Below are 71,812 nucleotides of genomic sequence, written 5' to 3'. Positions count from 1 at the left end.
TAGAGTATTCCAAATCTCCCGAGCAGTATGGAGGTGCTGGATCCTGTCAAACTCATTCTGACTCAGGCTAGTGAATAAAATATTTCTAGCCTTATTATTAGCCTCATACTGTTCGATTTGAACCTAAGTCGTGCGAGCAGCAGGGATCTCGTAGTTGGAATCAACTACTTCCCATATTGCACTTTCTTGGCTTAGAAGATAAGCCTCCATGCACACCTTCTAGTATGAAAAATCACAGCCATCAAACAACGGAATCTTTCCACTTCTCTCCATATCGCCTACGGATCACAAAGCCGATTAAGGTCAGCAAGTGATCAGATCGGCTCTAATATCAATTATAGGAACAAGAGTGGCGACTAGAGGGGGTGAATAGGTGTCTCAACAGATTTCTTGCAAAATTGATGGTTTTCTCCTATTTGATTACCTAATGCACCTCTAAAAGAGAATTACAACAGAACGCAACACAAATACGCAGCGGAAAAACTGCACCTAACTAGAAAGTCCAGAGACTCCAGAGTTTCCGAGAAAAATCAAAACCAAACTTGAAGATTCAACAAAAGGTTGAATCTTGAGAAAAGATCACTCAAGGATCAAAAGATGAACACTGGATGAAGAAGATCTCCAAGATGATGGTCTAAAGGCAAGAGAATTCAAGACCATATGACATATATATGTGTATGTGAATTTTATGCCTTTAGCATCAAGAAGAACAACCTCCCAAGGTGTTAAAATTTCAGCTCAAAAAGAAAAACAAAAATCATCACCGAAAAGAAAAAACTTGCACAAAAGGCAAAAGACCAAGAGAGGGAAACTAGAAAGAGGAGAATTTAAGCATATGTAACAAATTAAACTCCATTGCTAAAAAGATCAGTCCTATTTTAGACGGATTACAAAGATTTCCTCTTAAAACTCTCACATATTACATAGGCTAAGTATTTATCATCCTCTCCTCTAACCCTAGCACAATACTCTCATATGGGTGGCACAAGAGACTCAAATAGTTGGTTCAACCTCTCATATAGCCCTACCCCTCTATTTATAGGCCAATGAAACTTGACCCCTAAGTTTCATAATTTTTTTCCAAAATATTCCTCTCTTGTAGTACACTCCTACCTACACTAAGCGCATTTGATCCATTTTTTCTCCATTCATCAGACAGCATCGGCGCCTTCACGACTTAGCTTTGCATCGACGCAAACTTTATGATGATGCCACGTACTCCTCCAGTCCTCCCACGATTTTAAGGTCAAACCGTGGAAACCCTAGCACGCTTCTCAAAGCATGACTAGCCTCCACTTGTTTCCACCTGAAGCAGACGCTTTGATAATAACGCGTGTCCTCCATCTTACGATCTTGACTGCCGTCAAGTCTCTCCTGCTCTCGATCCCTCAGTCCGCCTTGTCACTTCCATCGACATCCCATTCGCTTGACTTTATAACACATCGTCTTAATCCTTCATTTCAAGCATTTCTTGACCTCCATGTGTACAGCTAGGATCACCCTTGACTCCGTCTGGTCCTCCTTGATCGTCCAGCACCAAGCACCTGCTTAGCCCCGATCACCCGTCGTCGGCCGTCAAGTTGCATCTGTCATCTGCACACCATGAAACAAGCAAGCACATTTCTCCACACTCCAAAACATCTCTAGGTTAGCACAAAATAAAAAAACTTCAACTCTAAGCACATCTTGTAGAAAATGTGAACATCGAATGTTCCGGTGTATTCTGCTCTGAACACCGGACCATCCGATGAGTGTAGCACTATTTGTTCCAAGAAAATTTTGCTCTTTGTAAGAAAAGGTCCGGTAGAAGCTTCCGGTGATCTCATGTCCATCACCAGATAATTCAGCGTGTGCAAATCCACTGAACCACCCTTCTATAACTTCTCTGCAACAAAAGGTCTGGCGCATTTTTCGAAGTTCACAAACTCAGTATTGGACCATTCGGCGTACATATTCAAACTTGGCGCCAAAAATCACCTTTCTACAGAAAATACTCCGGCGCTCTCTAAGTTCATCGTCGGACCATCCGGTGTTTGCTTTCATTTCTGCTTCAGCACTGAAAATGCTCCAGTGCTTTCTTCACCGTAACACCGGACTATCCGGTGTGGTCAAAAACCCACACACCAAATGTTCCGATGAGGAATTTTTCTATACTCTAAAACAGTCTGCTCCAATTCAAATTTTGGTTAGCCATAAACAAGAACACGCACAAATAAGCTCATGCCAACCAAATTATCTCAAATCTATCGTTGTCAATGAATCATCATACACAAACCAAGGCACATTTCAACTTGGTATCTCATTTTCGGACGCACCGTTTTGCATGCCCCAAATAAAGAAAGATGCCGTAGCGACGAGTAGCATCACATGATCCCATGTGTATCTGCCATCACAACATCAAGGTGTCGGGTGCAGTTAGGTGGATTCAGTAATCTTTTCTACAACTTGATGATATCCTTTTACACAATTTTTTTAAAGGACGACACTATAGATGCCGATGTTATTATAGCAGAAGAGAGTTGACCCTATTTATAATGGAAACCGGGTCCAAAAACCTTAACAATTGCACGGTTGATTTAGGTGCAACCGGTGAAAGATCCAACGACTTGAGCGCCTCAACGACAAAAGCCAACCACCACAACACATCGGTAAAATAACACACACAGAGTCCGCAAACGGGTCTGCCAATGAGTCATTGCTGCGAAGATCATTACACGCTGCAGTCAAGCAGCTCTGACTTCCCGGAGCAGACTTCAGCCACTGTGAAGATGACCTCATGCCCCCATCCACGACAACCTCATGTCATTGTTGCCAAGCTCGAAAAATGCCCTGACGCAGCAGCTTTGACTCCACCAAAGATCGCCTGTGGGCAAAAAGGCACAACACTAACAGAGCAGAGACCCCGCCGAACAACATGCTCCAAAAGAGGACCGTTGAGGCCACAACAGTCACGGAAGTAGCCTCCCGTCACCACCAAGCCATCAATCACCAGAATGCAGCATGAGATCCTCCATAGTAACGCCTCCAGGGAGGTCACAACACACCAGGCGTCTTCATCGCCCATTCCAACACGAACAGGGTTTTCAGCAGAGGAATCCCTCGGCAAAAAAAGGGGGAGGGGGAGCACCTTCGACAAACACCTATAAGGAGAAAGCAGCACCTGAGGACATCACCGTTGTCGTCCCAAGCCAAAAGACGGGCAAGGCTTTCGCCCAGGACACCCAATCCCCACCCGAAGACCTAGCCACCGTGAGCACGTGTCACACCAAAGCCCCCACATGCCACGACACTCCCCGCGGGTCAGATTGGAGGGAAGAAGAGAATCCAGCAAGGGGAGAAGCTACCATGGAACTAAGGGACCGAGGGCAAATGAGGACGCAGCAGGACAAAGCCAAGCCGACAGCACCACGTTAAGCACAGCGTGCAGCCGGACAAGCGCACACCCTCTCGCCACGAGACACCCCGCAGGCCGGAATAGAGAAAGAAGAAATCCAACAAGGGGAGGAGCCACCGAGGCATCGAGCTGGGAGCACACTCTGGTCGCACACTTGCCAAGCGCACGAACCACCACCAGCAACAGGTCGATGATAGGGGGGTGGCGACAGTGAGACGGCAGCAGGCCACATGGCATTGAAAGCCAACAGCAAAGGACATCAGCACCGTCGATGAGCACATGGTGGAATGTCATGGAGGCCACCACAGCAGCAAGCACCAAACACAACAGACCAGAGGCGAGGACACGCCGAGGGGCACGACAGGGGCAACACGCACGGCGTAGGGGACGGCCGCCCAATAGACGTTGCGATGGATGACAGCGAGCACCGTGGCGACCTCGGACGCCACCACACATGCCATTGCCACCACAACAACGTCTAGCAGGCGAAGACACGACAGAGCACCACCTGCATGGATTGCCGAGAGACACGCTGCAGCACCCCCCTTGGTCCCAGCCTGCTGCATGACGCGGAAGCCGGTGCTGATGAACTTGCAGATGCATGCGGCGGTTGGCGAGCGCAGACGTTGCGAGGCCGCGGACACAGGCAAGAAGCACTCGGACCAGGACGACCTCCTCAGATGCTGGGTCAGAGACCACGAAGCGGCATCCCTTGTCCCGCGTCTAAGATGGCGCCCATGGCCTCAACGGTTGTGGGTGCGCCAAAGGCGACAAGGTCGAGGCCACAGACAGGCACCCAAGGGGTTGCCGTCGACCTAGCCCACCTCCTGATTGAGGAGAACCGCGTGGCGCCGGATCTGCACGGAGCCCTAAAAAAAACCAGATCCAGCAAAGGGGGCACCGGTCCCACACGAGATAATGCTCAACGAGTGAAAGAGGGGAGAGGAGGGAGGAGGAAGGGGAGGGAAAAGGGGGAGACTACGGTGGCAACCGCTTGGTGCGACCGCAGCCATCGCCGGCTAATCGTGGCAGCAGCGGTCGTGGAGGGGAAAGTTCCGGTGACGGTGATGCAGTCACCACCCGTGTCGCCTCTCGGAGAGACAACGCGGGGGCCGGTAATCACCCAGTGAAGTTGACAGAGCTCCTTTTTTACAGGATTTTTGTCAGTAGATATTACGTAGGATTATAGCATCAAGAAAATTAACTGGTACATCAGACAGATTGGCAAAGGATCAAATGATAATATGTCCTGCAAGTTGCAAGCACTAATATGTCACAATATTCTGCCCAAGTTAAGAGGTCATTCTTATATGAAACTGTAGAGCGTACTGATAACACTGCTACGGCCAGAAATTTATTACACTTATTCTTCTGTCAGTTCTCAATCGGTGATCAAGCTAGAGCAAAGAATAATCTGGTGCACAACTCATCGTGCTTATAGTAACTCATAAATTTTCAAATAATATTTCAATGAATAGCATTGTACTGTATTTTTTACCCTGATGCATGTGCAGTCTATATATATAATTTTTTTTCTATTTGTTCAAGTAAATTAGGACGACCTGTAATGATTTATGGTAATATGGTGTAGTAGCCTCTCCCCTTTTGTTAATATTTTGTTTAAGAGTACGTACTACCGAAACCACATCAATTGGAGTAGTTTAGACAAAAGTTTGAGGGAATCTTCCATGCACAGGTACACACCTTACCACACCATTAAATAAATGAAAACAAAGGCCACCCTCCATCTCTGCTCAGTGCTCACTCCCAACCTGCCCGAACAAAAACAAGTGAAGAGCCTCCCTAACCAACTAGCAAAGCCCCAACCAACCAGAGTTGGAAGAAAGAGAAGCTGCAAAATTCCCATACACACACTCTCATCCCTCTCTTCCATTCCAGCCCTTTCCACGATTTCGCTCATCTTTTATTCCTTCATGTAGCAGAAAAGAAACAAAAAGGAGGTAAAGATGGCTTAAAATTCCCAAAACCACCTGGAAAAGAGCTTCTTTGGCCCTTAAGTTGCTGGCATTTGGTAGTACTGCTTTCTCTAATCCCAAGAGGAAGAGGAGGGGTAGGGAGCTAGAAAGAACATATGCAGCTTTGCCTGGCGCCTAGCTCAGGCCGTAGCTGAATGCCTATGGGTCAAGAAGTTTGAATCTTTACTCCCTTTCTTGTCTTCGCCTTTCGCTTCTCTCTCCTCTCTTCTTTGCTGCGTCTTGCTGGTCTCTGGACTCTGGAGTGTCTCCTCCACTGGTTCAATCAATGGTGGGCACTGGTGCTGGTTTGGGCTTGGGCATGGAAGCTACCAGCTGTGGTGCTTTGCTCAGAGAGCTCCAGGTATTAATCTTGCTTTAGCAATTGATTTTGCCATATTTTTCCTGTTATGTTTTGTTAAAATGTCGTTGTTATCTTCTCCTTGTTCTAGATTCTCGTGCTTTTTCGTGGTTTGTTCTTTTTCTGTACAATTTCGTCTCGTTTACTGGATGAAGTTTCAGTAGGACTCGTTCTACAAATTTTAGCGCCATTTTGGGTTTATTCAATAGTTAGTTGCCTAGTTTCTCTATGCTTTGGTTTCTTATATGATTTTCAGACCTGCGTGTTCTGGTCTTTGTGGGGTCACAATTGTTGCAGAAACATTAAGACTTCCCCCCCCTTGACTTATGCATGAGGATTTCTCGTGTATGTATAATCTCCTTTTGCTGGGTGGTGAACTGCTCGGAAGGTGAATTGCTTGATGCAGTGCAGTGGCTTTATTGTGGATGGTTATCTCCTTTTCATCTTTCTGGTTCTTCAGCTGCTCAAAAAGCATTTCTGGTTGGGCTTAGTGGTTAGTGCAGCAGGCAGTTAAGATGGGACAGTTTCAGTTCTTTTTGAAGTTAATAGTAACTCTTTTCACCTAATCGGGCTTTATTGAACAACTTTACAAATTAATATGCTATTTTCTCAAGGAGTACATGAACCAGGCCATATTAACCAAAATGTACTCTAAAAATGCCTGTGTTGTTATATCTGTATTTCAGTCTACCATATTGATCATAAGGTTATATTAGCTCACAACTCAGGCAATGTTTTTTCTTGCAATCAGCAACTCTGGGCAGAGGTAGGAGAAAGTGAGGGTGAGAAGAACAAGGTCTTGTTAGAGATTGAAAGGGAATGCTTGGAAGTGTACCGCAGGAAGGTAGACGATGCCAATCGGACTAGGGTCCAGCTGCACCAGTCTGTGGCTGCTAAAGAAGCTGAAGTTGCATCTCTGATTGCTACTCTAGGGGAGCACAAGCTGTATTTGAAGGTATACAACTATACATAGTGATGATGAATTGATGATGCACTAATTAGGTTGATTGCTTGTAGGCTTTCTTCTGAGTTCTGACCAGTTCCTTTCAAGTGATGGAATGTGGATGCTGTTGATAAATGCATAATTCAAGTCATGGCTTCATTATATAGGAGTAGGTGATGCATGGTTTGTTTCTTGTTGGAGTAGATATGGATTTCCAGATAGATCAAACATCAAAGGAGGCTTCATTTTTATGAATACTGAAGTCTCTTAACAAGCTATGGAAGTACTCAGGCTTCAGTCAATGCCTTTTCAACTGTCGTAAATTTTTAGTACAAACACCTGCCTTAGTATTACCAATGTTACGCAGTGGTTTGGATTCCATTATGTTTTACACAGTTTTGTTTACAGTGAGAGAGTTGCTTAGCGTCTTATTGATAGACGAACTACAGTTCTTGTTAATGCGAACTGTGACCGCGAGATATTTGATTAATTTCTCGACACTTCTTCAGAAAGACAAGGGCGTTGTACCACTCAAGGAACAACTTGCTGCTGTCGTTCCAGTACTAGAGAACTTGAAATGCAAGAAAGAGGAAAGGATCAAGCAGTTCTCTGATATTCTATCACAGATTGCGAAGATCCGCTTTGAGTTGAGTGAATATAATGATCAGGGTGATAATGCGAGCAGTCTTGCTGCCGATGAACATGATTTGTCAACGAGGAAGATCAACAATTACCAAGCACAGCTTCGTGCTCTTCAGAAAGAAAAGGTATACTTCCTGAATCTACAAGCTAATCTGAACTCTGTGTCTGCTTTTCCGAAGAAAAGGTATCCCTTCAGAAAGAATGCTTGATCATTTAAGAATTGGTCATAGTTCACTCAGGAAAAAAATATCTTTAAAAGGTTTTGGGCTATACTTTCTGGAGACTGATGAGATGCTTAACTTGCTGTGCCAGCCACCACCGTGCAGCGTATAGTTATTCTTAAGAATGGAAGTGCGTCTAGTTCTCTGCAGCTAGGAACCCTTTTACCTCTTTTAGGAGTGCAGGCAACTGTCATATATTTGTTAGTGCTTTATATGCACTTCTGATTGTTGTTTGCAATTTTTCAGTCTGAGCGCCTTCACAAAGTTCTGGAGTATATAGATGAAGTGCATTCTTTATGTGGCGTGCTTGGAATTGATTTTGGAAAGACTGTAAATGAAGTTCATCCCAGTTTACATCAGAATGGTGTTGAGAAGTCCAGAAACATCAGCAATAGCACACTGGAAGGCCTTGCTAGTACTATATCCAAGCTAAATGCGGAACGGAAGTCTAGAATTTATAAGGTCTTTTAGAGATTCCTTTCTTCTTGGTTTTAAGTTATTGTTAATTGTGCATAACACATTTTCAAACGATCGATTACCTATAGATGAGAGAAACAATGGAATCATTATGTCAACTCTGGAAGCTAATGGACTCTCCTGAAGAAGAGAAGAGGCAATTTAGCAAAGTGATGAGTATTCTCATATTACCAGAGGAGGGGATCACATCACCCGGCGTTCTCTCTCAGGAAATAATTGAGAAGGTTTTACCAGTTCATCTTTGTTCTACCCTTTATACATTGTTCACAGCTTACTGTAATCATTTTCACTTCAGTTTTTGATTTATCATGCAGATGGAAGCTGAAGTTAGGAGGCTGACGAAACTTAAAACCAGCAGACTAAAGGATATTGTCATGAAAAGGAGGACAGAATTGGAAGATATATGCCGAAACGCACACATAGAACCTGATGTCAGCACAACCCCTGAGCAAACTAATGCTCTGGTTGATTCTGGTAATACCTTGTGTCTCGCTCTGCTACTATCTCCACTTGCTCTTATGTCTCTTACAAATCATGATTTTCCTGTGCATGTTCCATCCAGGCCTCATTGACCCGTCTGAGCTCCTGGCAAATATTGAGTCGCAGATATTGAAAGCAAAAGAAGAATCCCTTAGCCGAAAAGATATTATGGACAGGATAAATAAGTGGATTGCTGCTTGTGATGAAGAGGCTTGGCTCGAAGAATATAACCAGGTATTGCAAGTATCTCTAGAATGGAATTAAAATGCTTCACATACCGTTTATGTCCGTACAAAGTACCTAATTCAGTGTAGCTGGAAAGATGGAACTACTTTGCAAAGCACCAAGCACTTGCATTTTTTTTCAGAGAATCCTGTAAATATCTAAATCATGAAACATGACACAAAAGGTCTTTTGCAGGACCCAAAGAGGTATAGCGCTGGAAGGGGTGCTCACATAAACCTTAGAAGGGCAGAAAAGGCACGGATTTTGGTCACAAAAATCCCAAGTAGGTTTTAATTTGAGTGCTGGAGAATTAAATATAGATTTCAGCTACTCCAATGCATGACCCAGATTTTTCACAGGTATGTTGGACAACCTGATAAACCGGACATTTGCTTGGGAAAACGCAAGAAATAAACCCTTTCTCTATGATGGGGTAAGTGTACAATTGGATGACAAATTGTGCACGCACTATTCCTTTTAGTTTTTGATATGTTGTATATGCTTTTGATAGGGGCGCTTAATATCTGTTCTAGAAGAGTACAGACTTAGCAGAGAACAGAAAGCAGAGGAAAAACGACGATACCGGGTAGAATTGCTTACCCAACCACCCTTGTTGATTGAAAATAGTTCTTGAATGAATGGCCTTTTAATATTACTTTTGAATGTTTGCAGGACCAGAAGAAGCTAGAGAGCATCCTACTTGCAGAGAAAGAAGCAATTTTTGGCTCTAAATCAAGCCCAAAGATGATGAACAGCTTAAATAGGAAGATAAACGGGTACCGGTCAAATGGAAACAGTAATGGACTCAAGACTGCAACTCCTCGGCGATCATCTCTTGGCAGTGCTACTCCTGAACTTTTGACTCCCAGATCATATTCTGGCCATAATAGATACTTTGGCAATTTGAGGCGGCTATCGGCTACCCAATTGAACTTCGGTGATGATTCGCTATCGACATTTACATCCATCAGTGGCTCTGAACCAGAATCCCCCTCTCTGGGGTGAACACAATACTGTTGGTATTACTTCAATCTTAATTCTAACAATGTTCGGCAATTTTTATTGCTAATTTGAATAACTTGTTCATGTTATTATTTTCTGGCAGGACGATGTAATGGTCTGATTGGCCACGTAACCAGTATTGTAAATGGAGCACTATACTACGAAGTTCTTGCACTAGTATGTACATTCCTGATGTCATATATTTAGCTGGTATTTGGCTAGTAAGCACTGGATTGGTTGACTTGGTTTGGGTTTGTAATTGAAGAGTTTTGAGTTGGTTGGCTTTGTAGATTGACGGTTAGGTGAAAATGTAGGGGGTGATTTTTTTTCTTTTGTTTTGTTTTTCTAGAACTGGTGATTTGGATTTGGGGGCAATCAGCTGTGACATATCATAACTTATGCGATTGGCTTGTGTACTGCAACCTTGTACAACTACTATGAAAATCTATGTACAGATTCTACTACTCCTGTTGTGCCCCGATGTGCATCTTGAGCTCTTATTTTGTGAAGCACAACGAAGACACACAAATTCCATATTTTGATATGCATGCTTGCTTCTTTTGTGCATCCCTGCACTAGTCTTCTGCGAGCTGTGCTTCTTTGTGCGAATTTTTAATTCTTGCTTGGTGTGTGTGATCCTAGGCATTGGGCAATGAATTCTTTGGGTCAGATGGTTCTAAATAATATGAGGATGGATGAGATGCGAACTTCGAGATGATTACATTGCATCAGCTTCTCTGGCGACGGCAGCCTGACACCATGTTTACCGATCACTTTCTATATGATTTTTTTAATCGGCCGTAAGGCTCAATCGTGCTGAGCCTAAAAAATTGCTAGCAATCGCAGTGAATTTGTCTTCTTTTTCAAGAATGGAAAGGAGGACCATGAAAGAGACTACCTGGAGGAGAAAGATAAAGGCTTTTGCTCCGGTGAATTTAATCCCCAAGCGGCTTCTATTATCGTGTCTCCGCGAGATTTGCGTCCAATGACTTCATAATCGCCAAACCGTTCACAGGAAAGTCAGATAGTTGCGTAATCCATGTCCTCGAATCAGAACTCAGATCGCATATAAGTATGCCCATTATATCAAGAAACCAGTAAGATGTAATTGTCCGAAACATTGACAATTTGTAGGGTGATTTGGGTCCATCTTTCCAAAACTCTATCACTTCTGTATCATTTGTTTAGAGGACTTCTGGACTTCTGTATCATACTGTAATCTGTAAACTGCATTGTTCGAAATCCAGTAACTTTCTACCAACCATACATTTAGCAAAGGGATAGGCTGAATGAATCAGGAGACAATCCCTTCAGTAGTACTGTCTTTGTATTGGTAGAAACATGCAGCATTGCTATTTCATTTCAGCAGCTAACCATCTCATGCCAAACATTGCATCCTTCTCCTGATGTAATGAACATAATATCGAATTTTGCAGCCTTCCATAATTAGCAAATCATGTAATTTATAGGTTGCAGCTCAACCATGGACCTGATCTTGATAAGGACTCACAAATCCAATGCCAACGAGAAATCAAGGAGAGAGGCTTATAACACTAGAACATGCAGATCAGCATCCATATGGAAAACAAATTTCTTTAGATCCTAGCTGATGGACTGGCAAGTTTACAAGCAAGTCTGCCCTAACAGAAAACAATTACAAATCACCAAGTATAATTTTCTCCGAGACAAGCTTGCAATCTGTTAAATTAGAACTCAAATTCTAACTACACCTATTTACTTAATGTCACAGAGACAACGATAAATCATTGTATCGTTTTTCTTTTTGAAACCAAATATCTCCCTTTCAAATGCTATTGTGAGTGACTACATCAATACATCTGCATGACTGCAACAAATCAGCATCCAATGCAGAGCATTTGTCTCGATTTTCTCAATCCTCCCAAAATAACATGGTATACTGGGACAAGAACCAACTTCCTCACTAGGTCCAGTCTGCATAGCATCACTGACCCCTTCAATGACAAGACCTTGAATTAACGCTGCAGTGCTGCTACTATCCTGCCTGGCAAAATCATATTCAAGCGAGAAGCAGGTATTCCCTGCTGATCAATGAATTACTTGTCAGTCAATCATCAGTGTGCCAGATGGTAACACTTAAATTTGTGTAAGTAGCAACAGATCAGTATCACTGCAATATGTGGTCCTTAAAATTACTTCGTCTGATGCTGTAAGTCTGATGGTGTACAGCATAAGACATTGTAAATTTGTAATTACTTCAGATGAATAACATGAAGGGCAAGGGACCACATTGGCAACATATTAAATGCCAAGGAAAATGTCCTGAGTGTAATTACTGCATTTATTATTTATAAGAAACTAAGGTGCCTGCATTCTGATGCCAAATGTACTATGGACAAGGAAGTTGCAAATAATTCGAGTACAGAAAACAAGTATCATACCGTCCTTCTAGGCAGATTTCCGAAGTAGCCAGGCCAGCACGTAGCAAATTGTAGCATCAACAGTTGACAATGCAACAATAAACACAGCTACAAGTATAAGAGTGAGCGCAGCTGTCTTCAACTGCCAATGTTGATGACTTGGTTAAACAATGGTGTAAGCAAAGATATTAGATATCTTGGTGAAGTAGCATCTTTAAAAAATCCTGACAAACTAAGGCAGTAAAATCATCACAATAAAGCGACTAACACACTGTGCTTGAAAAAACAACAACTAGCAATTAAAAAAAAATTATGCTCCGATACTCCTGCTGTGCCTATTACACATGACCAATGTATTAGACAGGACTGAAGTCACTAAACCAAATGGTAGTTCTAGAACCTAGAACGGTGAAGAGCTATGAAATGTGCATCTTATGGAATAAATATCTCTTCACAACTGAGAGGGGATTTTTTTCCCTTGCCCATCCGGGATGCACATGATATATCAAGATTCATAGGGAAAACTGGCACATGTAAATCTAGTGAAAACTTGAATCGGGATAAGGATAGAAATTAGCCCTATATTGAGAATGGAATCAGGACAAAGAAAAAATTATCCTTTTGTTGAATATACACACATATTCAAACTTGGTTGAAGGTAAGTCATTGATCATATTTATCCACGTTCCATCCATCATCTATATGGCTGTTCCTTCGCTTCTTTTATAAATTTTTCAAGACTATGTGCACTCCAATATCAATGCCAACCTCCTGCATCACTCAGCCATCATACCACAGGAGTTCAATACACGTCTCTACACCACATACACAGCAATTCAAAAATATCCTTATAACTTCAAATTGCCTCTGTTGATAGTAACATAATATGGGCACCACATTACATTATGTTTAGCAATGTATCTACACAATATTTTTAAGGACATTTACACAACAACGTCAAATACAAGAGACATACCAATTCGGAAAAAAAAAAAAACATGAGGCATACCGTGTTCTGAAATCCAGGCCACTCCAGGTGCTTCAACTGCCTCGGCTGCTCAGCCAAGAAAGCTACCAATCCCCTCAAACCCCTAATAAAAGAAACCAAAAATATTCAACATCACCCTCGAATGATGCAACAAGGTGGGAAATCTGCACTTACGCAGCGACATCTTTGACCACTGCCAGCCACAGCGGCTCAACATCATCAAACTGGTACTCAGTGGCCTCGAGTTCCTGACGTCCATTAGCCAACGCAGCCACGCACTTTCGGAGGCTGGCAGGAGCAAACCGGCGAACACTAGTTGGCTGCTTGGCAACCTGTAATCGCAAAACATGTGAACTAATAGCATCAGGAAGCAACAGGAAGAACAGGCCAGGATTCCGGTACATTGGTGCTACAACATCTTGAGCAGTGGTTCGTCCAAAAAAAAAACACCTTGAGGAGTGGAGGTTTCGTTCCACCGTAGGCGGGAACCCGGATGCATCTTGGAGACAGAAACCAACCTGGGAACGAAGGAAATTTAGGGGGAGAGTGGTGATTAGGCACACAAGTCTGCAAGAGAAACGATGAATTCGAGGCAGGTGAAGATACTAAGGTGGCGAGAGGTTGCTACCTGCGGGCAGAGCTAGCGCGCTTGCTGCCGGAGCAGCCATTTCCCGGGGATTCTGATGCCGACCTGCGCAGACGAGACGCTCCGGTGGAGACGGGGGTTCGGATGCGGAGAGGATTGGGGTCTTGGGGGCTGCGGCACGAGATCAGATGACCCGTCGTCGCGCCTCCGTCTTGTCGCCTCTCGGTCGCTGGCCGCCGTTTCGCCTTCCGGGGTCGGTCTACAACGAGGCCAGACGCGGTGCAGGGTCCGGCCCGGCGGGAGGTGGCCGTCGCTCTCCTGCGGCGCGGGCAGGCAGACGACGGTGGCCTGGTGCCTGGTGGTCCTCCTTCCTTCCTACCCTCATAACTGGTCGGGCCGAGATGAAGAGCGGATAAGATTTTCCGGCCGGTTTGGGTGCTTTTGTTTTCCTAATGGAAGCAAGGTTGAGAGTTGGATTTCACTTGCAAATTGAATCGCGATCCACCCGGCCCACTTAGAACTTTATTAACTCGGCGATCTTTTTAATTTTTTAGATTAAATTTTTGCAAATATATGCATCCATTTTGAAAGTTTTCAAATCTATGCACATGTCGCCCTTCCAACGGGCGACAAGAGCTATCAACATCCTTTTAACGGTCATCTAGTCCACGATAACATCCACATCAAATGCCACCAACCATATGCCCGTTGGAAGGTGACAAGCGTGGACGATAGGTATTCCTATTTAAGGGTGTGTTGGCCCTCCCACTGAGCATAGTGCTTCATTGGGAGGATCGGGAGGACGAGAAAGCTCTTATGGATGACATCTTGGACAATGAGAATGATATTCCTGTCCCTAGAAACTGGAACAATTTAGATTTTGTAAACCTAGTGGTTAGTGAAGGCTATCATGTGTGATGGGATTACAGTGAGAACGAGGTGTGCCTTCGGAGTATGTATTCGAGCTTTCCAGTATTGTCATCTTATCCTTTGCATAAATGTGACATTCCTTACTGGCAAGTATAAGGGTTAGATACTAATTGCAATTTGAGTTGATGGAAACAACAATGTACTTCCAATAGCCTACGCCTTTGTCAAGAGTGAGAACGTAGACAACTGGTATTTGTTCCTGCATCGCGTCAGGATCTTTTTTGTGGGGGATCGACCGGATGTTTGCCTTATTCATGACAGTCATGCAGTGATTCTTAAGGCAATCCTAGACATGCAGAATGATTCAGCTAAACGGAGAATGAGAATCATATAGCAAGATTTGCAAAGCAAGTTGTGCATGAGCATTTGGGTGCTAACTTCTTCAGTTAGTTCAAGAACAAGAACCTGATTAACTTTTCAACAGGTTGTGTAGTCACAATTAGTGGCGGAAGTTTGACGTCTTGTGAAAAACTCTTGATAAGCTTACCACAAAAAAAAATAAAAGAGCATGCATGGAGGCTAATGAGGGGACATGAGGACATCCCACATTTCTCTTGGTAGTAGTTCATTGGATCCTCTACAGATGACTAGGAGGATCAGATCATCTGTAAAGTTGTTCTCCGAGTGGATCGAAAATGAGTCGAAGGAGAAGTGAGCTTTACTTTATGATGTCAAGGGAGCAAGGTACATGATTATGACCACAAATTTAGCTGAGGTATACAACTAGGTCATGGAAGGTGTTAGGGGACTACCACTAGTTGGAATTATGGAATTCATTCTATAAGGGACTTGCAAATATTTCATAGACCAATATGCAGTAGCAGCGGCGGTAATGAATTATAGTCAGTCGTTTTATGGGTCTAAGTTGACCTAATACATGACTAATAAGACAAAGAAGGTACATATGTATGGACATAGGTCGGAGGAGGGGGCAACCATGAACGAGTTATTCATAAGTGTGTACTCACTACTAAAAGCTGCAGTTGCACCTGCCAGAAGCCATGCTCCTATGTCCTTGTTGCTTGTGTTCAGCATGCGTTGAGGACTCAGAGGTATGTCTTCCACTATTTCATGAAGGAATCTCTCTTCCAGATATGGAACCACAAATTGTATGGGTTTAGAATTACGGGTTCATTCACAACGAACCCTGGACCAAACAAATTGTATGTCCCGAATCCTGACAACATGAAGCAGAAGACGCGACACCACAAGACCACAAGGATTTTTAATGACACGGACGAAACCGAAGCCGATCATCGTGTGAAATTTTGCAGCAAGTATAATGAAACTGGGCATACTTTCAAGAAGTGCACCAAAGGTCCATCAGGTGGAAACAATGGCTCAAGTTTCGATGGAGACATCCACAACCTTGTTGTTCCACTCCTTCATCCACACATTATGGAATTTTGTGACCGATTGCTCTCATGTTATAACAAATAATTTTAATGAACCTTGCTATGTTTAATTCATTTTGTCAGACTTATTATTTTTGTTTTAATGATTTACAATGTAACGAACCATGTTGGTATTGTAATATTATGTTATTTTAAGTTCATGTTATGATGTATACTTGTTATTTACTAACGTTACATCTTACCAGGGTGCCGTAGATTACTGGAGGACCTACCCTTTTGGAGTGCTACACTGTCATGAACGTCCATTGTGCTTATGTGGTGAACGAGCACATATGTCGACATCCTTCGAGGTGAAGATCTTTAATAGGAGGTTCTTCATGTGTCCCAAACTTGACCTCGATTTCATGGTATGATCCTCTTTTCCATTCTCCCACACCTGCTAAATCGATATTGCGAACTACACTCATAGCGCAACCTTTACTTATTAAATAATCTTGCCGCTTCAAGGAATATATTGATGTGGTTAGGCCACCATTCAATGGGGGATGGTTTAGAGAGGCCGAAACGAGAAGGGAGTATGAGATCAGGATGGAGTAAGCACGACAGAGGATGGTGTCACATCATGCACAACAACAAGAATGTCAGTGGCAAGAACATGAACTCAAGCATTAGGTTGAGGACCTTCAAAGGCGAGAGGAGGAACATCACCTCCGAGAAGATATTTTAAGAAGACAGGACATCGAACTTTAGAGGTGTGAGCAACTACTCCAGATGCGTCAAGCTTCGGTCCACGTAGTAGAACCCATGTTTTATTCCTGTCATTGTAAAATTTACAAATATGTACTGCAAACTTTGTATTCGTCATAGATGTTTAACTTTACGAATCAAATTGTAGCTTCTACTTTCCCCGTCCAAATAATCCACAACAATTCTAATTTAAAACCAGTTCTTATTTCATTTAAAAAAACCAGGAACCTTCCAACAGGCGACGTGAGCCTTAGATTTGCAAATTTTCAAAACAGGCACATATATTTTCAATATTTTATTTTGTTTTTCCTCGAAAATGAATATTCATTTTATTTAATTTCAGAAATTCAAATGGTTCCGGAAACCTAGCAATTGGGCTCTGGAAATATCAGAAACTCAAATGGTTCCAAAAACCTAGCAATTGGGCTCTGAACATTGGTTCTTGGCTGCTAGGCGTTAGGCCACTGGGTGCATTGGGCTTGGGCCATTGGGCTTTGCCACATTAGGCTTGGGCTATCGGGGAATATGATATATAGTTAATTTTGCAAAAAAAAATTAGGTGTATACTAAAAAAAAATTAGGTGTATACTTATACACCCATAACCCCACATGGACTCGCCCTGCAACCTCATAAGGGAGATATTCTATCCACCAGATGTCGATGCTATCCTTCGCATCAGTACTTCACGGAATGATTCTGATTTCTTGGCATGGTACCCAGAGAAGAATGGTATCTTCACTATACGCCGGATTCTTTCTTTCTCTGGTGGGATGAGCTCTAAGCCGAACGGAAGCAGGAATCTCTGGCGACATGTTTGGCAATGCCAAGTACCTCAGAAGGTCCGCACTTATGCGTGGAAGCTTGCCTCTGATTCTTTGCCTACAAAGCCCAACAAATTCAAACATACACTGGAGACCAAACCTATATGTTATGTATGGGACCAGGTGCCTGAGGACGGCTTCCATGCAGTTATCAGTTGCCCAAATGCCCTAACCTTGTGGTCAGCATTCGGAGATACTTAGCAGCTACCTGCAAAATCAAAGATATGCAACTCTGGCCCTGATCGGTTACTTGTCCTTCTTGATACTTTATCAGATACAGAGCGAGCCCAAGTGCTCATGATTCTTTGGCGCATTTGGCATGTGAGAAATGACATCATCCATGGCAAGAATCCAGCCCCGGTGCAAGCCTCTGTCAGGTTCATTGTGAGTTATCTGAATTCAATGTTCATGGTCCGACAGCAATCAGACCTACAAATCCTGAAAGGCAAGCAAGTTATTAGTTCGAATTGGCAGTTGTCTGGTGCAAAAAAGCCAAATCCAACACAAATCTCTGCCCCTACGTCAAACTGGATTGCGCCTTCTCCGGGATGGGTAAAGCTCAACGTGGATGGCTCCTTTGGGCCTGAAACAGGTGATGCGGGAATTGGCATGATAGATAGAGACCCGAGCGGCAGTGTTATCTTTGCTTCCTGAAGGTTCTCTTTCACTGCTCAGATGCACTAGAGGCCCAAGTGGGTGTGTTTTATTAAGGGTAAGTTGGATGGGATAGGAATATCTCTGTTTTAAAATAGAATTATCTAATTTTTTTTAGTTAGATAGATAGGATGATCTAGTTTTATGTTTGGTTAGTAAGATTAAAATGGATATGATTAGCTAATTTTCTATTTGGTTGGATGAATTGAGTTGATTATTATTTTTTTTAAACTTTTCCCTTGATTATACAACATTTGGATGAATTTATATATATTTGAATTTAAATTGAATTAAAAAATATCACATAAAATGATAAAAATACGTATAAATGGAGCATTACAAAAGAACTCACTTTTTTTACCAAATAACTAAGGGTTAGAAATATTTTTATAAATTAGTACATTATATGAGAAGAATATAAGTAATTTTTTCTTGCTTTTAGGAATTTATTTGAGGCATTAAAAATTACTAGAAGTTATAAAAGTAGATTTTTTTTTTGGAGAATTTTAGTTAAATTCACTCAGTTTTTTTTGGATCACACTAATTAAAATGAGTTGCTAGCGAGCTCTAACTTGCTTACAAAAATACTTAGAATTTTTAAACCACTTTTATCCTCTCAGATAAATCAAGAGTTAAATGAAAAATATAAAAACACAACAACTGATTCGGCTGCTAAGTGGCACGGGGAGCGCGGAGGCAGAACACGCACAAAAGAAAATCGGGTTTCGTCCGGGTATTTTTTCTGGATGAGCTCATCCAGAAAATATTCCCTTCAATTGGATGACCTTGTTCGCTTTAGTACGCTGAACCCAACATCGCGCAAGGGTCAAAAGTCTGGACAGGATGATTCCATCCACCCTATACGCTTAACCAAACCCATCCTAACTGTTCTACGAGAGTTCTCCGAAAAAGAAAAAAAACTGCTCTACGGGAGGGTTTAACACCGACCTTGCAGTGATCTCACGTTCCAGTTGTAGTGGAAACAGACAGCCTGCCAGGATCTGTAGATCGCTCCAGATATTCCGAGTGAAGTTCACTTCTGTGAAGGTCATGTTCGCTAAATTCTATGTCACATCTCAAGTTTATAAGTTAAGATAAAATAATTTAAATTTTTTAGACTAAAATATAAATAAAATAACTCATCAAAAATTTCTTAATATACTTATAGCTCTAATTCTATAAATTGCTAAAGTAGAAATACACAGTTCTAAAAAGTTTTTGGACTGAGGAGCTCTAGCAAACGGATGAGAGAGATTCGCATTGAAATAAATGGGATGAGGGAGATTCGCATCGAAAAATGTACTCGTTTTCAGAATAGGATAGCTCACGAGCTAGCCCATCACGCTCGACGCACTGTTCACTTGGCTGTGTGCTTCGGACATTATCCAAACTTTACCTCGCAGCTGATCTGTGAGGGTTGTAATATCTCGTGAGTAATAAATATATCTCCCTATTCCCTCAGAAAAAAAAATTCTCTGGTACAACAATCTCATTGCAGTATCACACTCCCCTCGTAAATTTTGTACAGAACACCACGCAAGGGCAAGAGATGTAGTTAATGATGTCCAGTAAATTGACTGTAGTGCCTTGCAAACCAACAAACAATGGATCCAGAACATAAAAACGAGTCACGTTTCTATTTACAAGAGTACAATTCGTGTAATGACAAATTAACAATCGCTTCTAACCTTAATCCGGCGGGAGCACAAGAACAGCAAGAAGGCAACGCCACTGCACCCGATCAGAACAGCTCGATCAAGTTCCCGCCTTCCCGGACGTCCAAACGCGCGGCGATGAATGGGTTCCATTGACTGCGCCGCCGCTTGATTTCTCCTCGTCGAACGCCACCCACTCCATCGTCACCACAGTGGTCGTCGACGCCGACCCCGCATCCTTCGCGTCAACCGACGCCGTTCCTTCTCCCTCCGCCTCGTCATCGGCGTCGTCTTGCGCGTCGCCCATGAGGATCCGCTCGAGGTGCCGGACGTCCTCGTCCGCCACGCGCACGAACGCCGCCGGGAGTTTGCGGGCGTTGACCACGCCGAGCCCGCGGCACAGCTCGAAGTACGACGCGAGCTGCGCGCTCTGCTCCGCCGACCGCCAGAGCACTTTTACCCCCGCCGCCGTGGCCGCTTTGCCCACCCGCGGCTTCGCCGGCCCGGGAACGCCGCTGACGAGGAACCGTGCGATGCCGGTGCATATTTCGCCGTACACCTGGAAGATCTCGATGAGGGCGCAGTCCATGGCCTCCAGGACGAGCGGCACCTCCATGCCGTCGCCGTACGGGCGGATCTGCAGGAGCAGCTCAAGCAGGAATTGCTGCTTGGCTATCCGGTCGAGCCGGGTCGTTTGGTAGTCGGAGCAATCGGCGCCGTCGCCGTCGATGTCTTCCTGTGCGGAGAAGTGGGAGCGGTAGTTGAGGAAGCGGAAATAGGCGCGCACGAAGGCGGAGAAGGCCACGGACTTGGCTGACGACGAAGAGCGGTCCTGGAAGTCGGCGAGCTCGAAGGGAACGCGCCCGGCGCGCGCCTCGGGCGGAGCGAGGCCCGAGCGTAGGGACAGGCCATGCGCGATCATGAGGGTCTTGAGCGCCACGACCCAGCACCGCGTCCGCCGCGCGCGGCGCGCCAGCACCCACATGACGGATCGCAGGAACGATGGCGATGTGCGCGCCCACGCGAACACCCGCGCGGCGCTCCGGTAGTCCATCCACCGGTCCTCGTGGCTCGTCGCGCGGATCACTGCCACCTCCAGCTCCCGGTGGTGCCAAGCCCCGACCCTGCGCGGCCGCACGCGAGCCAGGAGCATGCTCCTCCTGTCCTTGAGGGCCGCGACGGCGCGGCGCCACCACTGACGCACGGATGTCATCTCTCTCCACGCCTTGTCAGGCTCGCCGGCGTCTTGGCGCCTCACCTGCTTCGTTACTGGCCTCGCGGCCGAGGTGCGGCTGGGTCAATGCGATCGAGGATGGTCGGCAGCTCTTGAGGTCATCGGTCGGCATGGGAAACGAGAAGAAAGGAGTACCAACAATGAAAAAATAAAGGTAATTGTGAACGGCCACCAGGTCAAGCTTTCTAAATTTTGCCGGATCTCGACTTGTCCATTGAAACAGCTAGCATTGGTGTTTTTAGCGATCATTTGATGACAGGAGGCAAGGAGATGCGATATCTCTACTATATATCTTCTTCCATCTAATAAAATATCTAAAATTTAAATAATTTATCCATCCTTATTTTTCTGCCTTTCCGTGTCGTTAACAGCTACAAATATATGACATATTTTACTAATAAAAAGTAAATAAAAAATAAGAGAAAAATTAGCAAATAATCTTCTCATTTTTTTTATCTTATCTGAAATCAAAGTATGATATCGTTCTCGACGTATTCGTTCGATAGTATTCTCATGTTGAATCAACATCTCATACATTCAGTTTATACTTAATGTTACTATATCTAGTATTTATATTTTTATTATAACACACATACACTTAACTAGTATCATATAACGTTTCTCAAGAATTATCCCTGCTCACTTGTCAGATAGTAACAACAACCTGTAGCTACGTGGAGCTCAAAACACATCTTATTTCTCTCACATTTCCTATACTTCAGGTGACTACATTTTATGATTTTTATTGTCGACGAAGTTCAGAAAGGTTAGCAGCAGAGATTTAGCTTCTCGGGGTTCATTGGTCCCGTACTTAGAGGGCAGGGGCTATCTCCGACAATTCGTAGAAAGCAAATTTTATAGAACTCTGTCTAAAAAGATCTTTGTGAAACTCTATCCACACCATTCATCCTGTGATCCAATAGCTAAAAAAAAGAGAGAAGGAGTGAACACGTGTTATCACAGGGGAGAGAATTTTTCATAAGACAGGGTCATATAAAATTTACTTTTTAATTCGTATGTCCTGTGCTAAAATTATAAATAAGACCATAAAGATAATTATTAAAATCGTATTGTTTTTTAGTATGGTACAATGAACTGTTGTATTTTTTCTTTATAACGCTAAGGATTGCATCTTGCTTAAAATGACCATCTCTTTGAACAGTAAACTTGTGCTCCCTTTGTGGTGACTAAAAAAAAGAGCGAAACGACATAGATGCGGCACCTGCGACTCTCCAAGTTCCCTATGCAACAAAAAAAAGAGGCTTGCTTCAACTACTAAGCGGCATAAACTAGAGCCTGGTTCATCAGTCGATGCACAAACATTGCAAACAAAAAAATAGGATCCGACTATGTTTCACTCAACTGAAATCAAAAAAATTTCAGTCAACGTTGTGGACCGCACGATTGAAATCCAACTGACCATCTCTAGCGGCGTCCCTGTTGCTGGGTCTGCCTTCGCCTCCCCCGCCACGCTAATCGAGACGGATGTGATGCCCCCGCCCTGGCCTGACCTAATGGGAGTCCATCGCTCGCCCGCGGCCGGTGGCGTCCCCGCCGCTTCACCTTGTTGCCCCCACGCCTGCCTCCTCCGTCTGGCCTGCCTCCCTCTCCAGAACCCATTTCTAAGCCCACCGACCATTAGAGCTCCACCAGCAACCCTCAACCTTGAAATTCTAACCATGGCCAGGCCGACGCCGCACGCTGACACGGTCAATTGAAACCGATTGAGATTTTAGTCTATTCGATGTGTAGTAAATACGAAAAAGATATGTGGTCCCGCTCACAAGGAGACATAAGATGAGATGGTAGTTGAGCGGAAGAGAGAGGGAAGGGCGTGGTGCTTGCTGCGCTTGGGCCAAGTTTGGCTCCAGAAATGAAATCAAATGGGGCAACTGATCTGATTTCGAACTCAATCCACTTGTACGGTTTTGAGGAACGAAAAGAATTGGTTCAATGTAACTTCGTTCCAGAGAAGTATATGACTCATATAATGGTGTCATCAAGTAAAAACCATAGGATCAATGGCATCAGAAGTTCATAGTAAATTCAGAAGAACAGGTATAATCCTCGGTCACGTCGAATTCTCACATTTGCACTCTGTTGAAATCTATCTAACTACACACCAAAGCTAATTAGCAGTTCTACTAAATAAACAAAATGTCAGATTAGGGGTCTCTAATTTTGGTAGCCTATGTAGCCGCAGCCGCTCATTTTGCACATGCTCATGGTGGATGGGCCTGAGCTGTTAGAGGGAGGCCGTGGGTGGCAAGCCAGCCCTGTGGTGATGACGCTGGTAGAGGCCAGCCATAACTACTATAAAACCCTCTTTCACTGTCAATTTTGAAGCTAATAGTGGATAACGGATAGTAATACCCCTCGATTATTACTATCAGTCTAGGAAATCGGTAGTGAAGGAGGTTACTATTGCCGGCCTAAAGTTTGAGCCGACAGTGATGCTCGGTATCACTGTCGGCTGGTGATTTCTACCGGTAGTAATAACCGTAAAATCACTTCCGGCTGAATCCTTGAGCCGGCAGTGTCTTACCTCTCATCTCTCTCCTACGTCTCTCTCGCCTCTACCCTCTCCTCTCTCTGTCTCTCCCTCTCTCTCAATACATGCATACAATGAGACATATTTAATGTAAATCAATAATAAAAACACCTTTATAAATACATAGGAATTCATGTCTTTCATTAATACATAGTAATTAATGTCCTTTATTAATATATAAATAAAACTACTTAATCTGGCTTAACGATATATATGCTGTCAAGTCTCTTGGCAGACTTTCTCCTTATCGCATACTCTGTACTAAAAGGTATGGTGTCATTTGAAGGTCTCTTGCGTGTCAACGACATAATTGGTTCATAAAACTCGTCGTTTGGGTTGATAACATGTTCGATGAAGAACCCGGTGATTTGTTCTTGAATAGCATGTATTTTTACATGGAGTATCGAATTTGTGCGTTGTTTGAAATGATACGTTTGAATAATCAAAAGAATTAGTTCTTGAACATGTATAGAAATTGAAAAGAAGGCATCAATATTAAATTTTGTACCTAAATATCATTAACATGATAGCGCCTCTGACTACGCTGATTGCGTGCATGAAAGTAAGAACATAGAATCCACATAGATTAGTGCCGGGTGGCTGTCTCATACACTTTAAGAGGAAATGATTCGTCAGTGGAATGAATTGAACCTTTTTATTTAGTAAAAAATACAAGACATAAATATTCCCTGTGTGTTGGACAATTGGTTTTTACATTATATTGCTTCCTTTATGGACGGTAGACAACACTCTTTTTGCAGTATCTTGTGTACGCCTTGTACATGAATATGAATATCAATTAAACTTAGATGTAATCGATGAGAAGATTAAATGAACGAGTTTACCTGTTTAGTATGTTGATGAACTCTTGGTAAGTCTTCTTATCTCTTTTTTGTGAGTCCAAGATAATGATCTTGCTTAAGTCTAGGTGTATGACAAGGGAGATCCAATGAAATTGAAGGAATATGTCACCATAGCAAATTAGTACTAGAATCGAGTTGCCCATAAAATGAGAAAACCCTGGCACGCAAACATGTACTCTATCACAACCTGATTTTCACTTTTCAAAATTTTCTAAAATTTTCTGAGATTAGATTATAGATTAAATAATTAGAATAGGAAAAATCCTATTTTCTAAATTCAAATTCAAATTTGAATTAGATTATAAGTGTTTGAAATATATGCTGAAAATAGGCATCTATGGTTTTATTTTGAGTTGCTGAATTTCTCTGGATTTTTTTGGATTTTATTTGGGCTCATTTGGAGTTTACTTGAATTTATTTGAGCTAAATTTAAATTCCAAAAATATCAATATGTTTTCATAAGTTCAAAATATTTTTTTTTGGCTTTTATATGTTTCATAATGCCTGCTGGAATTTTCTTAGGATTTATAGGTCTCGTATGCTATTTTACATTGGATTTTTATTTGCTTTTACCTTTTCTGAAATTCCCAAAACACCTAGAACGCAGCTGGGCCTAATCCCTATCCAAACCGGCCCAAAACCCCAGCCCACTCCATCTCGCCCCATCTCTCACTCTTCTCTATCTCACCCGCTCCCTAGCCAGCCCATTAGTTGGCCTCCACCCTTCCTCTCCACCTGGGCGGCGACCGGTGCTAACCATCGCACCCCTTCTCACCCCCATGGGCCGCGCCTCGGCCTAGTTGCCATTGTGCCCCTGCTGTCGCCTATCGGGATCGTCTCCAACCCGGGACCGATTCACCGCCACCGTGTCCGAGTCAAACTCGACGCGCCAGTGTCCAAATCCAAGCCGAGCTTGAGTTGACATCGCCCCAGCGTGATCCCCAAGATGAACCACCCCTATATATAGAGGCCAACACGCCCTGTATTCCGCACCATAATGCAAACCCTAGCTGTCTCCGCTATCGCCGCCCTTAGGAGAGGTCGACGCCGCACCAAATCCACCACGTTTTGCCATTGCTGACCCACCGTCGAGCATCGTTGTCGCCTCCTAAATGTGTTGGTACCCTCACCCTCGCTTCCCGACTTCCAGAGCACCCTCTCCGCCGATGCCAGTGAGCTACCACTATTGGGCCGTCGCTAGGTCAACTCACTGCCTCTCCAACCATAGTGAAGATCGCGGTCCGCTCCTGATGCCCTTCCACCGCTGTCACTACCGGCGAGTCGAGGCTCAAGTCCGTCGAGATCCCAGCCATACTCTGCCATCCCCGAGCCCCTCGGCCATATCGGTTCTCACCGCCGGGCAACTAACCTCCTCCCCTAACTCTTGCCCATTGGATCTAAAGGTAACGATCCTGATTAAAATGTTCCCTTACCCCTTCATTCACCAATCAGAGGCCGCCACTTGTCCATCATAATCCATGTCAGCATCCAACTGACACGTCGGCATCCCACGTGGTTGCCATGTGTCTACCACATCAGCCAAGCCAGCTGAGTCAGCAATACCCAGTTAGCCTTCTTTTATTTAAACCCTTTCTCTATTTATTGCATTGGCATGACATCAACATGATGCAATAGTATCTTTTTAGTAGGTTTATAGGTCTCGTTTGCTATTTTACATTGGATTATTATTTGCTTTTAACTTTTCTAAAATTCCCAAAATACCCATAACCCAGTTGGGCCTAATCCCTTTCCAAACTGACCCAAAACCCCATCCCGCTCCCTCTTGGCCCATCTCTCCCTCTCCTCTCTCCCACCCGCACCTTGGCCATCCCATCATCCAGCCTCCACCCTCCCTCTGCACCTGGGCCATAAGCTGTCCGGAGCCAGCCATCGCACCCCCTCTCACTCACCTGGGCCGCACCGCAGCCTAGTTGCCGCCATGCGCCTGCTGCTACCGTGCACTATCGACAAGCAGGCCTCGCCTATCGGATACGTCTCTGACTCAGGACCAGTTCACCGTTGACGTGTCCAAGTCAAACTCGACACGCCCCCATCCAAATCCAGGCCAAGCCTGAGTTGCCGTCACCCCAGCGTGATCCCCAAGATGAACCACCCCTATATATAGAGGCTGACACACCCTGTTTTCCGTACTCCAACGCAAACCTTCACCGCCATCGCCACCCTCGCCCGAGCTTGATGCCGCACCGAATCCACCATGTTTTTCCATCGCCGACCCACCCTCTAACATTGCCATCGCCTCCTAAATGCGTTGGTGCCCTCACCCTTGCTTCCCGACCACCAGAGCACCCTCTCCACCGAAGCCAGTGAGCCACCACCATTGTACATTGTGCTAGGTCGACTTGCTACCTCTCTAGCCATAGTGAACCCCCAGGTGAGATTGCGGTCCGCTCCTGATGCCCTTCCACCGCTCACCGTCACCAACGATGAGTCGGAGCTCAAGTTTGTCGAGATCCTGACCAAGCACCACCGTGCCTGAGCCCCTCAGTAGTCTCAATTCTTGCCGACGACTGACTAACCTCCTGCCCCAACTCTCGGCTATTGGATCTAAAGGTAATGGTCCTGACTAAAATGTCCCCTTACCCCTTCGTTCTCCAATCAAAGGCCACCACCTATCCATCATAATCCCTGTCAGCATCCAGCCGACACGTCGGCATCCCACGTGGCTACCATGTGTCTACCACATCAGCCAAGCCAACCCAGTTAGCAATACCCAGAAAACCATCTTTTATTTAACCTTTTTCTCTATTTATTGTGTTAGCATGACATCAACATGATGCAATAATATCTTTTTCAGTAGGTTTATAATTCCAATAATTCTCATATCTTATTCGTTTTAGCTCTAATTTGAGTGATTATTATGCTCAAATTTCTCTAAAAAAAAAACATGATCTATCCAACCATACTAGTTTTAGGTATCAATTCTCACATCTCTATAGTAGTTATATCCTATTAACATTTAGATCCCTAATGATTAAAGATATTATTTTGATTAGTAAATTTATGGTTGTCACAATGGTATATAGGTCTTGATCAAATCTACACGTCATTGTACCACAAACATGAGTTTATGGTGTTAGAATAATATATCAATCTGTAGGTCACACATGTTAATACTTCAGTCAATATTTTCCATCCTTTCATGTGAAGCCTTAATTCCTATCACTTTATCTATCCTTAACAGAAGTCCAGTCAATTACGTTCTTCTTGCCTAGCTCAACCAAGATCCCAGTCCATCATTCTGTTTCTCTTATTTTTGCAATTTAGAGTTTATTTGGTATTTTTCAATGTTGTTTTTGTTTTTTGGTAGAATTCACGATTAGTCGATAACGCTTTGGATATGTTCGAGGGACTTCAAGACCAAGATTTCGATAACACTGAGCAGCATTGGGTAAAAGGTAAGTATACTTCTTGACCATATTGCTCTTATGTTTTAAACAGTTTTGTTTTATAACTTGCATGCAGTGTCTATTAATCTGATGGGTAGCCGATAGTGATGTTCCAGTATCATTGCCGATCGGTGGCTTCAGTCAGCAGTGATGATAGAGCCAAGCATCACTGCTGGCTAAACCATCGATCGACAGCGATGATCCTTATCACTGCTGGTTCATAAGTCATGATAATAGATATTACCCGTACGACTTATGAACCGGCAGTGATGTCACATCATTACGGGCCCATTAGTAATCGGTATTGATGAACCGATATATAAGTCTATTTCTGTAGTAGTGTACGGATGGCATAGGACTGCCAATTGACAAGGGTTGGGGCGGGGGCGAGAGGTGATGATCTCGGAAAAGCCTAGTTACGTGGCGGCAGATCTATCGACGGGTGCGCCACTAGAGATAGGAGGAGGCAGGCGGGGCAGGGGAGGAGACGAGCCATAGGTGTCAGTTCGACAGGAAGGAAATCTCGCGAGGAAGAAGTGTGATGGGAAGAAAAAAACAATGGACAGACGTGGGATCTTCATCGAGAGGTTGGAATCCATGGACTCTGTTTTATGCAGTTTTTCAGCGCCTTATTAATAGCATCTCCCTGTTGCTCCTCTTATTACCATCTAACAGACTAGCAGTACAATATGTAATACTATTTCTCAGGAGACTTCTTCACCGTTCCATGCATGAATGAATGCCCGGCCGTATTGATCAAGAAGCGCATTACTCGTCAATGCAGATACACCAGCTTTCATTGAAGGAGAGCAAACCAAACACTTCACAGCAATGCCAAACGCATTTAGAACTTGTGACAAGTATACTGGCCATACTTACCAGTGTCTTCAACGCAACGCAACCAAAAGCCAAGGACAGACGACACAGAGTAGAGTAGAGACGAGCCGTAGAAAGCAGGCAGCAGGCTCCACCTGCCCAGAAACCAATGCCTGCCTGCTAACCCCACAAGCTGGCTCTGAATTCATTGCGATATGCAGAGTAGTACACAGCAGCCAGTAGCTCACCAGCAGCAACTACCGCTTGATCGACCGATCCATCGATCGGTGACTCGACGCTAAGCCCAAACCCGCACGGGAGCTGTCAGCTGACGCGTCCCCTGTACTCGCCACCTGAGAAAAGCTACATGCTTGTTAGTTTGTGGAAACTGGAAGCACTGGAAAGGTGGTGGTGGTAGTGGGAAAGCTAGTCTGTCTGAACTCTGAAGAGAGCTCATGAACGAGCGGCCACCAGCAGTCAGCGATTCAGCAATGCATGCATGCATGCATGCATGGATACGGCAGTAAGCATCGATCATCAGAAGCTTTTCCATCCGCTTGTTCTTTCATCAATCCATGACAATGAACTAAATGGTAAAGAAAGAATTTGAGTATGAAGATACAATATGGGTACTTAATTAAATGTGGTTTGCTACTAGCTATTTTGAACGATTTATTTTATTTCTTTTCGGGAAGTGCATTCACCACAAGTTGTGTGCTTTGGATGTCCAGCAAATAAAGATGAGCAGACGAATAAATATAGTTCTAGCTAGTGATAATGGAATCCTACTTTAGAGGCATATGATGATACCAAGGGGAAATGGCATTGTTCCACTTTACATAAATAAGTTTATATATCAGTCCATCACTACCGATTACTAATGGGCCGACAGTGATATGGTATCATTATCGATTCATAAGCCACACTAGAAGAATGTGTCATCGTGACTTATGAACCGGCAGTGATAAAGGTCATCACTGCCGGTCGATGGTTTAAGCCGACCCTGATGCCTAGCTCCATCATCACTGCTGGCTGAAGCCACCGACCGGTAGTGATACTGAAACATTACTGTCGGTTGGTAGTATGAGCCGGCAGTGATGTGTACAATATAAAATAGTGACCCTTCCTCCCCTAGCCCGAGATCAACACCATCTTTTTGGCCCCGACGACCTTCCTCACCCTCATTGACGCTCCATCGCTTCTGAACCCTCTCCGTCAAATTCCATTTCTCGGTAAGTTTCACAGTGCTACACCCAATCTTTTATGTGCGCTAGTTCAGTCGTAGCCGGTCATCGGCACAGTGCTCCACGTAAGTCAGCTGACCGCCACTGCGAGCTCGCCCACCTCGCCGACGAACTCCGTGCCATGAGCTGCCTCTGTCCAAGCTGAACGCATGGTGAGCTTTACCGCGGTCCAGGGAACCTCGCCACCCCTTCCCATCCACTCTCTCCCTCTGCAGCGTGCCACCGCAGTTTTCCTAGCTCCACCGCCGCCATGGTCACCGCTGGCCGTGCTTGCTACCATACATGCCACCACCGACCCCTCAAACGAGTTCGCCACAATGTGTTGAGCATTTTGGTACCCCTCCCCGGCCAAGCTCCACCACCGTTTGCTGCCGGCGACCGATTAAAGTCGGTCAACAACGATCGGAAAATCTAGAAAATTTCGAAAGGAATATGAGTTGTATTGATCAATCAACAGAAATAATCTATAATTTATAGAATAATATCCAGAGCTCAGAAAAATATGAAAAAAGTTTGTTACTTTTGTTTTGTCATGATCTACGTGATAAAAATACATGCATGCATAAAATATTCACTAAAATACACCTATTTCATTAAATATATTATAACTTGTTAATCCATAATTAAATCTTGAAATATCTAAAATTGGTCAATCAAACTTTGTTAATCTTCTTTTGCCATGCTCTTTACAGGAAAATATATTTCAAGTATGAAATGCTTGTTTAGCACTAATTCTTTGTTAATCTTGATTAAGCCTTTTAAACTTGATTAATTTTTACATAAATTAATAAAAATCATAAAATGTGGAACTAATTTTTTAGGTCTTCTCTGTGTATACCTTACATAATAAACATACCTTTTGCCATGTTGAGTACTTCCCTCATGTGAGTTTGTTTGAACTACCTCATTTAATTTTGGATTTAAAAATAGCAAGCATGTAATTTAGTTAATTAAGTGGGAAAATGAACTCCAATTCATGTGATTCTTCCTCTACTGCATTCATAACCTCATGCACTACATCTCTACCAAATTTCATTTTGTTTGGATCACATCTCATAAAATTTCATTCATTGTTATTTCGATACACTTTATCACTATTTAGAGAACGACGTTGCAGAGTGTCATGAGGTCGATCCTGAGGGTGAATGTGCTATTTAATTTTGATAAGTTATAGATATGTATGTCATGTATGTAAGGGTTGAATAATAATGAAACTTTCTAGGGATGACACAACAAAATACTCATTGGATGCAGACGCGAAAGCATACAAAAGGTGCCTCTTCCAACCTGGGCCAATTGCCAGTAGGAGATGATGAGATAATTTATTTGTTGGTGATTGCAAGATCTTCTAGATGTTATGAATTTGAATTTACAATAATGATATAATTATAGATAGATAGAAGATGGATGTACGATGTGAGCCGTGTGAGCGTAGTGTACAAGAACGACGTGAAGTATTTCCTGGTAGCAACCGCAGTGCACAAGCCAAATATACAGTCTCAATACATGTGATGTCCATGCATTGATTGCGAGAACAAGAGGCAGTTTTCCACCACCTAGCAGATACATTCTCACTTGATACCAAGGGGCTTTATGCCTAGCTATACCCGTTGGACCAAGTACGGTGAAGCTGAGATTGTATAGGAAGGGTAATACATTAGCAGAGAAGACGAAGACTTGTGCACCGACATGCCGACTGATGATTATATTGATATGCTGCCTGCCGAAGATACATTAGTCGATGATGATCTAGAAGAAATGTTGTCCGACGCTAACACCGATGATCTGTTGTAGATGTTGCACGATGGGGGAGGGAAACTTCACCAATGAAAGAGAGTTTCAAAAGTTCCAACGTATGATAGAGGATTCTAAAACACGGTTGTTCCCGGGATGCGAGAAGGAGCACACAAAGTTGTGCACCGTGCTTTCACTGCTACGATTAAAGGCAAACAACGGGTGGTTTGATACAAGCTTCACAGAGTTGTTATTGTTCTTGAAGAAATTGCTTATAAAGGGAAATGTGCTGCCATAAAATACATACCAAGCTAAACAGGTTATGTGCCTATTGGGGTTGGAAGTGTAGAAAATGCATGCATGTTCAAACGATTGCATGTTGTATCGCGGAGAGCATGCAAACTTGGGAGCATGTCTCGTTTGTGGTGCAGCATGGTACAAGCATGACGGTGATGATATCGATCGTGAAGGAAATAAGAAAAGGTCTCCCGTCAAGGTGATGTGGTATTTTACTATAGTTCCCCATTTGGAGCGTTTATTCTTGAACAAAAGGCATGTCAAACTAATGCGATGGCATGCCGAGGAGCGCAAGGATGATGGAATGCTGAGACACCCCTTTGATTCTACGCAGTGGAGAAACATCAATATGATATACAAGGAGCTCTTTGCAGAAGATGTGAGTAATACAAGATTTGGGTTGAGTACGGATGGGATGAAACCATTCAACAACATGAGTAGTAGTCATAGCACTTGCCCTGTGACTCTATGTACTACAACCTTCCTCCTTGATTGAAGTACATTATGATACCGGTGCTGATACCAGGGCTGAGGTAACTTGGCAACGATATCAATATCTACCTGAAACCATTAATGGAATATCTTGTAATACTGTGGAATGATGGTATGCAGGTATGAAATGCATACAAAAGAGAGAACTTCACCCTATGCGCGATGTTGTTTGTAACAATCCAGGATTGGCTAGCCCTTGGCAACCTATCGGGCTAGACTGTCAAAGGCTATTGTGCATATGTGCATTGCTTGGATGAAACAAAGAACTTGTGATTGAAGGATAGCCGAAAATGGTGTACTTAGGTCATCGTAAATTTCTTCGCAAGGATTACGATGGGAAAGTTGAGACTCGATCACCTCCTAAGCATCGCACTAGGAGACATGTATATGAGATGGTAAAGGGACTTAGGGTTATTCTTGGAAAGGGACGCGGGATTACATCGATTCCGAAATATAATCTTAGAGCTCCTATGTTCAAAAAGAAATCTGTCTTCTATGACTTAGCTTGTTTGTCGGATTTAGTGGTTCGACACGTAATCGATGTCATGCACATTGAGAAGAACGTGTGTGATAGCTTGATTGGTACATTACTAGACATACCTGTCAAAACAAAAGATACACTCCAAGCACGGAAGGACCTAAAAAGTTTGAAACTCGAACATGATCTACATCCCACAGATATGCAAGAAAGTGACAAATATCTTGGTCCCGCTAGCTACAGTTTGAGCAAGGCAGAGAAAATGGCAATATGCAAGTGCTTGCATGGAATCAAAGTTCCATCTGATTACTCCAACATAAAGAGACTAGTAAACATGAAAGATTTGAAATTAACTAGCATGAAGTCTCATGATTATCATGTGATGATGACACAGATGCTTCCAATTGCATTTAGAGGTATTATGCCGCCGAAGGTCCAAAACCCAATCATAAAGCTATGCTCATTCTTCAACGCGATATCACAGAAGGCCATCGATCGGACCTAGCTACATAAGTTGCAGGAAGACGTGGTTGAGACTCTATCGCAGTTTGATGTATGTTTCCCTTCATCATTTTTTGATATATGGTACATCTTATTGTTCACATTGTGAAAGAGATACATATTCTTGGCCTCGTGTTTCTGCATCAGATGTACCCTTTCAAGAGGTTTATGGGAGTTCTGAAGAAATATGTTCATAACCGAAATCAGTCGGAATGTTGCATGGTCAAAGGTTGAGGAACCAAGGAGGTCATTGATTTCTGCATCGACTACATAAATCTCAAATCTATTAGCGTGTCTGTATCTTGCCATGAGGGGAGGCTACAGGGGAAAGGACGATAGATGCAAACTAATTCTTCACTAATGACCATGTTTCATTCACGCAAACATATTTTGCAGTTTTGCAACAATCAATTGTAGTGGATCCATATATCAAAGAATACCATAAGATGCTACGCACCAAAAACCCAGGAAAGTCCGATGTTTGGATTGCGCAAGAGCACTAAGATCATTTTGGTGCCTGGTTATGTAGACATGTGATGGATAAGCAGATAGAGTGTGCTCAGTTGAATGTATTGGCTCACATACTGTCAACTACAATCCTCATATTTCAAGGATATTACATAAATGGCTATACATTTTATATGAAAGCTCAGGATAGTAAGAGCGCTTACCAAAATAGCGGTGTCTGTATAGATGCCTACGATTGTAATGGAAATAGGGAGACCTACTACATAAGAGGATATCTGAGAGCTCGACTATGGAGTGTTAAAGATTCCTCTTTTCTGGTGCCAATGGGTTAGAATTCCAGGGGGGCATAAAGATTGACAAGTACGATATGACTATAGTGGACCAAAAACTCGTTGGATATAGCGAAGAACCATTTGTACTTGAAAATGGTGTTATGTAAGTCTTCTATGTAAAGGACTTGGACCCGGCTAGCAAGGAGGAGCATTACGTGGTACTTTGAGGAAAGAGAAGGATTGTCAGAGTGGAGAATGTCGTTGATGAGGAAGACTACAATCACAATCAATTTGATGCACTACTTTCTTTCGGATAGGACGTCGACCTAGGTCTCATGGAAGACACCGACGAACCTCCCTATATACGTTGTGATCATAATGAAGGGCGAATCGTTAAGACAAAGTAGCTAAATTGTATTAATTGTTATGTATTACTATGTATTAATAAATATGTCTTTACTATTGATTTACATTATTTATAGTTGTGAGCATATTTCTTTTCAATTTTTAACGATTTAAACTATTTATCAATTAAGATATACAGAAAGTTTCAATTATATTTTTTAATTAATTAGCAAGCTCCAACAATATTAATTTTCCATTTTTATTGAATTACAAAGGTTAACCATGAAATTTAGGTATATAGCAAACTTAATTTAGGTATATAGCAAGTTCAAATTAAAATAAATATGTATTAGGATTGGAGGTCAAAAGAATGTTAATAATTGTAGATAGTACGATCACAATCGAATACACTTGAGCAGCGTGTCGGTTAGTTTGTTCGTCCGAGCTGGGGCGAGACGTCGCAGGTTCGATGCTTGTGCTCACAATTGAATACACTCTGAGAGCACTATTGCACATGTTTTATTCATGTTGTTTACTTCTTAAATACACATGATGTCAGGATCTATTTTTTTTATGCTTTGCCATTATTTTGTTCCAAGGTCATGTGTAATGAAATCTTATTTTGATATGATCGATGATGAACTGTTAGTTTGAGATGCTTGATGATGAACTGTTAATTTGAGATACTCGATGATGAAGCATTAGTTTGAGATGATCGATGATGAACTATTAATTTGAGATGCTTGATGATGAACTGTTAGTTTGAAACCGGGCTCTGAGCTAGTAATGCAACAAAGGTTACACTATTTGCTACCTTTGTCCGGCCTATATGTTGTCAAAAAATTTACTGTCTGGCGCCTTGGAGATGACGTACATGCTATGAGCTAGTAACTAAGTTCACAAAGTAGTGCTTATATGTCTCCTTTATTGTTCTGCTCCCTCTCCCTCACGTCTACCCTCTTCCCTGTTGTGTTGTGCTGTGCTCTCTACCCACTCGGCTGCTTCTTCGACCACTCCCTCTGTTCTGATCTCCTCTATTATTCTGCTCCCTCTCAATCACGTCTGCCCTCTTCCCTACTATGCTATGTTGTACTCTCTACCTACTCGGCTGCTTCTCTCTCTCCCTCTGTTCTGATATGTGCTGCTCCCCTATGCCACCTCTCTGCTCCCCCTCTCTCCTGCGTCACCTTCGTCAGACTCTACCAGTATCTGTGTATTTTTTTCATAAAACTCTAACAGTCTTTGAGAAAGTGTTATACTGCGATCTTAGTTGAGAATTAATTCCATTGACAACACGTTCTTGGACAACATATAGGCCGGTTAGGTGACAGAGCACACCCTAATTGTTAAATTGTGTGCCTTTGTTCAGTTAATGATAATTTGAGCATATCTAGTTGGGGTGCAAGGAATAGTTTAGCCCTGGAGCCAACTAGATTTTTAGTTATGAGGTTGTATTTTTTTCTACTCATGTTATGTGTTATATTAAAGTTTGCACTATTTTTAAACTTATTTTTCTTTTTGCGAATGATGAAATTGGAGATCATACAAATGGTTTCAAAGCTCGATTGGGATGGTTATTACCCATGCACCTTGCATGTCTTTTCACTATTCTAGTCGAGCTTGCAGTCATATATAATTATCTCCATAACCTGATGCTAATACTGTTTTCATAAATGTTTTACTTTTTGCAAGAAATTTGAATAGTTTTTTATTATTTAATTATGTACTATGAGTGTTGAATTATTTTTTATGTACTATGAGTTATAATTATGTAATCACAATATTGTACTTTTTTGGCAAAGGGGTTGTATTATTTAATTATGTGCCTTTGTTTGGTTAATGATAATTTGAATAGTTTTGTATTATTCAATTATGTATTATGAGTCATGTACATACACAAATGAATCACTAAAATGTATTTTTTTTGTTAAATATGGTCATACTATATCTCTCTGCATTATATCTATCAATTCCCTCCCAATCAGTTACAATATTTTATATCTATCAATTCCCTCCCAATCAGTTACAATATTTTGACAGCCTCTTTCCCTCCCTCGTCGGCTTTCTCTCTATCTCCTTCCTTCCTCAGCTCTCTATCTGTATAATACTCAACCGCTTGTCGCCATCATATGCATAACTTTCAGGAAGGGATGGCATCACCAACCGCTCATTACGATCGTATGGAAAACACTCAAGAAGGTGGCTCCTCTGATTCGGCCTAGGTATAGGAAGGAGATGTGCTGCCATCAAACATTGAAGAAGGTAGCCCGAGTACCTACCTCAACTTGAACCAAACAAATACCAATGTAGGCGATGAGGTATTTGATAAGTAGATAAATACATATGTTGTATATATGACCATATAAGTTCTCAATACTTTTTTCACTTATTTGTAGATGCCTGAGCAATCCCAGGAGCGGCATTGTGTCCGAGGTCCCTCAAAGATGCCTATGGGACGATTTGTGATCACGAAGGTCTCACCAGCAGGGGAGCCAACTGCACTAGAGAGAGTTCTGGGGTTATACAAGTTAGTCTGTTGGATTGCTGTTAAGGATCACATGACCATCAGCTACAGATTGTGGACTAGAGAATGAGGTGATCCGCACGTGGTTCCTGATTCGATCAAGAATGTCATCTTATGGCCTAAAACTATTATAGAATTTTCAATTTTCCTAAAGAGACAAATATGGAAGTAGTTAAGCGTAAGACGGTAATGATCATGGGTCTGTTATTTAAGAATTTGAAGGGCACACTGAATAAAACGTATGTGCCGAAAGGTACAACACCAGATTTTCACAAATGGTCATAACTAGAAGATCGTTGGTACGCCTTTACGGAGTACAAGTTGTCGGAAGAAGCATAGAGGTTGAGTGAGGTGAATAAAGCAAACTCAAAGAAGAACCTGTACACCCACAAAGTTGGCAGTCGTGGGTATGTGAGAAAAGAATGGCAGTGACAACAACAGCTAGATGAACTATGAGAGAGAGGTGTCACGCCTGAGACGGAGGGATGAAGTGAATGATCGATACGCTTCATTCTTAGGAGGGGTGCTTTTTACTCGTCTAGTGGAAGCTTATGCTTTACGACCTCTAAAGAGATCCCAAGCAGAGCAAGATGCAGAATTAAAAGCATAACAAGCTAGGATGATGGAAATGTGTGAACAAGCGCTACAAAGGAGAGGGAATATATAGACGAAAAGATAGCACAAGTAGTATAGCAAGCCCTCATGCGCGAACAGGGCATCATTGTGAGCGAAAAGGAATGGCTGACAACGCCTCTTATTATTGTTGCGCTCTAGCCCTATTGGTTGTCCGAGTAGCTATGCGTCCATGGGAGTTCCAGGAGCTGACCCCATCACTTATCCCACGGACCTCATCACAGCATGGTCATCGTGTGAACTACACATTGGTGCTAGGAACATTACCATCGAGGTGGCTTCCGGCGTGGGCTTATCCCCGTGGCTCACATGAAGATTTGCATGGATGTCTGATACCGGAGGGCTACGCCATGGCTCACATGAACATTATCCGGCGTGGCCAGTTGATTAGTATTGTCATATTGAGGTGGACTACCCCGTAGAGGAGGGCGAACACTATAGGAGAGAACGAGCACATATTCATCGCATGGGAGAAGGCCTATATAGTGTTTCCACCAGGGACAACTCCCAAGAACCTATACTCTCCACAACACCCTGGGCCACAGTCGCCTCGTAGACCTCCCTCTCATCAGCCATCTCCTAGAAGAAGTCCACCGCTCAAGAAGCTAGCACCATCAAGAAGCCAACCATACGGACCCACAATCAGATTCCACAGCATTCAAGCAGACAACATCATCTAAGAAGTCGATGCCATCTAATGTGGCGGAACCCAAGGATGTCTATTCACTCATTGTTGAAAAAAAGCAAATGTGGACACCAGTGTCATGGCTCATTTTCATCCTCCGCCACCTCCACCGAAGCCTGTTGTGCCTGAAGATACCATGAATTTTTTCATGAATATAGCCAAAGCTAAACCTGATTCTAGTACTAATTTGCTATGGTGACATATCTTTGCAGTTTTCATTGGATCCTTCTTGTCATCCACTCAAGCTTGAGTAAGATCATTGTCTTGGACTCACAAAATAGAGATAAGGACTTACCAAGACCTCATTGAGATACTAAATAGGTAAACTCGATCATTTAATCTTCACATCGATTGCATCTAAGTTTAATTGGTATTCATATTTATGTACAGGGTATACACAAGATAATACAAAAAGAGTGTTATGTACCGTCCATATAGGAAGCAGTATGATGTAAAAACTGACTTTCTGGTACGCAGGAAATATTCATGACTTACATTTCCAACTGAATAAAAAGGTTCAATTTATTTCACTGACGAATTCTTTCCTCTTGAAGTGTATGAGGCAGCCACCCGGTAATAATCTCTGTGGGTTTTATATTCTTACTTTCATTTACAGATTCAGCCCTAACGAAGAGACTGTCATGTTCAATGATCTTGAGGTATGAAATTACATATTGATGTCTTCTTTTCAATTTCTATAGGTGTTCAAGGACTAATTCTTTCGATTCTTCAAACGCAGCGCTCCAAACAACGAACAAGTGCATTACAACTTGTAGAAATACATGCCATTCAAGAATAGGTTGTCGGGTTCTTCGTGGAACATGTTATCAGCCCAGCCGGCGAGTTTCATGAATCGATCGTTCCATCAACGCGTGAGAGATCTTCAAATGATTCTGTACCTTCTAGTAGAGAGTATGCGACAAGGAGAAAGTCTATCAGGGGGTTAGACGATTTATATATCACCAAATGACACCATTTTAATAAAGGATAATAATTACTATGTATTAATAAAGGATATAAATTACTATATATTAACGAATGTCTATTTATTATTGATTTACACACTACTACAAAAAGGCTTAACAGTGCCAGTTGAAAATCGGTTTCACTGCCGATTTTTCAACCACTCGGATGTCACTCTTACCGTCGCTCCTGTCACCGCTGCCGCTGGCACTGTCGGGCACACCTGCAAATGCGACGGCTTGAAGGCCGCCATCACAAAAAAGACCATGACAACCAATTTGAGTCCCAATTCGATGACAGAAAAATCTTTTCGGACCATCATCCTCGACATCCATTCCATTGCATCACCGAGCCTAACACACATCATCAAATGAGTACAGATTACAGAACTCAATCAAGAACAAGAATCACCACACACTTTCTCTGCGACGGCCACTCTGCCGCCGCTCGATCGCCGCTCGACTGCTGCTCGTGCTCGGCCGCCGCTCATGCTTGAAAACCGCTCGGCCGCCACTCGCCCTGGATTCGACGAGAGAGAGAGAGAGAGAGAGAGAGAGAGAGAGAGAGAGAGAGAGAGAGAGAGAGAGAGAGAGAGAGAGAGAGATAAGAGAGACAAGAGAGAGAGGGCAGTCGCGAGGGGAGGAGGCCAGTGGGGAGGGACGAGGGGCGAGGGGAAGAGGTTGGCGATGGGAGGGAGAAGGAGATGGGGAGGGGAGGAGGCCAACGGTGGGCGGGAGAAGGAGATGGGGAGGGGAGGAGCGAGAGAGAGAGAATAGGGAGAGAGGCCGACACGACGCGAAGAGACAAGGATGGAGAGAGCCACGGACGGCAGACGCGATGAGCCAAAAACCGATTGAAATAATTTTTCAGGTCTAGATATGGCATCATTGCCGGTTAGTATTAAAAATCGGCACTGATAGTACTTATTACTACCGGTTTTTATCTGAATGGACACATGGATGTTTGATTTCGGTACGACCCGGCACTGATACCCTATCAGTGTCAGTTTTGGTTGAACCGACACTTATGAGCCAACATTTATAACTAGTTATGTAGTAGTGACATTAAATATGTGTCTCATTGTATGCATGTCAGTGCACTTGGTCTAGAAGCAACCGCCCGTAAGCGTGCCTAGGAGGAGGAGAATGAGAGGCTGGCCTGTCAGCTATACGCTACGAAGGAGCAAGAAGCAGTGTTCTGTAAGCGTGCCCAGGAGGAGGAGGATGAGAGGGTGTCCCGTTAGTGTGCTATGGATGAACACGAGAGGATGGCTCGTCAGTGTGCTGTGAAGGAGGCAGAAGGCTCAAACCGTAGTGCCGTTCAAGCGTCGGACTTTGATGTCTTTAACACGTCGACGAGCCTAAAGCTTAGACGATGTTACAGTCGATCAGGCGTTGCCGAGTCCTCTTCTCCACCACCATTGGTCCCCCAACGTCCTCGGATGTACACACGCCATCAGCTGTCTATGTGGAGATGTGCTCCTCGCGGGAGAGGTAGAGGGATATTAGACTGGCTCAACTCGACCGACTTTTTAGGGGGTGACCTGTGAGAACTATTATGTATATATGTGTGTTTATTGATACCTATGACTTGTGATATGTGTTCACTCAAATATGACATGAATTACTATGTATTAAAGAAAGTGCATGTATTATTGATTTACATTAAATAAATGTCTCATTGTATGCATGTATTGAGAGGGAGAGAGACAGAGAGATCGAGGAGATAGAGAGAGGACAGAGAGGGAGCATATGGAGGGAGGAGAGGCAAAACATTGTCGGCTAAATGCTTCAGCCGACAGCGAATGCCTTAGGAATCAATACCGGTTGGTGGTTTCAGCTGATAGGGATAACTCCTTCACTACCGTTCCCCTGACTATCACTGCCTGTTACCCACTGCTAGCTCCTAAATCGGCAGTAAAGGTGTTTTTAGAGCTGGTAGTTTATGTGCGGTTTTGTAGTGGTGTTCACTTCAACTTTGACTTGGAGATCATGTGAATGTCTATATTTCAGATGATGGATATTTTCTTAAAAAACAATAACATTTTCTAACATTTGGATCAAGATCATGCGGTCACTAAACATCCAGTCTGCCTTGTTTTTTTTTTTAATGTGAACTACCCACACCACCCACCCATAAACCCCAACCGCCAAACCTAGATGGTTCTCAATCTGGAGCCGTTAGTAATAACCACGTCACAAACAATTCGGAACTTGAGCAACGTCTCTAGTAACGCCCACATCATAAATGGTTCTTAGTTGTAACTGTCTGTGATAGTTGTTATCCTAGATGGCGGTTCGACCGTCTAGGGTAATCCCTAGTTATCTCCCTGACAAACAATCTTAGACAAGTCAAGATCCATCTGGGGCGAGGGTCTTTGAGGCAGTGAACTATCCAACATAAGAAAAAAGGTATTAATCAAGCAGGTCACTCTGATTAATGAACTCCACAACACACACACATATATATACCTGCATGCAATACATTATTAATGTATAAACTGCTGACACATTCAACAAAACTTACTTAAGCACTACACAGGAGGCGCGCAGATTCTTCTTGGTGCAGCCCCAGCGCATCTCACATGCAGCACATTTGCGGATACGCTTTCATGTGGGAATTTGTTCCAGCTCCTCCCTACTAGCTAGCTGAACAGCTTTACTTAATCATGCTTCCTAATGTCCTGACGGTGAGGTTAGGGGAGGAAGGTTACGGCTCAGGGTGGGTTTACTAGGTGCCGGGCTTAGAGAAATGTTTAGGAAGGTGACCGAACCAGCGGTGGATGACGGTACGGTGGTGACACTGTTGGAGCCACGGTTGGCTTAAGGACGGTAGGTGGTGCCAACACCAGGAGAACGTGAAAATGAATTATTAGCATGATAATAAGTACGAAGATGCATGGTTACAATAATGAGAGAGCCACCAAAGAGATATAGGAAGTGAGCGGGACGGGATGGAACGGAACGAACAAGCGAAAGATGTGATCGTTTTGAGTGAAAGAGAGGTGGGCGTTAGTACGTAAAAAAAAAAAGCTCAACGGCTCAGAGCTGTCGCGCGAGAAAAAAAGATGAGATTGCAGGCAGTTGAAAATTAGCATCGCCCTTAATTAGCTTCCAGCTGCCGCCGCACTTGCATCACAAGCCACACGCGACACAACTCAGGTACCTCGTTTCGGCTCGTACGAATCACCTGGCCTCCCCACGCTCACGCACACACATGCACGCATGCAGCCAGGAAACGTGCAGGCAATAGCAGAGGTGCTGTGAGAGCTTTCTGCATATCTTTCAGTGCTACGAGACGGTACAGACCAGACAGGGAGGGGTATCTGTAGCTCTAACCAAGACAGACAAGGGAGGTCGAGGAGCTAGCTGGACCGAGAAAGAAAGCGATCGAGGCACTGAATACAATGCGATCACTAGTCTCCTACAGAAGCGTTTCATCATTTCAGTTGGAGACGTCGATGCAGAGAGAGAAACAAGAGAGAGAGACTGAGAGAGACTGCGTGACTCTGTATGCGTACGTGCATGATTGTGCGTGTTGTTTTGGACTACTAGTGCCATTGCTGAGCAGCAACAGTGTGCCTGGGAGTTTTGAAATTTTATCTCTAGTGCGTGTTGTGTTCCCCCCTCATGTTTCAGTGCTCAGCCGTTCATTGTCCCCTCAGATTCTTCCACTCGGTTCCCCACTTCCAACACCATTCCTGCCCGGTTCCATTTGGCACTCTCCACACCTCGATCGAACCACTGATCGATTCGGTCATGGCGACTACTTGTTTTATGGTCTATGAAAAGATTCTTAATCCAAAGAAAAAAATGGCATTGCTTAGGTAGGGCGATGGCTCAATGTTTGCAGTTGCATTGAGCACTTGGGACATATACCATGGCATGATCCTTATACTTAGTGGCTATCTGACCTTTGCAAAGGGCATCATCAACTTGCTTTCCATGAGTAATGTTTTTCCAAGAAGATCCAATGGGAAGCAAACACTGAAATATTCCATGCACGTCACAAATTAGCTACTAGCAGCTAGCCCTCGTCTCTGCTTAGATCTCGTGCTCAGAAGACTAGGCAGCACTAGACGGATCGAACTAGCGATCTTGGACACCAGCAGCACTAGACGCATCTGATAACATCACACCTCATCATGCATGCGCCAACCGGCCGTATCGTGGGTAAAAGTTAACAAGAAGCGATTGAAAGGTAGATCAAGCTAGCCAGAAGACGTCCATCGTCTTGGCGTGTTGGCGCCGCCGCATGCCGTCGGCGTCGAGGGACTCAAGGACATCGGCGTCGCCGCCCTCGGTCACGAAGGATGACACGTAGCTGCAGGCCACCTCGGAGCTCATGGCGGCCGGCGGCCTCGCGCGGAACTTGTGGCGGCAGCTGAGGCAGGTGATCTGGAGCAGCGTCGCGTTGACCTGTCGCACGGCGTGCTCGCGGAGGGCGTGGGCGCGGCTCAGCTCCACCTGCGCCTGGCGCCGCATGCGCTTGGCGCCCGCCAGCTCCTGCTCGGCCAGCTCCGCGTGCCGCTTCGCTTGCGCGCGGGCCTCGTCCGCCGCCGCCTTCTCCTCCATCGCCTGACGCAGCTGCTCCCGCGCCTCGTCCTCCTTCGCCCTCGCCGCAGTCAGCACCTCGACGCCAGGCTCGCCCCCGTCCCCAAACCCGCCTCCGCCGACGCCGATATCGATGGACAGCTGCAGCTGCATGGCGCTGGCGGCGCCCTGCGAAGAAACGGCAGGAGAGCGCGGCCCGGCGCAGTACCCCGCCGCCATACCTGGCGCAGCAGTACAGCCGGCGCTGCTGCAGGACGGCGGCATGAGCTGCAGCTCGAGGTTGTGCCCGCCGCGGCGGTCCGGCGGCGGTGTCCGCGGCGACGGGATCTGGTCGAACCAGTGGAACGCGGTCGCCGCGGTGGTAGGGCTCGGCATTGCTGGACCGGTCCAGGCCACCGGGCTGAGGACGATGTCGCTGGACGGGCTGGTGCTCGACGCGGTCCGTGAAAGCGACATGGCCGGCGGCGCCTGCTGATGCGACCCGGCACTAGCAGCAGTTATACGGGCACCGCCGCCGCCGCCACACGCCGGCGACAGGTCCGCCCGTGCCCGGCCAGCATTGCAGGTGTCTTGGTGCTCTATGAAGCTCTCCACCCTGCAAATTGCACAGCGCCACATTAAATAACTAATCACATCAGCATTGCAACTCTCCCAACCTGTCAATAATCAAACAGCCCCGTATCATTTGGGGACAAACAAAGAACATCTCAGTGCATGCAAAGAGGACCAATGGAAGAACAAAAAAGCCGACAACCTGAGAGACTTTATTGCATGCATGTGTGAGCGTGAGACGATGAATTTACGTTGCTGCTAGGCTAGCTCGGCTCTTTGGAGTTGGAGCATCAAAGACGCCGGCCGGCCTCGTAGGCAGCTTGTCAGGCGTGGAGTTTTGGGCCCTGGCTGGGCTGCCTTGTGGGCATTGAATGGCGCGCCACCGCTGCCTTTGCCGCTGCAGCGCGAGCACAAAGCCGAAACCTCCAAGCCAAAGGCAGCGGCGGCTAGCGCCTATCTTTTCTTTCAGGAACACATGCCCAACCCAAGAAGCCAGAGCAAAGCAACCGATACGCACGACGCACGCACGCACGCACACAGAGGAAGGCGCTGCCCTCGGGAATTGTGCTCTGATCCACCCGACCACCCGGCCTCTGTTTCCTTTCCCCGTTAATGCCACAATAATAGCAGACATCCCAAAAGGAGAGCGGAGCCGGCGCCGGCGCCGGCACGGTGTGATGTGAGCCTCGGCCGTGCGGCGCCCATAAAAAAAACGCCTCAAGAATTCCATCAAACTTTCTGTCCCACAATTGTTTTACCATCAAATCGGATTTTCAACAACCAACAAAAGAAAGGGAAATAAGATTGTGCTGTTTTTTAATCGATTCTTTAATCTCTAGTATGGAGATGCAGCAGCAGATTAATCGGATGATGAACCTACTACTACTACTTACCGGGAGAAGACGCGGCCGCAGTCGCAGGAGTGGCCACGGGTGCCGCAGGTCTTGAGGTGGGCCTTGTAGTCGGAGTGGACGGCATAGGCCTTGGAGCAGCGGGCGCAGGCCCACTGCCGGTGGCCGCTGTGCTTGCGGCGGAAGTGCTTCTTGATACCGACGAGGTCGCCCAGAGCGTGGGAGGGGTCGTGGTGCAGGCAGCTCGGCTCCGGGCACACGAACACCCGCTTCCGCGCCGCCTCCCCGGCCTCCCGCTTCAGCAGCTTCCACGGCACCTTGTGCCGCCGCCGGTGCATCTGCAGGTTCTGGTCGCGCTGGAACCCCTGCCCGCAGATCTCGCACACGTACCGGTCCGACTCCAGCAGCGTCCGCGGCGACAGCGACACCACCTCCGCGTCCGGATCTGCGCGCACCAACTCGCCATGGCCGCACCACGCATACGCATTATTAGTACATGCAGGATACATCTTGGCATCTACAACTAGCATAGCCACCATGCATGCAACTAACTGGAGCATTGGACGCAAATTGCAGACAGTCTACGGCCGTTTGTTGATTCATTTACCTGGTGTACCGGCGGGCCGGCGCTTCTTCTTCGTCATGGCGGCGGCCGTGGTGTCGATCTGCAGCGAGCGGAACGGCTCTGGCGTGGCTTCGTCCGGAGGAGACCCGGCCGCCGGGGCGCAGAAGCCAAGCATGGGTGACAGGTACTTCTCTTGTTTCTTGATCTTGTGAACAACCCACTAACACAATAGTACAGAAGAAGAAGAAGAATTAATTCCTCCTTTTTCTCTATCCCTGGTTGATCAGGCGATGGAGACGGAATGGGACGGGATGCGATGGGATTGGATGTATATAGAGCCGCCGAGGGGAGAAGAGATCAACAACCGGATGGGAAACAAACAAGAAACGAGAGAGGTGAGTACTGACTGAGTAGTATATAATAATAAGAACTCAGTTTGTGCCTGGAAGGAATTACGGAGGGGGAGGTGGGAAGAAGAGGTCTTTGAGTTGGCTTTTCTTGGCTGCTACAGACACAAGACCAAAGAAGAGGAAGAGAATGAAGAGGGAGGAGGAAGGCAGCTTTCCACCACCTTTAGGTTTTAGCAGCTTTCTTTGGGGTTATATGGGATGAAAGAAAGGGGGGATAAAGCCCGGGTTGGTAAGTACTGCTGGGGTTTGTGTCTTAATTGCCCTTGCAGCAGCAGCTAGGTCAGTATCACTTGACACAGATACGGATATCGAAATTCGATTTGAATTCGAATGTTCGATTTGATAAAGAAAATTTAGACACGCGTAATACAACTTGAAATACATGTGAAATTTGGTAAATTTTTTTGAACACGGGTGTCTAAGTAACCCTGGCTAGGAGCACAAGAGGATGGAGATGGAGGGAGGCATCTCAATTGATAAAGGCATTTTTGGAGCTTAGAAAGTGAGTTTATATGCATACACACATCGATGGATGCATGGCTGTTTGTTTCTTTGCTTGTTTGTTTGGGTGTGTGAATTGGATGGAAGCTTGCAATTGTTGGCTAGTTAGGCTAGTTACTCAACTGCACTGAACTGAAGTAAAATAGTTAGAAAAAAACAGATGCTAAAAAGTGTAGGGGAAAGATGAAATTTTGAGCTGGTGTTCCTTTTCAGTTACCACATTTTTTATTCCATAATCTCTTTAGGTGTTGGGAGTTCAGTTAAGCAGTAATAGTTTCCTGCAAGAGAGAATGACACATGCAAAATGATTGGACCAAGTAGTAGTGATTCCATTGTGGTCCATGAGGAACTGTCTAATTCATACCTACAATGGAAATAGCTTGCTTGGCTTGCAGTAATTTACCTACTGAAAAATAGGCCAAAACACTCAAAGTTGATGATGGACTAAACAACTGGTTCAGGGCTGCTAATCCTGGATACTTTTGTCTGTTATTACTGCTTATTTGTTAGAGAAGAGGTGAATAGTGGTTGTGGGGTTAATTGCATTACTGTGTTATCCAGAATCCTTTTGGTACAGCTGCTGTTACTACTACAGGATTTCGGTAGGTATTCACTATTGACCCTTTTTCTGTTTTTTTTTTTACGCAAAGGAACTCCAGTATGGCAGTCTATATCTTCAGTAACGCAAGCAATCACGTCTGGACAATGCATATTAAACTAGATTTTTGTGTTCATTAAATTATAATTTTCTCGTATCGTGATTATCGCATAATTAAGATCCTACTGTATCTGAATTTGTCATTCTCCCGAGAGGGATTCGGCCGGTCTGGTCGAGTTTATCGGATAGGAATGATTTATTTGGAAGCTTGTAGAATTGATAATTAAGTGCCACTGCTAGATTGTTTGATGAAATAAAATAAAATAAGATATCATCTGTCATGCCAGTTAAGTAGGTTGCTAATAGGCTCCAAATGGAAGGTTTTCTTGAAGCTGGAGGCCGGGTGATAAGCTGTCTGCAGAGTTTCTGCGGTATATACCTGACTTCTGCATGATCCAAAGGACGGGATTTTCTTGTTAATTTGCTCCCGGTTTATGGCTTTCTTAGATATGTGTATTGATCAGAAGTACGAGTCCTTATTTTTTTAAAAGATGAAGCAAAACTAAATATCTAATTGTCTTTTGTGTTTATCTTTACAAGGTCTTTTCAGTCTTCATACGCATAGGAGTCCAAATATTTCAGCAATCAAAAGGATCTCATAAAAAGCATCGAGTAGCTAGCCTTTTTCTTAGCGTAGGTCTACTTAAGCATGTGTGCGTCCACCTAGGTTGCTGTTCAAATGTCTTTCTTTCTTTATTTCTTTATTTTCCCTTTCCTTTTTTTTGTGAGAAAGAAAACTTTATGTGTTCATCTAGAAGTAAAACAGAACAGATCCTGAAAGAATTAATTGAATTGGCATGCAAATGTCGAGGACTTTCCACTGCTACTCTCCTAGTTCACTGAATTTACTGAAACCAGCATGCTTGGGGTTCATGGAGCAAGTTTATTCAGTCCCATGCTGGCAGGGGCGGACCCATCATGATGCAAGGGTATTTAGTTGAATATCTAACTTTTTTGCAAAAAACTGAGTATATAGCAGTTATATATATCTCTAGTTAGGTCAACTTGCTTGTTTGCTGCTTCAATCTATTAGACCATTCAGCAAAACGTGAGCCCAAGCTATCATTCATCCTCCACTCGGCCTATTAACTGGAAAGAGCCCACCTTCTCATACCACAGCAGCAAGTATCAGGAGCTCATGATCTCCATGTTGTGACTGCCCAGTTCAGTAGTCGGCAGTTGAGCGTGATTTTTTTGCAAGTTAAGGATAGTGACATCATTAAACACTTCCATACCATGAATGAACACAAAGTTAAATTGTAATTTTTTTAAGTACTTTATAATTTCTCTTAATTAGTTGAAACTTCTCTACTACGAATAATTTATACTTTAAAAATTACGCTACTATAGACTTCTCGTATTTTAGATTGAACAATTTTTTTTAATACTGAATACCCAATCGTCAAATCCTGGATCCGCCACTACATGCTGGGACATCGATTAATCAGTACTGTGGGAGTATTTGCAGAGCAGGATTGTCTTATACCTGCACATTGATCTGCACCAAAGATAAACACATAATCAATGCCTCTCAGAACAACTAGAGACAATGGTTATTGAGAGGACCAGAGAATTATGAGGTTGTTCAGCTGCAGGTCAGGTACAGTAGCCCCTCTAGCTGCAGGGATATACATTTCCAGCATGTTTATTTCGTTGCTATCTTTTTCTAGACAATGGAAAAAAGTTTCGGTCTTTTGCATGGTGTGATGTATGTAACCTTATTTTTCATTGCTATCTATTCATGAAAAGGAAACAGAAGTGCAGAAATATACCTTGATTATCAGAAACAACAACACAGTATATATGAATGTTCAGTAACACATATTTACAGCAAGCAGAGAAGTCTAATGTAATGATTGCCACTGCACAGCCTCAGTACTAGCTGTACTCTAAAGCTGCGTCATCTCATCACAAAGTGGAAGAAACAAGCCAAAAATAAAAGGCAGAACACGGCACGCAAAGTTGTCATCCATGCATATTTCGCGGTGAAAAAGTTGTACTGTATGTACGTAGCAAGGGCTGTAAAGTTTTGGCTGAATTTAGGTGCATCAAAAACAGATAGGTTTGACTGCATCTTCTCGGGACATCTCTTGGCTTGACCAAATACAGTATATATGTCTGTACTTGCAAAAGGGAGAGGGGCAAGCTGATCAATCCAGGAAGAGAACGATGATCAATGGGTGTAGCAGAAGGGGCAAAATGGCGAACAGCTCAAGACTACCAAATAGCGATTGGGATACAGGAGGCAGCTACATATATAAATCTTGTTGAGTGGTGCTGTGGAAATGCAGAAAAATGTTAAATTGCTAGGCCATTTATTTTATATATTTTTGTGGGGTTCTCATCCTTTTTTTGGCTGTGCACATACGGGTTGTAAGGCAGAAGCTTGGGTGTGGATCGATACAAGGGAGCAAAACAACGGCCGGATCAAGACATGGTCGTCTCGTATCCAGCTGCGAGACATGCATACCCTTTTGGCTTGGGGAGTGATCAAACGGGACGCACAAGTGGCGAATTCAGAGCAATGCCCTTCTGAAGCTAGCCTAGCTGTATGCCTGTATGTACTTTTTTTGAAAAACAAATTTTATAAAACTTTGTCATACAAAAGGTTCTCATCCTTGACATATATTCACTTTCTTTTCTCTTCAATCCAACAATTAAATCACGGGATAGATGATATATATGAATAAGATCTCACAAAGATTTTTCTAGACAGAAAAGTTCTATACAATTTGCTTCCCTCCTTTTGAGTGCGTTTTTCCCGCTTAAACAGGAGCGACCGCCTGTACTATCTGTACCGAGAAATTGGTTTTGAGATTCGTGCTGGCCCTGTCAGCTGATACGGCGGTCGCTCGTGCAAGTTGTTCCACGATTCACTGCTTGACTGCGATCCGTTATGTATGCAGGCTCCAGGCACGCATGGATGCTGGTCCTTGCAAGTTGCAATGTCTGCGTCGTCTCCAGCTAGCTGCACAAACCCAAACGGATCCATCGATCGATCTGCAGCTAGCTCGATGAGGCAATCAAACATGAAGGCAAGCACCACACTCTACTAGTAGATGGGCGAACTGGAGTTTGGTAGCGATCGATCGATCCATCCATCAGTGCCCGGAGCAAAGGGTCCTCCAGCGAACTGACGCAACCCTGGCCGGCCGGCCGATCGACCGACGGGGTCGACAGACATGTAGTGGGGCATGCACTGTACTGCGTTTGGTAATGCCAAAAGCGATGTGAGGGCCCACCCGAATAAGAGAGAGAGAGAGAGAGAGAGAGAGAGAGAGAGAGAGATAACATGCATAAAGCGAGCAAGGTAGCAGCGTAGCTGAGCTAGCTTAAAACCAAAGGAACCCATACGATCGATCAAACGGGGTTGCTTTGCTGTTAATTCTTGGCCCTCCTTCATGCATCATGGGCTTGTCTCCTCTCGCCCCAGTATTTAGTCCGGCAGGGCAGTGGATTATTGTTTTTGGATGCATGGTCCCTGCATGCATGCTGTGTTTACTTTCTTTTTTTGATCCGTCTCTTGTGTCCAGCAACTTGATCAGGTCTGCCATGATCCAAGAGAGGGAAAAGAAAAATGGAAACTACTTTTACCACGGTAGTTAAGCTACTGCACCAATGAGAAAAATGGCGAGAGTTGGACTACTGCATACTATTGTATGTTCAGTAGTTCAAATATTCTGACCATGCATGATGGCAACATCTGTACTCGCTAACATTGATATATAGGACAACGTGGCAAGTACTCAAGTAATCATTGTTATCTTGATATTCTCAAGTAATTAATTTTGCTCGTATGAACATTAAATATCACTAATCAAGTAATCATCGTTATCTTGATATCCTCAAGTCACTACATTTTCATAGCTAGGACGATCTTGCAACGTTAGGCCACAAACCAAGTAAACATCAGAACAAAGAGGCCAATATATACTCAAGAGACAGATCGATTTTGTTATGCTCAACAGCTCAAGTGAAGGATGCAACATCACTTCGCTGCAACGAATCAACAAGACGCAATCGGATTTCGGAAGCATCCATGCCATGAGATGGAGGAATCTAGCTTGAATGTGCATGCATTCACAGCTGTAGCCTGTGGGCATGATCGATTAATGCATGACTTGATGAGCCAGTCCTCGACGAGACCAGTGATGCAACTGCAGTACTGCATGCCGCAACATGAATCATGGGTTGGTCGTGGCCGGCGCCGCTACAAAACATACCAGCAGGCCATCGTGCGCGCATCTCCTCCGTCGATCGATCTGCAACTTTGCCTGTACATCTTGTTATGATCATTTGCACAGTATATATTGAAGTGCTTGGACGTACGATCCAATCTCGATCAACACGCATGCATGCATGAGCAGGAACACGGAATTCATGGCGATGAGTACACGAACAAGAATATACAAGATCGTGAATAGTAGCTTCGCTCGTCGACATGTACGTACAGTACAGGTACAGGCTTGTACATGTCGATCGATCAGCGGATGGGCAGCAGGGAGCAGAACGTAAGTGAAAGAGTTATAATCTCAAGTGCTTGACTTTATTAAGCATTAACTTGTCCTATATATAGATTACAGAGGGTTACACTGTACAAAGGAGTAACAAACTAGGACGTTGAGGCTCATGCACATGCAGTACCAGCAGTGGTGACGCGCACTTGGTGTTGGAGTACATGCAGCGCAAGGGCGATGTTGGAGGAGAACGTGCGCTTCTGGAGATCGTTTGGAGACCAGTAGACCTGGAGATCGTTGAGAGTTCTCGGTGAAGTCGTCGTTGGACGCATAGGAAACGATCTCCTAACAGTACGGAGCAGTCGTTACGTACTTGAAGTGTCCGGTGCCCAAAGACAACCGCTGTGGACCTCACGTCACATGCATGCAACTGAGTCAGTGCAACGGCTTGCACCAAGGCGCCACGCACGCCTACAGTGCATTGCCGACCGTAATTCTAGCTAAGCCTTTGCAAGATTTCAGGCACGTATATACGCATGGTAGCAATAGATATGAATACGTGATAAATTAAATTGAAATATGTTTTGATTTATATATGATGAGATATTGATAATATTAGATTTGAAATGATTTTGATTGGTATGAACTTGTGTGTGTGAGATCTTATTTATGGCTAATCAAAGTTTAAATTGGAGCAGACTGAGAGTCTAGAAAATTATGCCTCACCAAAACATCCAGTGTGTGGATTTTTACCACACCGGATAGCTCGGTGTTACGGTGAAGTGAGCACTGGAAGGAAACACCGAATGGTCCGATGATGGACTTTGAGAGTGTCGAAGTATTTTCTGCAGAGAGGAGATTTTTGGCATCAAGTTTGATTATGTACATCGGATAGTTCGATGCTGAGATTGTGAACACCGGAGAATGCACTAGACCTTTTATTGCAGAGAGGTTGCAGAAGAGTGGTTCGATGGATTGGTACACACCGGATTATTCGGTGATAGACATGAGATCATTAGAAGCTTTTACTGAACATTTTCTTGCAGAGAGCAAAAAATTTCTGGAACAGATAGTGTTACACTCATCGGATGGTCCGATGTTCAAGAGCAGAACACACCGGAACATCCAGTGTTTACGTTTTCTACAGGGTATGCTCTGAGTTGAAGTTTTTGATTTTGTGCTAACCTGGAGATGTTTTGGAGTATAGAGAAATATGTTTGCTTGTTTCGAGGTGTGCAGGTGACGGATGGAACTTGACGGTCGACGACGGACGATCGGGGCTAAGCGGGTGCTTGGTGCTAGACGATTAAGGAGGGCCAGACGGAGTTAAGGGTGATCCAAGCTGTACACATAAAGGTCAAGCAAGGCATGAAATGGAGGATGAAGAGGGTGTGTTGACAAAGTTAAGCGAAGGGGATGCCAGTGCAAGTGACAAGGCGACCCGAGGGATCGGGAGCGGGAGAGACTTGCCAGCATTCAAGATCGCAAGACGGAGGACACGCGTTATCATCGGAGAGCTTGCTTCAGGTGAAAGCAAGTGGCGGCTAGTCACGCTTTGAGAAGTGTGCTAGGGTTTCGTGGTTTAGCCTCAAAACCTTGTGAGGAGTGGAGGAGTACGTGGCATCACCGTAAAGCTTGTGTCGAGACGAAGCCAAGTTATGAAGGCGCCGAGGCCGTCCGATGAATGGAGAAGAAAATATACCAAAATATCTTCGGTGGTAGGTAGAAGTGTACTGCAAAAGAGAGGTATTTTAGGAAAAAGTTAGAAAACTTGGAGCTCAAGTTTTCTAGACCTATAAATAGAGGGGTAGGACTATGAGAGAGGATGAACCAGCCATTTGAGCCTCTTGTGTCACCCATATAAGAGCATTGTGCTAGAGTTTTAGAGGAGAGGAGGATGAGTGCTTAACCTATGTAATAGGTGAGAGTTTTGAGAGGAAAATCTTTGCTATTCGCTTAAAATATGGCTGAACTCTTTGATTAATAAAGTTTATTTTATTTTATATGCTTGAATTCCCCTCCTTCTAGTTTCTCTCTCTTGGTTTCTTTGTCGTGTGTGGAAGTTTTTCCTCTTCGGTGTTGTTTTTCGTTTTTCTTTTTGAGCTCAAATTTTAACATCTTTGGAGGTTGTTCTTCTTGATGCTAAATGCATAAAATTCACATACACATGCATATGTGATAAGGTCTTAAATTCCCTTGCCTTTACACCATCATCTTGGAGATATTTTTCACCTGGTGTTCATCTCTTGATCCTTAAGTGATCTTTTCTCAAGATTCAACCTTTGTGTAGGGATGAGTCATGGATTGGTTTGCTATGGAACCTTGTGTTCGATTCCAACAATGAGACTCACTTTTTGTCGAATCTTCTAGTTTGGTTTTTGATCTTTCTTCGGAGTTTCTGGTACTTCTAGGTATGTGTAGTTTTTCCGCTGCGTATTTGTATTGCGTTCTATTGTGATTCTCTTGTAGAGGTGCGTTGAGTGTTCAAATAGGAGAAGGCTATCAATTTCATAAGAAATTTGTTGATGCACCTATTCACCCCCTATAGTTGTCACTCTAGATCCTACAATTAGTATCAGAGCTGGTTTGATCACTTGTTGACCTTAACCGGCTTTGTGATCTGTAGGCAACATGGAGAAAAGTGGAAAGATTTCGCTGTTTGATAGCCGTGATTTTTCGTATTAGAAGGTGCGCATGGAGGCTTATCTTCTAAGCCAAGAAAGTGCAATATGTGAAGTAGTTGATTCTAACTACGAGATCCCTGCTGCTCGCACGACTCAGGTGCAAATTGACAGTACGAGGCCAATAACAAGGCAAGAAATATTTTGTTTACTAGTCTGAGCAAGAATGAGTTTGATTGGGTCCAACACCTTCATACTACCTAGAAGATCTGGACTACTCTGAGTGTCTTTTAGGAAAGCATTAATCAGATTAAGGTGAGACGCTAAAGCACATACAACTAAGAATACCAAATGTTTGAGCAAGGTTCCGGAGAGTCTTTGGATGCGATGTTTGCTTGCTTTGATAGGACTATTAGCAATCTTCGATCAACTAGTGTTTTTCCCTATTCTGACCATGAGAGAGCAATCAAGCTTCTCTATGCTCTTGACTGTAGCATATGGGAAGTGAAAATCTCGAGCATTGATAAGTCTACAAGCTATGATACGTTAACTTGTGATGAGCTCTTTAGCAAACTCAAATTCACTGAGATAGCTAAGGCGGCTCGAATCGGTCTTGGAAATCCCCTGTCTCAGAACATGGCGTTGGTTCTCGGACCTGGTGGTGACAATCAGTCTGCACCTGGCTTTTCTTGTGCTAACTCTTCATTGAGTGGATTTGCTTTGTCTTCTTTGGTTTTTGTCACAGAGGAGCAAGTGGTCACGCTGGATGATGAGGACATTGCACTGATTGTGAAGAAATTCACCCGCTTCTACAACAATCGTCGAGACCGGAGAAGGGGTGGTTCTCATGCCTACTTTGAGTGTGGTGACACTACCCACTTCAAGGGGAACTGCCCCAAGCTCAAGAAGAGGGAGGACGGTGACCACAACTATAACAAGCATAAGAAGAAGAATAAGAAGCCCTTCTTCAAGAATAACCGCGATAAGATGGCCAAGAAGGTGACCAAGACGGCTTCTAGGGCATTCGTGGTGGCTCTCAACGACATCAACACCTCTTCCAGCAAGGAGAAGAACTCAAAGGAGGATGAACCACAAGCAAAGAACAAGAAGGGCCAAGGACTTCACCGGTCTCTACTTCATGGCAGACGACAACAACGACTACAGCGACCCCGAGCTGGATCCTTCCGAGGTATTGCCTTCCTATGACTAGCTTTCTATCCAAGTTGATACCTTGAATAATGCTCTCGTTAGCCAGGATATGTTACTTAAGAAAGTTGTGCATGAGTTGAAGGATCTTAGGCCTAAGTATGAGTCTGTCTCTACTGAACTTGCATTGCTTAGGTCTAGATCCGATGTTGAGGAGTGTGAGAGTTACCTGATTATCATGGCTGAACTTACCGAGCTTTGTAATGTGCATGCTCAAATCTCCAGTCAGCTTGAGAGTGCCGAGAAGAAGCTCTTTGAGGAGGAGTCTAGGTCTACTCGCTTAGGTGTTTGTAAGAATTGTCCTTTGCTTGCAAAGAAAGTTGAACTGAAAGACAAACGCCTGGAGGAGCTAGAGTCTAGATTGAAGAGTGTTGAGGGTTCTAAGGATGTGCAACCAAATTATTCCACCTGCACCATCTTTCAGGAAAAACTCAGCTATGTTAAAGGGCAAGTTCAAAAGCTTTTGACTGAGAATAAGTACCTTATTTCTCTAGTGGAGCAGTGCTCAGAGGGCAAAGGGAAAATGAATTTGATCTTGGCCAAGACCAAGATATGTGCTGACAGTGATGATTTTGCTCTTGGGTTGGATTTTGAGAGGGTAACTTACAGCGGGGAGAGTAAAACTGTGTTCACCACACCTATTACTCTAGAAGCTGAGAAGTCTAAAATCAATACTACACCATAACCCATCAAGAAACACATTCTCAACCCACAAAAAAAGAAACCTGCACCACAACCTAAGAGAGCTACACAGCCTAAGATGAGAGAGCCTGTGAGAGAGCCCCGAGTGATTGATAAACGAGTTCCCGAGAGACGCTACCACTGCACCTACTACTAGAGAGAGGGTCACTTGGTTGGGTTTTGTTTTTGTCGTAGGAGAGATGAGCGGCCTGAGAGTGGAGCACTCGAGACATGTACCGCCTCTCTATTGGTGTACATGAGCCTTTTCCTCGTTTCCACTCATGAGTCCCTAGCGCTTTTTAGTCTCTTTCTAGAGGTGTTGTCCGGCGTGGATTTTGCCATGACTCATATGGTTTTGGTCCACGTGTAAGAGTGTTTGAGTCTCAGCCCTTTGGCGGACCACGTTAGGACAAAGTCAAGTGAAGTGGATGCCGATGCAAGTGATAAGACAGCCCGAGGGATCGGGAGTGGAAGAGACTTGCCGATAGTCAAGATCGCAAGATGGAGGACATGTGTCATCATCGGAGCGCTTGCTTCAAGTGGAAGCAAGTGGCGGCTAGTCACGCTTTGAAAAGCGAGCTAGCGTTTCATGGTTTGGCCTCAAAGCCGTGGGAGGACTGGAGGAGTACGTGGTATCATCGTAAAGCTTACGTCGAGGTGAAGCTAAGTTGTTAAGGCGTCGAGACCGTCCGATGAAGGAGAAGAAATTGAACCAAAATGCCCTCAACGGTAGGTAGAAGTGTAATACAAGAGAGGTGCATTTTGAAAAAAAGCTAGAAAACTTTAGGATCAAGTTTCCTAGACCTATAAATAGAGAGGTAAGGCTATGAAAGAGGATGAACTAACCATTTAAGCCTCTTGTGCCACCCATATAAGAGCGTTGTGCTAGTGTTTTAGACAGAGGATGATAAATCCTCATATAGGTGAGAGTATTGAGAGAAAAATCTCTATAATCCGTCTAAAATACAGCTGATCTCTTTGAGTAATGAAATTAATTTTGTTTTATATGCTTGAATTCTTCTCTTTCTAGTTTCCCTCTCTTGGTTCCCTTACCTTCTGCGCAAGTTTTTCCTCCGGTGGTGTTTTTCATTTTTCTTTTTGAGCTGAAATTTTAACACCTAGGGAGGTTCTTTTTCTTGATGCTAAACACATAAAATTCACATACACATGCATATTTGATAGGGTCTTGAATGCCTTTAGACCATCATCTTGGAGATCTTCTTCACTTGGTGTTCATCTCTTGATCCTTGAGTGTTCTTTTCTCAAGATTCAACCTTTGTGTGGGGATGGGTTCTTGATTGATTTGCTGTAGAACCTTGTATTCGATTCCAACTATGAGACCCACTTTTTGTTGAATCTTCTAGTTTGGTATTTTATATTTCTCCGGAGTTTCCGGAATTTCTAGGTAGTTATAGTTTTTCCACTACGTATTTATGTTGCGTTCTGTTGTGATTCTCTTGTAAAGGTACGTTGGGTGTTCAAATAGGAGAAGATCATCAATTTCACAAGAAATTTGTTAAGACGCCTATTCACCATCTCTAGTTATCACTCTTGATCCTACAATACATGTATGTGCTTGGACAACTTAAGTTTCGTATTTTCATGCATGCCACTGCAAAACGCGGTCGAAGAACAGTTGTACAAATGTACCTAGGTAGGGTTCATAAGTGCATGGTACATTTTCATTCATTCAATGCTAGGGTTAAGACGTACTCCATTGTTTACGTTTTACTTAGTTTATCAAGCAAGCATGTTAATTTCTTGTCCCATCACGTACAAACACTACCATGCAAGCATGTGTGTGCATCATGTGCAGCTCGATTTGTGATATCCTGAGGAACCTGACTCCCACGTCGCCCCCGATGTCTTTTCTCAAAAAAGGCCAGCAAGTGGATCAATCGATCGACCGAAGAGAAGAAGAAGAATATATGCACACAAAAAGCGAGCGTCGTTTTGTACCCTCGTACACTCTTCATCTACTCCTCCACAAAGATTCAGCGAGAAGCTTTGGCTGGACATGTGCATGGTCTCATGGCAGCTCCGGCTGCGCCCGTGTCCGTCGGTACGCATCCCACCGGCGTAGTTCAATAGGAATGTCACTACTACAGAAATACTTTAGTGAGATGTCCCTGTACAAACGTCTATTCGGAGCTGTCTGTACAAATGTTATCATAGTGCTTCTAAACTATAACAGTCTGAAAAAATAACAAGAGTAGTTTTCATAGAGTGGGATGCTTTAGTACAGACGATTCTTATTTAGAAACCGTCTGTACTAATAATAAAGATAACTTCCAAATAAGACTGTCTATGCAAATACTAAAGTATAGATGATTCCAATTTCAACTGAGCGTCTCGCATTGTATTTGACACGCGCGACGCCCTACGTGTTCATTGACCCCAAAACCAACCTCAGAGCAAACTCAGATCCGACCCCCTACCACCCCATCTCTATCTCCCTCAGATCTAGATTGCCCCTCACCAACCTCAATGCGGGCGCCACCATCTCCTGCTGCCACGCGGAGCTCCTCCTCCTCCAAAGCGGTGGCGGCGTCTCTGTCAAGGACCTTCGCCGCGTCGTCCCACCCGCCTCTGCCTCCCTCGACTCCTCCTTGAATGCACCGTCGCCGCAGCCGCAAAGCCCGAATATATTGAGAGCGCGCCATCGGAGGCCGCGTCGGCCGATGAACTGGAGCGGAAGCCGGTGAGTCTTCTTGATATTGCTGCTACCTCTTCCTTGCCTTGATTGTCTGTGATTCCACCATTTGACCTCCGACTTGGTTTCCCGTTGGATCCATTAGGTGTTTCCGCGGTCCAAGCTTGTGCACGACCCATGCTCGTTCGGGTAGCGGAGGCTACTACCTTTCCTCAATCAGATGGCCAAGAATGGTAACATGCCCTCTGACTCCGACTCCCCTAGATTCATCTTGTTTGTCTGGTCCTGTTCGCATTTCTTATTATTACACCATCTCCTCGCACGCTCTTATGTGTTTGCGTGGTTCAAATGGGAAGGGCATGCCTTCGGAAAACATTGCTGTCAACTCAGCAAAAGAGCTCAACATATCTCATCTTGGGTTGGTTGACAAATCCCCGGGTGGGACTCACCGCGAATCTGATCCTGCGGAGCCTGTAGAGCCAGTGGTGGTGAAGATTGGAGGAGACCCCAAGATGAAGAATGGCTGTGACAATGGTAAAGAGGAGACCAGTACTGCCCCTCATGACCTTGCAAGCAGCAAGACGGTGAATTTGATGTTGCAGCACCTGTTACTGTTCATCTTGGTTATTACTTTTAGCACCGTGCAAGAATGATTGTAACAATGTCAGAGAGGAGACCAATACCGCCCCTTGAAGCAGAGCACAACTTCCACGGCTCCACCACGGTCGGTGACAGCAGGGCAAAGGCCTACGCGCTGCTGGAGAGCAGCAAGCTCGTCCCTCCGGCCACCAATGATCTTGCCGCGGCCGAGATCACGAGCCAAAGCGTCAACAGCCAACCGCATAATAAGAAAAAATTTATTTTTTTTGTTTTTTCTTAGTACTGACGGCTCGTAATTTCGACCCGTCTGTACTGTCATATAGTATATACGACTCGTTATTGAAGCCATCTATACTATTACTATATCATAAATGGTCGAAACTTTGAATCATCTGTATAAATATTTTGTACAGATGGTTCAAAATTCGTATGTATAAATCAAATTTGTATATACTCTTTTTTACATACGGTTAAGACAATATCTCATATGAGATTTTTGAACCATATATATAAATAATTTCTCTTGTAATGTGAGGTGGTGATGGGCGACACCGAGATGGACATATAAGTGCGTCTCTCTTTGCAGCTGCACACACACATGCAAGCCTCGATCTCAGCTGACGAAAAGGCCAACGGCGGCCATGATTCCTCCATGCGCGCGCACAGACGCTAATCATTGTCGGAGCTGATCGGAGCTGGCAGCGGCGCACACCGAGATCGATCGTCTCTCTTTGTTGGCTTTATTCCCGAGAGATCCTGCCAAAGCCCAACTCGATCTCGTCCCATATTCCCCATAGAATTGAGCTAGCTTTCATCTAGCACACACACAGTTCAGATATAGTAGAATATGTACCCGGTATAGTATTCCGTTGCAATCTCTCCAGGGAGCGTTCCAGAGAGGCGACAGAGGCGATTCGGTAGGCGACTCGGCTGCGATCTAGCCGACGCCAGGAGTAGGATGGTCCGCCTATGATCAGTACTATTCTAGTAGTTCAGTTTGTTTAGTTTATAGTTTGTGTTGTTTTTGCTAGGTTAGGTGGTTAGATTTTTTGGTGAATTTAGGACTAGATTCACTGGTGTTTTGTCCCTCTATGGCTTCTCTACTCAGGAGAAATCTTAGAGAATCTTTTGTTCTCCGATCTGCTAGTTTTGCCATGTTAGGATCTGGTGTTATTTTTTCTATTTCTTTTAAAAGGGGATGGTGTATCCTACCCTATCTGATAGGGTTGCTCGGTTTGTTTAGCGGTCTAATAGCGATTTACACTACTCATAGTAGCTAAAAAAATCTAATGACTTTAAATGGCCCTGCCTCGTCGGTGGAGGAGGTATCGGCGTTGGCTACTTCGATCCAGGTTGGCAGCGGCGCTCAGAGAGGCTTCGGAATGGTGCTGATCAGGACTTGTGTCTGTATTGCTGTGTTTTTTCCAGATTTCTAATTGTACTTTGTTTATTACTAATCGAATAAAATCACTCGATTTTAAAAGGATATAGTAGTATATGTGAGAATGTTTGGTAATTGGCGAAGCGTTTTTCACCCGTAGTGCCACATATTGCGTGTTAATATAGGCCAAATCGCGGCAGGATATATGGAACGATTAGATATTTCTATCTATACAAATATAATCGTATCCGCAACAGATATTTCCTAACAGTATATTCCCGGGGAAAGGAAAAAATGCATGTAAAACATGTCCTGTGAATTTCTGTTCTTGATGCCATTGTGTTATCTGCCATTCTTTGCACGGGCATATAGGCTAAGAAAACCACATTTATTTCCATGGTATATTACATAGTTGTTGTCATTGTTGGTTTCATTGCAATTTTGGATGTGTTTAGTTGCCCAAATATCCTCCAACCTGGCTCGCTGGATACGTATAATCTCATAGCGAAACATATTTGATTGTTTGTATCTACTGATCCAGCCTGTTACGATGGATACAATATACAGCATCATTTATCTTGGCTCGGGAGTGAAACTCGATTCGAGTTTCACTCCGTAGCCTGGTCCAGCGGATACAAGCTCTGTATCTGCTCATGTAGACAGATCTATTTGTCAGTATCATAATACCATCTCCTTATAAGTAACTAATCATAATTTTAACTCTTCCATCTGTTAATGCAGTCTCATATTCAATCAACCAAACAGAAACTCAGTTCAACCTGTCCAAATATATACCACCAACCAAAAACTCTTCTTTTTAACAAATATAACTTCATTCAACCTGTTTTTTTCTCAACCTATTTATATGATACAACTCTACGAAGCCTCATCCGAAAAATCAAACACACCTTTTGTCACTCAATCGCTCTGTATACTTTACTATATATGCACTACACTAGTATATACTCCATGCAAGCATGGTTAACGTGAGAAGTGACAAGGATGATGGATGATGGCATGTGCCGTGACAACTACAGAGTGGTGTCAAAACAACTAAGTGCCATGCTTTCTGAACATGCAAGCTTGTGACTAGCTAGTGCGCCTCTTGTGGTCTTGCCAGTTTAGTGTTATCGAAAATTAGTGTCTGATAATATATCTATAATAAAATAGGGGTACCTTCGAGATTAGAAATTGAGCAAAAAATAAGATATACGATGTAGACAGGTTCGGACCCTAGTATGGAGTGATATCCTACGTCCTGTGTGGATGATACTGTATATATATTGTCTCAAGTACAAACGATGTGGCTAGACCTATTACAATAGAGCAAATTAGATCTAGACAAATCTAGGGTTGAAGTAGCTGAATATCTCTGATCGCTAGGGTCTTATAGTCGCTTGTGTCGAGTTGTGTATACATTCGTCCTCTCTTTGGGAGTCTGAGTCCTTGCCTTATGTGGATCCTGGCACTGCTTTAATCCTAGCTGTAGTCGATAGAGAGTTCTTTATCTTATCGGAGAAGGTAAAGCAGCCGAATCTAACCCAAATACTAGTCGTACTCGAGTCAAATATCCCGATCAAGACTTTTCTAGTATATGCCTTCATGATCCCACTACTAAAAAAATCCCTTCACTATCGGTTTCAAAACTGCCTTCATTGCCGGTTTTAGAGCCGATAATGGGCAACGAGCATTAATAGTCTCTGACTATCACCGCCGGTCCGAGAAACCAGTAGTGAAGAGGGTTATCATTGCCGGTTCAAGGCTTGAGTCGGCAGTGATGCCCTAGTATCACTGCTAGCTGGTGGTTTCAACTGACAGTGATAGCCGTGGAATCACTGCCGACTAAATCCTTAAGCCGGCAATATTTTGCCTCTCCTCTCTCTCCTATGTCTCTGTCCTCTCTATCCTCTACCCTCTTTCGCCTCTGTCCTCTCCTCTCTCCGTCTCTCTCTCCCTCTCAATACATGCATACAATGAGACATATTTAATGTAAATTAATAATAAAGACACCTTCATAAATACATAGTAATTCATGTCCTTCATTAATATACAAATAAAGCTACTTAATTTGGCTTAACGGTATATACGCTATCAAGCCCCTTGGCAGGCTTTCTCCTTGTCGCATACTATCTACTAGAATGTATGATATCATCTGAAGGTCTCTTACGAGTCGACGGTACAATTGATTCATGAAACTCACCGTTTGGGTTGATAACATGTTCGATGAAGAACCCGGTGTTCTGTTCTTGAATGTCATGTATTTCCACTGGGAGTTTCGCACTTGTGCATTGTTTGAAGCAATGTGTTTGAAAAATCGAAAGAATTAGTCCTTGAACACGTATAGAAATTGAAAAGAAGGTATCGATATGTAATTTCATACCTCAAATTCATTAAACATGACAGCGTCTCCGTCTCCGCTAAATGCGTATATGAAAGTAAGAACATAGAATCTATAGAGATTGTTACTGGATGGCTGCCTCATACACTTCAAGAGGAAAAGATTAGTCACTGGAATGAATTGAACATTTTTATTTAGTAGGAAATACAAGACACAAATATTCCCTATGTACCAGAAAGTTGGTTTTATATCATACTGCTTCCTATATGGACGGTTGACAACACTCTTTTTGCAGTATCTTATGTACGCCCTGTATGTGAATATGAATACCAATTAAACTTAGATGCAATCGACATGAATATTAAATGATCGATATTACTGATTTAGCATGTCAATGGGATCTTGGTAAGTTGACTTATCTCTCTTTTGTGAGTCCAAGATAATAATCTTGCTCAAGTCTGGGTGGATGACAAGGAGGATTCAATGAAAACTATAGAAATACACACCATAGCAAATTAGTACTAGAATCGAGTTGCCCATAAAAGCAGAGCACCCTGTCACACAAACATGTACTCAAAGCTATAGGGTAAGAGTACGAAGGTCTTGTGTTGGTGGTGAAGCAGACACTTCAATAAGTAGTTCTTGGTGAAGTTTGGATTCTTCGTTACGAGTTCCTTGTTGACAAGCCCAGGATCAATGAATACTACTTTATTATCTAATTCTTATATATAGGTGCGGATCTTCATTCTATGAAAGAGAGAAGTTAGCTATGCAATTTCAAGGTATAAGGTCATATAACATGAATTATATACATAAGTCACTTATAAAGTCCATGCTCTGACTATAGCGAATCCGAGCGGGAAACAGGGTGAGAGAGGGTGGAAAAGGTGCGGAACGTCACCAAGAAGAAGGGTGGCTTATATGCACGAGAGGGAAAGCGAATCGGCCAGGGCTTGGAGAAAATGGCTGGCGGCCTTAATGGTGTTAAATGCGGCGGTTTCCGCATTTGGGAGGGGTAAATGAGGGGGAAATTGCCGGGAATATTTGATTGAGGGGCGAGGATCACGACCACGACATTTAATTGAAGGGAAACAACATGGGGAGGCGCATATTTCAAAGGGCGGTGGGATTTTTTTTGGGGACGAAATCAACGGCGGGAGGAAGAAGAAGGTGAGCTGAGCGGGTGGCTCCGCGGCTCGGCTCGGGCAGCACAGATCCAGTTGAGCCCAATGAGGCAGAGAGAGCGGTGGGAGGGGCCGGCTCGGGCGCGGGGGCATGTCCGCCCGAGGCCCAGTGGGAGAGGGAAGCGAGAGGAGAGGGGTGGCCCACGCCGGGGGGAGAAAAGGAGAGATGGGGAAGGGAAGAGTTGGGCCAGGGAAGGGAAACAGCCCAGAACCCTTTTTATAATTTAGAAAAGCTTTTCTTTTATAAATTTGAACACTTTTCAAAAGAGGTTTAAACGAGCGCTTTCTAACGAACTTTTGCAAATATTTTCACGCATAAAACCCTATTGCAACTACTATAGCATGAATGCAACAAACTTAACTATAACCTATCAAAAATTTAAGCTACCATATCATAAATGTGGTATAATTGCATCTATATTGTCTTAAAACATGATGGTCATAGGTTCATCTCCATCATTTCAAAATCTAGAGCAATTTGGCAAATAAAATTCAACTAGAAATAAATTGCAGAGGAAGTTACATACCTTGGAACACTTAGGGCATGAGGATTCCTAAAAATTTTGAAGTCCCCAAGAACTTGGTGACCAAAAATAGCCATCACCGAGCAAGAACAGAGATCCTCTCTATTTTGCTCAGGCTTGGGGAAGGGGATGATGACTTTTATATAACTGAGACATCACTATCGGCTCATACCACCAACTGGCAGTGATGTCCTACTCTCACTGTCGGTCGGTGGCTTAAGCTGGCAGTGATGAGGGAGCTAGGCATCACTGGCAGCTCAAGCCATTGGTTAGAAGTGATGACTGCTAGTTCATAAGCCACGATGATAAATTCTTCCCATGCGGCTTATGAATCGGCAGTGATGGCCTATCACTGTCGGCCCATTAGGAACAGACAGTGATGGGTCGGCATATAAGCCCGTTTCTGTAGTAGTGTCCCTGAGTATATAGGGTCCTGCAGATTTGGTTCCGCAATATCTAAAGGTTTTATTTAGGTGTGCGATGTACCCTATATAAATATGGTGTACTCCTTATATGTATATACGTTGTAGTTAGATATTCGATAGTAACCCTCTAACTCTACTCAGAAGGGAGGGATTCCACAAGCACCCACTCAAGTGCTGCCAAGTCTAGGCTCGTCAAGTAAGGTGGATCAAACTTGTAGTAGAAAGAATTGAGCAAGAAAAGGTCATGTTCTGAGTATCGAGTGGAAACACAGTTGGGTCGAGCACCGTGCTATTTCCTGTATTTGAGACTAAAGAAAGGCATGAAACTCTGCTTATCTACACCTGACTCTGAGAAGAGTTAAAAAAGAAATCTCCAAAATTTGAACCGTTAGGTATAGGTGCATTTAATGCTTATGGATGCACATGCAAAAATTTGCACAATGCCATCACCCCGCCTTTTGCGCCAAAGGAAGCGCCATAGTGACAGGAGTGGTTACCAAAGAGATGTTAAATACTAGGCTATTTGTTTGTACGTACCTAGATTGTAGCCATTCTTTCACCCTCTTTCCATCAGTCTTCTCCTACAAGCACTCATCTTTCTCCGCTCAAACATGTGCCGCCACACAGAAACTCAACTCAATGGCTTCCAAAACCTCCATGAACGTCACCGCCCCTTCCTCACCTGAGAAGAAATCCGATGTGATGGCCACCGACACCTCTCCCAAGTAGCTAGATGAGATGGGGCTCCTGATGGATGTCTGGTCAATCTCGACGATGCAAGAATTGAAGCTCTAGGAATTTGAGGCCAAAGGAATCATCCCTCCTCATGAGTTGGCCAATTGGAGGTCAGTGTCGGGTGAGGAATTCCCCTCCTATCAATTTGATCATGAAATTGCGATGTTTGAGTCATTTTTTCGATGTGGTTTCAATGTTCCTCCTTCCAAGTTCTTTCTCACCATACTCGACCGCTACCAAATCAAGCTTCACCATCTGAACCCGAACTCGATTACCATTCTAAGTGTGTTTGTCCACTTGTGTGAAGCCTTCCTCGCTATCATGTCGAGCTTGAATTTGTTCCAGTATTTTTATCATATGAAGAGGAATACCAAGAACAAAAGTGTCGGAGGCTATGGGTTTCAGCTGCGAAATGGAATGAATAATTCCTATATCCCAGTTTCACTAACCTCCTCCTGGTAGAAAGATTGGAAAAAAAACATTAGTTTTACGTCTTCAACCCCGACCCAGTCAATTCTCCCTTAGTTTATAAGGACCTCCTTCCCTACCCAAATCTGTCCTGGTCAAAGAAGCACTGCGAGTCTGACCACACTTCCCATTACATCAAGAAGATCGGTGAACTTAGGCAGAGTGGTTTAACTGGGTAGTATGTGGCCAAAGACTTCATTAGTTAGAGGTTGAGCCCCTTAAAAGCACAGGATCACATTGCTTGGGATTATTCTGGTGACGACAATAGCTCCCGGGACACAACTGGATGTAAGATTTAGCTAGCATTATGCTGCTTTTGTTGCTTTAGTTGAGCTTTTTCGAGTGACTCTTTCTTTGCTTTTTTCAGCCCTGTCCCTGCAAGATACTACTGCTCAATTGAGCAAACTGTTTGCTGAAGAGGCACATCCATGCTCTATCCAGCCCAACTCCCTTCTGAATCCTCAACCACCATTCAAAATTTTTGTGAGTAAGAAAATAGTGCTAACTATTACTTATTCGACCTGACTTTCCTACTTTATTCCAAATTCCAGTTTTCCACCAAGAGGACAACATCCCCACAACTAGGGTCCATGTTCTCGAGGGTACCTCCTCCTCCAGTGCCAGTGACAATCAAGGTCCTCATCCTGAAACCAGTGCTACTATAAAAGAGGATGAGGCCAAGGGGAAAATGCTGACCGATCGAGAAGCCGAAGGGTCTCCTCAATCCAGGACATCATCTTCGCCATCTGATCCACCACCCCTCAAGCACACATGAAAAAGAAGTCAACTGATATTGAAATTGAGTCTTCTAGTAATCGTTTATCCAGCCATAATTTTGGTTATCAAGTATATACCAACTGATGCTCGGTCGGTGTGGGTGGCCTTTCTTATAGGAGACAGCCAGAGCTCCTGCTTGATCGCTTCCTTGAATAACCGACACGCCTATTAACTTGGTAAGAGAGGTAACTCATATCAAATTGCCACCCGTTATGCTGATCATTCTTTTGAGTATTTGCTCGATAAGTCTAATATGATGATGAGTCATTATTGTCGGGTTTTTTTTGCAGGCAATGGCTTATTTGGCTTCATCTGATCCCCAGATCATCCCTTCGACACAACCGGTCCTAGCTGCCAGTATGATGAAGAAGAAAATATCGCCCAAGAGGAAGAAATTGTATGACCTTTCGAGCATTCCGGTTACCAAAAGGTTGGTCTTGAACATTTGTCTTGACTTGCAACATTCTTTTCTGTTCTAGATCCTGTCGATTGCAGGTCACCACATATGAAGGAATCAAAGGAGGAGACGACAAGCGATTTGCCCAGTCAGCTTGTTCCAACTTCCTCCATTGTGCCACCTCCACCTTCTCGAGCAACTCAACCTCCCACGATGCATCTGAACCAAGTTCGAAGCTCAACGCCGCCGAAGCCCTGGTGACTGCGCCAACTGTTGACCCTTGGGCAGCGATAGAAGCTCACATCAAGGTTGTAGGCACCAAAGTAGCAGTCGCTAAAGCTCAGTATTCGACGATCAACCATACTAACTACTAGAGGGCCCTCGAGGAGAAGGATGTACTGCTTGCTGCGAGCCAAGAAAAGATCAACAGTTAGTTTAACTATAGATCATTAGTGTATGATTCGAACATTAAACCACCGATGCTGAATTGTTTTTGGTTTGCTTTCCCAGCTCTCAAAGCCGACTCGAAGATTAAACTCGAGGCTATTGATGAGGCAATAAATATTATCAAGAAGAAGGATACAATGCTGAAAGAGCTCAGAGATGCTTTGAAGAAAGTAGAAATTGATCAGGACACCATGGCTGCCACTTGGGACACTACGGTTACAACGCTTCAAAAGCTGAGGGATTAGACCCACGATCGCATGAACCAGTCAGCTTCCATCAGCGTCAAGACAATGCTTGGTCTCCACAAGAGCTATAACCTCAACCTTGACACATCGGTAGTGACAGAGGGGTTCGAGTGCTCTACATAGGAGGCATCAAATATTATTCAAAGCATCGAGCCTCTTATCCCTACTTTCATCGAGTCTTTAGCGCTTAGGCTGCCTGATAGCAAGAGCGAGGGTAGTCCTTCTAGCTGATTTCTTGTAATTTTCAACTTGAAACATTTGAAACTTGTCCGGTAATTTGGGGATGTTTGTAACATTACTTCTATTTTACTTGTCTACTATGCTATTGCCTACTATTTTCTTGTCGATGAAATAGAGTTAGCATAAGTAGATGCAATTAAATAGAGGTAACTTCGAGATCAGGGATCGAGCAGGAAATAAGACACATGATGTAGACATGTTCGTGCCCCTGGTATGAAGTAATACCCTACGTCTTGTGTGGATGATGTTGTATATGGATTATCTCGAGTACAAGTAATATGGCTAGACCTATTACAATAGAGCAAATTGAGACTAATATAGGGTTGAAGTTGCTGAATATCGCTGATTGCTAGGGTCTTGGAGTTGCTTGCGTTGAGTTGTTTATGTGTTCGTCCTCGCCTTGGGAGTCCGGGTCCTCGTCTTATATGGATCCTCGTACCGTCTTAATCCTAGCCGTAGTCGATAGGGAGTCTTTTATCTTGTTGGTGAAGACAAAGCAGTTGAATTCAGCCCAAATACTAGTCGTACTCGAGTCAGATAGCCCAATCGAGACCTTTCAAATATATGTCTTCATGATCCCTGAGTATGCCGGATCTAGCATATTCGATTTAGCAATATCTAGAGTTATTGATTAGGTGTACGATATACACTATCTAAATACGATATACTCCTTATACGTATATATCTTGTAGCTATATTTTCAATAAGTGTACCCATGATCGATCTTCAGTTGCCTTGTCCTAGCTGATTCAGTATTCCTGTGCAAATATATAGTACATGGCATGTAGCGCATGGAATGATTTAGAGTGTATATATGCCGTAAAACAACATGAAGAAATTGTCATATATGCATTGCGTGGCCTACCAAGTCACATAATGGATTATCTTCTCTTCTAAATATCTCTTTTTTGAATGGAAATGGCAGAAGCTCTGCCGTTCAATTAAAGAGGAAGAAAGTTTATGGTACAAAGTGAGCGCTACGCCTGCCGCCGACTCTTCTAAATATCTTGGGATTTCCAACCGTACAAAAAAATCAGCAAATTTCCAGACGAGCCGATCCATAACTATGCTCTTCCTCTGTTCAGTACTGTTCTGTACCAAGAGTTTGAATCCTTCGATTCCAAAGCCATAAAGTAAAATTCGGGCCTATTAGATTTTTTGAACGACCTATTTCTGTTTACAGAGACAAGACAGTAGCCCTATGGTAGCACACGTAGGTCACTTGCATGCATTGGGATACATGTGCAATGATTCCTTCTTGTTGCGGCCGGCTGCACGTTGGGCTGGGGTTTGCTTTTGGCTAGGTCGGTGGTAGCGCCTCAGGCTTTTGCATAGCAATGAGGTCCACTGACTGTAGGAGATGGGATGAGTCAAGTTGACGCAAACGGAGACAGACAAGAATGATCCAGCGTCTATGTCTCTTTTTGATGCTACTCCTCCATCAAGGAGTAACACGGCGTTAAATTTGGTTGGGGTCCTGTCAGCTTTTCTCTTTGCAGGCAGGCAGTCAGGCACGGAAATAAATGAGCTGGGATGGCACTAAAGATAGGAGTTTTTTTCTTCTGATTTTATATTTTCTAACATTAATATTTAAATAAATAGATTTATAATAAAAATATTAATATAAATAGGCGTTTACCATGCTCGGAAGAAGATGCAATCCTTTTGGAGAGTGGTTAGCATACCACGGTGCACGAGTACCTTTAACCGCTCTCTTATGGGGTGATTAGGTCTCACCCCTAAGTATAGAGCCTATACCGCCTCTACTTGTACATTTAAAGGGTAGATAGGCGCACCAAGCGCCCCCTTGCCGTCCTCTCAGAGGACGGTTAGGGCTCTTGCCACCTTTTGAAGGGACGGTTAGCTCCTACCGCGCGTCCCTCCCTTCACTTAATACACTATAAATAGATTGAAAATCAGTCAAGATAGTCATTTAAATCTAGAAAAAAAGAAAGAGGGGGGCGAGAGGAGAGGGAAGCAGCGCGACAAAGCTCTACTGTTTTTGATCAGTGGATTTAGGATATCGATTTATGGTAATTTTTCTAGACTTATGTTTTTATTAGTAATTAAAATACCACTAGATCCAGGGTTAGCGACATAATAGTAGTTATATTATATGAGATATAGGGTTTAGCAAGGTAATTAGAAAATAAGGTTTTCCTGTCTTTTGTAGTATATTATAAATATCTATTTCAATATGGTAGGATAGCTATTAGATTTATAGTTGTATTTAAAGTACGGTAGTTTCGGTTATCTAGATTTTATAAAATAGTGATGTAGGTAATAATTATAGATAATTAGAAATTATATTAAGTAGATGGGGTTTAATGTTTAAAGTGGTTAGTTTGCTTAGGAGCAATATTGATTGTAGCGAACTAAATGTATTTTTACGTGATCATCAGTTCTGGTAATTTTGTTAGAGTTTTGATAATCAGAAGTATAGTTTTTCGGTATTAACGTTGAACATATTTTTGGATATTTTCAGGGATGTCTGATAAGCTATATTTTTCTTTCCCCCGATCCTACTAAAAAAAGACATTAATATTTTCAGATATATTATAGTGAAGATCATATTGGTTATGGTCATAGCGGTGTAGATCTATCTAGATTTCAGCATATCTACTTGGAGACAGTATATAGATATAGCATGTGAACATAGTCTCTCTCTTGTGCTGCTAGATGAGGCATACCAGAAGGATCCAACAGAGAAAAATATTAGGAAAGGGGTAGCAGGATCAAGTCAAACAGTGGTGGATGAAGCATACCCGATAACTGTGGGGTACGTGCAAGACTTTGGGGTTGTGCAGAAGATGCAACCGAGAGGTGTAGCTGATGAGGGGTAGCACATCTCTAGCATAATTGAAGAGATGGAGAGGGAGGATCAGGAGCTCGAGGAAGCCATTGCCGATGAGGATTCATCCGACGAGGAGAAAAATACTTTTGTTCTTGCAGAGTGGAGGAATCAGGAATTATCAATGCTAG

The 71,812-nt window shown here is 43.8% G+C and overlaps 4 protein-coding genes across 8 annotated transcripts; 1 reads left to right on the top strand and 3 right to left on the bottom strand.

Moving 5' to 3' along the window:
- The first annotated feature begins 5,137 nt into the window (after positions 1–5,137).
- Positions 5,138–10,182, top strand: LOC133896782 (65-kDa microtubule-associated protein 6-like). 2 transcript variants are annotated; one of them, XM_062337411.1, is made up of 12 exons: positions 5,138–5,731; positions 6,480–6,683; positions 7,181–7,438; positions 7,781–7,996; positions 8,080–8,235; positions 8,326–8,485; positions 8,574–8,725; positions 8,912–8,999; positions 9,076–9,149; positions 9,228–9,302; positions 9,389–9,731; positions 9,822–10,182. In XM_062337411.1, exons 1-11 carry the CDS (start codon positions 5,657–5,659, stop codon positions 9,719–9,721), a joined length of 1,791 nt encoding a protein of 596 aa, XP_062193395.1. In that variant the 5' UTR covers positions 5,138–5,656; the 3' UTR covers positions 9,722–9,731; positions 9,822–10,182. The 2 variants fall into 2 exon arrangements, with proteins under 2 accessions (XP_062193395.1, XP_062193394.1); XM_062337410.1 differs by having other exon boundaries at positions 9,389–9,735.
- Positions 10,183–11,295: 1,113 nt separating this feature from the next.
- Positions 11,296–14,104, bottom strand: LOC133896783 (uncharacterized). Of its 4 annotated transcripts, none has more exons than XM_062337413.1 (6): positions 13,734–14,102; positions 13,556–13,623; positions 13,280–13,437; positions 13,127–13,208; positions 12,139–12,259; positions 11,296–11,781 (listed from the first exon to the last, which is right to left on the bottom strand). In XM_062337413.1, exons 1-5 carry the CDS (start codon positions 13,771–13,773, stop codon positions 12,146–12,148), a joined length of 462 nt encoding a protein of 153 aa, XP_062193397.1. In that variant the 5' UTR covers positions 13,774–14,102; the 3' UTR covers positions 11,296–11,781; positions 12,139–12,145. The 4 variants fall into 4 exon arrangements, with proteins under 4 accessions (XP_062193397.1, XP_062193398.1, XP_062193396.1 ...); XM_062337414.1 differs by having other exon boundaries at positions 11,296–11,741; XM_062337412.1 differs by having other exon boundaries at positions 11,296–11,778; positions 13,734–14,101.
- Positions 14,105–19,813: 5,709 nt separating this feature from the next.
- On the bottom strand, positions 19,814–21,279 carry LOC133897687 (putative clathrin assembly protein At1g25240). The gene has a single exon (XM_062338485.1). It carries the CDS (start codon positions 21,065–21,067, stop codon positions 19,955–19,957), a length of 1,113 nt encoding a protein of 370 aa, XP_062194469.1. The 5' UTR covers positions 21,068–21,279; the 3' UTR covers positions 19,814–19,954.
- Positions 21,280–43,315: 22,036 nt separating this feature from the next.
- Positions 43,316–46,484, bottom strand: LOC133896735 (protein indeterminate-domain 14-like). Its single transcript, XM_062337339.1, has 3 exons — positions 45,925–46,484; positions 45,360–45,762; positions 43,316–44,509 (listed from the first exon to the last, which is right to left on the bottom strand). The coding sequence occupies exons 1-3, from the start codon at positions 46,055–46,057 to the stop codon at positions 43,567–43,569; spliced, it is 1,479 nt and encodes a 492-aa protein (XP_062193323.1). The 5' UTR covers positions 46,058–46,484; the 3' UTR covers positions 43,316–43,566.
- Between the last annotated feature and the right edge of the window lie 25,328 nt (positions 46,485–71,812).

Source organism: Phragmites australis, chromosome 17 (genome assembly GCF_958298935.1).
Source record: "Phragmites australis chromosome 17, lpPhrAust1.1, whole genome shotgun sequence".
Lineage (NCBI taxonomy): Eukaryota > Viridiplantae > Streptophyta > Magnoliopsida > Poales > Poaceae > Phragmites > Phragmites australis.
The sequence above is the reverse complement of the archived record's forward strand: the minus strand, read 5'-3'. Positions and strand labels throughout refer to the sequence as shown.

Coding starts and splice junctions, on each gene's coding strand:
- LOC133896782 (XM_062337411.1), top strand. CDS start 5,657: ATGGTGGGCACTGGTGCTGGTTTGGGCTTGGGCATGGAAGCTACCAGC. Junction 5,732..6,479: donor CTTTGCTCAGAGAGCTCCAG/GTATTAATCTTG, acceptor TCTTGCAATCAG/CAACTCTGGGCAGAGGTAGG. Junction 9,303..9,388: donor AGGAAAAACGACGATACCGG/GTAGAATTGCTT, acceptor GAATGTTTGCAG/GACCAGAAGAAGCTAGAGAG.
- LOC133896783 (XM_062337413.1), bottom strand. CDS start 13,773: ATGGCTGCTCCGGCAGCAAGCGCGCTAGCTCTGCCCGCAG. Junction 13,209..13,279: donor GTGGTCAAAGATGTCGCTGC/GTAAGTGCAGAT, acceptor TTCTTTTATTAG/GGGTTTGAGGGGATTGGTAG. Junction 12,260..13,126: donor GGCCTGGATTTCAGAACACG/GTATGCCTCATG, acceptor CAACATTGGCAG/TTGAAGACAGCTGCGCTCAC.
- LOC133897687 (XM_062338485.1), bottom strand. CDS start 21,067: ATGACATCCGTGCGTCAGTGGTGGCGCCGCGCCGTCGCGGCCCTCAAG.
- LOC133896735 (XM_062337339.1), bottom strand. CDS start 46,057: ATGCTTGGCTTCTGCGCCCCGGCGGCCGGGTCTCCTCCGGACGAAGCC. Junction 45,763..45,924: donor CCGGCCCGCCGGTACACCAG/GTAAATGAATCA, acceptor TGGTGCGCGCAG/ATCCGGACGCGGAGGTGGTG. Junction 44,510..45,359: donor TGCGGCCGCGTCTTCTCCCG/GTAAGTAGTAGT, acceptor TGCAATTTGCAG/GGTGGAGAGCTTCATAGAGC.